The sequence below is a fragment of the Bos indicus x Bos taurus genome, chromosome 16 (genome assembly GCF_003369695.1).
Source record: "Bos indicus x Bos taurus breed Angus x Brahman F1 hybrid chromosome 16, Bos_hybrid_MaternalHap_v2.0, whole genome shotgun sequence".
Classification (NCBI taxonomy): Eukaryota; Metazoa; Chordata; class Mammalia; order Artiodactyla; family Bovidae; genus Bos; species Bos indicus x Bos taurus.
This window is the reverse complement of record NC_040091.1, coordinates 70019990-70092078: the sequence shown is the minus strand read 5'-3', so window position 1 is coordinate 70092078 and position 72089 is coordinate 70019990. Positions and strand designations below refer to the sequence as shown.

At 39.8% G+C, this 72089-nt stretch overlaps 2 protein-coding genes and 1 non-coding gene across 8 annotated transcripts; 2 read left to right on the top strand and 1 right to left on the bottom strand.

Annotated features, from left to right (window-relative positions):
• Nucleotides 1-19148: 19148 nt before the first annotated feature.
• Nucleotides 19149-54681, bottom strand: NSL1 (NSL1, MIS12 kinetochore complex component). Of its 2 annotated transcripts, none has more exons than XM_027565640.1 (6): nt 54389-54666; nt 48156-48234; nt 38366-38496; nt 36807-36861; nt 23182-23249; nt 19149-20645 (listed from the first exon to the last, which is right to left on the bottom strand). In XM_027565640.1, the coding sequence occupies exons 1-6, from the start codon at nt 54620-54622 to the stop codon at nt 20367-20369; spliced, it is 846 nt and encodes a 281-aa protein (XP_027421441.1). In that variant the 5' UTR covers nt 54623-54666; the 3' UTR covers nt 19149-20366. The 2 variants fall into 2 exon arrangements, with proteins under 2 accessions (XP_027421441.1, XP_027421442.1); XM_027565641.1 differs by lacking the exon at nt 19149-20645 and adding an exon at nt 22908-23012 and having other exon boundaries at nt 54389-54681.
• Nucleotides 54682-54694: 13 nt separating this feature from the next.
• TATDN3 (TatD DNase domain containing 3) lies at nt 54695-69455 on the top strand. 5 transcript variants are annotated; one of them, XM_027565644.1, is made up of 10 exons: nt 54697-54845; nt 56442-56474; nt 57678-57751; nt 57955-58039; nt 60278-60340; nt 61237-61346; nt 61519-61574; nt 62825-62937; nt 65468-65545; nt 68515-69455. In XM_027565644.1, exons 1-10 carry the CDS (start codon nt 54780-54782, stop codon nt 68656-68658), a joined length of 822 nt encoding a protein of 273 aa, XP_027421445.1. In that variant the 5' UTR covers nt 54697-54779; the 3' UTR covers nt 68659-69455. The 5 variants fall into 5 exon arrangements, with proteins under 5 accessions (XP_027421447.1, XP_027421445.1, XP_027421443.1 ...); XM_027565642.1 differs by having other exon boundaries at nt 65465-65545; XM_027565646.1 differs by lacking the exon at nt 56442-56474 and having other exon boundaries at nt 54695-54845; nt 65465-65545.
• Nucleotides 66254-66325, top strand: TRNAE-UUC. The gene has a single exon. It is a non-coding gene; the product is annotated as a tRNA-Glu (tRNA).
• Nucleotides 69456-72089: the final 2634 nt, after the last annotated feature.

The following is a 72089-nucleotide window of genomic DNA, read 5'->3' as shown; positions in this document are numbered from 1 at the left end:
CTACCCACCCTCAGTGTTCCAGGACCTAATTCCGCTGATGGTCAGCAGTTCATGTTTATTTTCGGTTCCACATGCTGTCCTTCAAACTCATTTCCTCTTGTTCTCTCCCCACCAGAGGCAGAGGAGCGCTGGCAAGTCTCCCCTGCCTGAGAATCTTCCACAGAACTAAACAAACTACTCCACCCTCAACCTGCTCTTCTCTGGAGTGAATCATAAGGCTCTTTCTCTTTGGCATTGAGTCTCTTTTCCAGTTATTTTAGTTATACCTCAAAGAGTTGCAGTCTCCCTGAAACCTTCGAAGAGGCTATTTTTCCTGACAACTGGTTGACCTGCTTATTCTCCTTTCTGAGAGCACAGGGCTAGATCAGATGACCTTTGGGCCTTCCTCTCACTTCTGACTTTATGTGCCCTCTCCTGGAGCCTGGCTTAGGATTCTACATACGGCAAGTATTTACTGGCTTTCAGACAGCATTACTGGTTGTCTGACTCAAGAGTGTGGTTGCTAATAAGAGCCACGAATGGCAAAGGCAGTTCTAGGAATTGGCTGATTACTCGGGGGAGGTGGATGGAGCAGGAAAACTAACACAGGCCTCCTGCCCACTCCCCGGTCACTTCCCCCACATTCATCACGAAAGGAAGGGTCACAAAGAACAGGCCTGAGGGACCTCACTCTGCCCCTCACTGTGGGTTCCTGGCAGGAGGGCAGCCCAGAGGATTCTGTTCTTCAAGGAGCTCTGGTTTCACGGGGGCTGCTTTACTCAACATGACCCAGAGTTCTAGCTAACTGGGGCCTCTCCCATCTTGCCTCCTCCTGGTCTCCTTTCTTTCCAGGGAAGTCAGTTTTACACACTCTTTGAGGCTGTGTACTGCTACCCATGAGCCTGAGAGATCCAGCCATATTCACCTCTGTGCCTTGACCTGAATCCTTCTAGAAGTAACAGGGAAGACAAATGGAAGATGGTCCCAGTGTAGTGACAGCAAGTCTCAGACTCAACCTTTGCAGCAATGCTCAACCTTTGCAGAAATGTCTCGGGCACTGCCCAACTTTTGCAGGCAGTGGCTGGACTGTTCCGCCAAACTCCTTCCCGAATTGGCCTTTCACTCTTTGCAAACAGCTGTTTGTCATTCCTTTCATCCATCGTACTCTGGCGTCTTGGATTTTTTTAAGGTCGTATCACTTGTTCAGAATATCCCCCAGTCGACCTCAATCTTTTCCCATTATTCGTAGAGTTCCTGAAACCACCTCTTCCAGGAAATCTTCCTTGACTAACCAGAACAGTGAAATCTCTGGCCTCCTTCCACGCTAACCACTCTCCTCAAAGAACTTCCCCTTTGTTTCCACAGAATGTAAGTGCTGCAATTTATTTATTGTCTTGTGTGTATTTTGAATAGATTCTCAAGAAGGATATAATAATCGGTGATGCCTTTTGAGAAGGAGGATGGTGTCTCACAGATGTGCGGGAGGCCCCACACACCTCAACGCATCAGCAAACAAGTGGTGCTGTTGTAAGTGTGATTTTGCAGGTGGCTGCTCACTCAGACCTTGCCTTCAGAACCTGAGTTTCCACATTCCAGTGGTGCTACTTATACATGCAGCATCAGCCAGATGCTTCAGCAGTATTCATTCAACAGATGCCAAGCACTGGGTTAGATCCTGGGGATTTAGTGCCCGTTGAAGAATTTTAAGACTATTGTGGTAGCCCATCATTTCGGTGGCCCATCATGAACTATGTCTCCCAGCATTCATGCCCCTGTAGAGCCCCCACCCTCAAACCCCTTCTTAAACCTGACTTGGCCCAGGACCTACTTTAATAGAATACAGTGTAGTCTCAGCTCAGTTCAGTCGCTCAGTCATGTCCGACTCTTTGCAACCCCATGGACCGCAGCACGCCAGGCTTCCCTGTCCATCACCAACTCCTGGAGCTTGCTCAAACTAATGTCCATCGAGTCGGTGATGCCATCCAACCATCTCATCCTCTGTCGGCCCCTTCTCCTCCCGCCTACAGTACAGTCTAGTACAGCCTAGTACAGTCTAGCAATAGTAGTCTAGTAGTAGCAGTACAGCCTAGTACAGTACTGTACAGTCTAGTAGACTGTAAAGTAAAAAAAAAAATTTCCATTGCAGTGGTCCCTATATCTATCCAAAAAAGAACATAGTACAGGTGGTGTTGTGCCAGTTCCAGGCTTAAATCCAAGACCTGGACACTTCTGCTTTTGTAGTTTGAAGATCCTTGAGCTACTGTGTAAAGAGATCAGCTACCCTGCTGGAGAAATCACATGGGAAGTCCATTTGGAAAGAGAGAGGCACTGAGACTATAGGGAAAGAGAGAGATGCTTGACCATCCCAAGTCCTAAAGGAACCCAGCCTCCAGCCAACCTGCCGGCTGAATGCAGCCACATGAGTGAACACCAGCATGAAGACCAGAAATACCATCCAGCTGAGCCCAGCTCAGATTGCAGAACTGTGAGCAAGTAACCATTTGGTTGTTTTAAGCCACTATTTGGGGGATGATTTGTTATACAATAAGTCCCTACATATGAAAGAGTTCCATCCTCAGAGTGCGTTCTTAAGTCCAATTTTTTCCTGAGTTCAAGAAAGTTAGCCTAGGTACTCAACTAACACACTTGGCTATATAGTACTGTATTGTAATGGGTTTGTAATATTTCTCACACAAATAATACATGAAAAGCAAACACAAAAAATAAATAAAATGCTTTTAATCTTACAGTACAGTACCTTAAAAAGTACACAGTACACAGCTGGCACACAGGACTGGCACGGAGTCAAGAGGCGAGAAGAGTTACTGACTGGGGAGGCGGTGGGAGATGGCAGAACTGAAGGATCGGCAGTGACAGGAGACGGAGGGCAGGCTGCACTTTCACTCTCATTTGATGTTGATGGCACAGGTTCTGGCTCCTTGCTGGATTCAATTCTCTCTATCCTCTTGAAAAAATGATCCAGTAATGCCTGGGTAGTAGCTCTTTTTCCCTTGTCATGGATGACGCAGGAGCACTGGACTGCATTCTGAATGGCTGCTGCAAACTTTGTGTGCTGTTCCACATTTGGGTCCTGTGATTCAACAACTAACAATGCCTTCGAGAAAATCTCCTTCCATCTCCTGCGTCGTGCATCTCTTTGGTTCTTCAGTTACTTCTCCTCTTGGTCCCTCTTCATCCTTTCTCCAGGCCTCCAGTTCCACTGGGCCTTCATTAGTAAGCTCCTCACATTGCACAGAGAAGTCACCCTCTTGCAGATCTAGCTTGAAATAAAGCTGCTGTACTACTGCGTCCATACAGTACAGTGCACTAAAGTACACAAATCACAACCACCTGTAGAGGAAGCAAGCACATGTCAATGTACGCCTGACACGTGAACTAACTTATGTGATTGGATTTGAGAACACAAGTTTGAATCTTTAAAAGTCCATAACTTGAAGGTTCATATGTAGGGGGCTTACTGTATAGCAACTCATAAACAATCAAATCACAGTGCTGCTGCTGCTGCTGCTGCTGCTAAGTCGCTTCAGTCGTGTCCAACTCTGTGCGACCCCATAGACGGCAGCCCACCAGGCTCTCCCGTCCCTGGGATTCTCCAGGCAAGAACATTGGAGTGGGTTGCCATTTCCTTCTCCAATGCATGAAAGTGAAAAGTCAAAGTGAAGTTGCTCAGTCGTGTCCGACTCTTAGCAACCCCATGGACTGCAGCCCACCAGTCTCCTCTGTCCATGGGATTTTCCAGGCAAGAGTCCTGGAGTGGGGTGCCATTGCCTTCTCTGACAAATCACAACAACACCCTGTAATTCCTAAAAACAAGAGAGGAGTATATGGTGTTCCAAAGTGACTTCAAGACAGATTAATAGGCCAAGGGCTTTGAAATTTAATAATCAAGCAGAGTCATGTTAGCAATAGGCCTTTAAAAAAAAAAAAAACAGATCATACCAAGTTCTTAGATAAGAATTAATCTGTCCATCTTCCTTAAAAAATAAGCTATAAAATTAATGCAGTTCCCCCAAATACCAACAAGACTTTTTTTTTTTGGAGGCAGGCATCGGATGTTAAAGTTCATGTGGGGATAAGAAAAAAAGTAGCCAAGAACTTTCTGCAAAAATAATAAGTGGCAGAGGAATAGTCAGTAGAAAATAAATGCATCATAAAACTATAAAAACTAAGGCAGTTTGGTATGACTTCCTGCCTGGTACCCCACAGTAGGCTACCAGCCACCTCCACTGGCTGGCTGCTCCTACAGTCCTTCACGTGGCATGTGGAGAACTCCAAATGCCTTCTGTGAGACAACAGAGCTGAGACAGGGTCAGGGGCTGGACTGTGGAGCACCACCTTGGCGCTGATTTTACCCTTCTGTCTTATCTCGCTGCAAAGAGCACAGAGACAGCATTTTCCAGACTCTGTCCTCCTGGAGTCAGTCTAGACCACCGCCCAGAGAGGAGAGTCGGGCTCTGAGTCTGCCAGCTTCACCCTCCTCATCTTTCCACAGCGCACTGGGGACAGAATGCACCAAGATTCCTCACCTGCCTCTATCCTAGACTGTGCTGATAACCAGCCCACCAGACCTGACTCTTAATGTGGTATATGGAGGCTAATGGAATTAGAAAATCCTTTTCTCTACCCAAAAAATATGGTGTTCAGGACTTGCCTTGTGACTCAAGCTGGGGACTTCCCTGGTGGTCCAGTGGTTAAGAATCTGCCTTACAATGCAGGGGACACAGGTTCAATCCCTCGTCAGAGACCCAAGATCCCACATACCTAGGGCAACTAAACCCACGAGCTACAACTACTGAGCCTGGGAATCCTGGAGCCCATGAGCCACACTAGAGAAATTCCAGCAATGCAGTGAAGACAAGAACAGCCAAAAAAAAAAAGAACAGCCAAAAAAAAGAGGCGTAACTGCTCCACGGTCCTTTGTTCCAGGTGGGGCTGGTGCTTCCCCCTCATTACTGGGGTGCAGTAAGGCTCAGCGCTCAGCCTTAGATGTGGAAGACCAGGAGACAATAAAGTTTAACTGGGAAAATGAAATGAAGTCAGTTTAATGTTTTCTAAACACTATCTTTGTAACAGATGCTACATGTATTTGGAAAACTGACATAATTTTTAGTCAACTAAAATTATTTCTTTTATTATTATTATTCACAGCTTGTGGGATCTTAGTTCCCTGACCAGGGATTGAACCCATTCAGACTGCAGTGGAAGCACAGAGTCCTAACCACTGAACTCCCAGGGAATCCCTCTTTTATAATTTAAATTAATATCATGAACATGTCACCAAAGAGGGCAATGATTTAAATGTGTGCCACATACTTCTCTGAAAAACTTGATGACTCAATTGTCTGGAAGTTGCTTTGAAAGCTTATTAATTCACAGTTGGCCAATTCAGAATTTATAACGGTAATCTTGAATGGTCAGGACTGTTAACTTCCTGCCATGAAGTAATGGTTGGCTATTATGATTTATATTTCTCAAGTAATTAACAGCAGAAATACACACGCAATCTCCTTAAGATAATCAACTTTTTAAAACCATTTTGAGCAATTTCTTACATGCTGCTCATAACTCCTGGGAAATTTAGAAATGTTTGTTGTTACTATATGTTGCTACATGTCATTAAAAAAAAAAAAGAGTGCACGAGGGAGCTGCGGCGTAATGGCAAGGACACTGTGACCCAAGGCAAGGGCCTTTGCTCTGTGTCATGGGGAGGGGCAGACTTTATTTTTGGGGGGCTCCAAAATCACTGCAGATGGTGACTGCAGCCATGAAATTAAAAAACGCTTACTCTTGGAAGAAAAGTTATGACCAACCTAGACAGCATGTTAAAAAGCAGAGACATTACTTTGCCAACAAAGGTCTGTCTAGCCAAGGCTATGGTTTTTCCAGTGGTCGTGTATGGATGTGAGAGTTGGATTGTGAAGAAAGCTGAGCGCAGAAGAATTGATGCTTTTGAACTGTGGTGTTGCAGAAGACTCTTGAGAGTCTCTTGGACTGCAAGGAGATCCAACCAGTCCATTCTAAAGAAAATCAGTCCTGAATATTCATTGGAAGGACTGATGTTGAAGCTGAAACTCCAATACTTTGGCCACCTCATGTGAAGAACTGTCTCACTGGAAAAGATCCTGTTGCTGGGAAAGATTGAAGGCTGGAGGAGAAGGGGACGACAGAGGATGAGATGGCTGGATGGCATCACCGACTCTGTGGACATGAGTTTGAGCAAATTCTGGGAGTTGGTGATGGACAGGGAGGCCTGGCGTGCTGCAGTCCATGGGGTCGAAAAGAGTCGGACACGACTGAGCGACTGATCCGAACTGAACTGATGGGGAGGGGTGGAGGCAGAGTTAGCAGTCACACCACCTCGCTTCACCGAGTATTGTCTGCAGACCCCCAGGAAGGTGGCTGGGCATGTACACTGTCTTACCTTTATCTCTGTGTCCTGAGAAAGGAGACGATAATAGCTCCCACCTCATGCATGGTTTTGAGGATTAAATGAGATGATGCACGTGAAGTTTTTAGCGTGTTCTTGGCACACAGGAAGCACTCAATGACATAGTAACTATTAGTATTTTATTACTAGTATCTTGCAACCCACTCCAGTACTCTTGCCTGGAAAATCCCGTGGATGGAGGAGCATGGTAGGCTACAGTCCATGGGGTTGCAAAGAGTCGGACATGACTGAGCGACTTCACTTTCTGCAAATAAGTTGATACGGTTATATTTCAACACTTATAGGGAAGTATTTCTGTACCATTCTAGGCATATAGTGAATTCTGTTTGCTTTGTTTTTTTGTGGTGCAGCTTGCAGAATCTTAATTCCACAACCAGGGATTGAACCCAGCCCCGGCAGTAAAAGCACCGAGTCCTAACCACTGGACTGCAAGGGAATTTCCAAGTGGTTTCTTTATGTGCTTGTTTTAAAAACAAACTAAATTTTTTAAAATAAACTAAAAAAACAAACAAAAACACATTGCCTTAAACAATTTTCTAATTCAATCTATTAATGGCCTTTCACCTGATTTCGCTGCACTACTACTTTGAGGGTTGGTTTACACAACTCTTCCACATCATATTTAAAGGGAGATATGAAAGATAAAAGGGGTTGTGTTAGGGGAAAAAGTGATTTCTGAGAATTCTGAGACTCTGATCTGATGTATTAAATAGCAAAGGGAACCACAGGGCTTATCTGCACATCACGTAGACTGTTCGAGGAAATCTCTGGAGAGTGTGATACCTTCACAGATAACGCATGGTACACTTGGTCACGGTCCCTTTGTTGCCACACTTCATCTTGTTCCTCCTCTGCTTCCCCTCTCTCTGACTCCCACAACAGCTGGGAGGCAGGAGGGGCTCCAGGGCAGAGTGTGCAGCAGATCAAGTCCTCTGTTTCAGGAAGGACCATCTCGGGAGTGTTGGAAGTTGGCAGTGAGGGAGCCACACATTCATCACCCAAACAGAGAGAACACAATACTGATTTCTGTCTTTGGATTTTTGTTCCTTTTGAGTGTGAGAGACAAAAGAAATGAGGACAGACTATTTCTAGAGAAGCAATCATTTGTCATATCTGAAAAATTCCCAAGCGGAATTCTTGGGTTGGGCTTCTAACAAAGAGAAATCAAAGTATTAAGATTTGCCTGTAAATGACAGGACTTTCTTAGGGCTCCATCGTAGCTTTTGAAGCCAGACGAAGCAATGTCTTACAAGCAGCTAATTCCACAGAAGTCTCAAAACCCTTGCGTGTTACTTTCATCTTCCCTCTGGGAGGCTGGAACCCAGCAGCAGTACAATTTTGCCCCCAAACTTGGGGGCCCCATTCCTTCTGCTCTTTTTTTTCACCTTATTGAATTTCTGGCTGCCATTGATATCTCTGGGAACCAAAGGCAGATTGCTTGTGGGCAGGGTCTGTGCCTTATTTACACGTGTGTAGCCATACACCTTAGCACAGCATTTGGATTCACTGAGTATTTGTAGGGTAAAAGGAGGTGTGATTATGAAAAGTGATTTTAAAATATTGTTTGGAATGTGATTGGGAGAGCTCACAAGGCTCTGGAAATGGAATGTGTGGGACCTGGCCCCGAGGTGTCCTACAAACTGGTCAGATGTTATTAATATTACTCTACCCACCATTCATTTTCTAATGTCCACACACACCCTCAAAAGATCAGAGGTTGGCAGACATATGTAGAGTATGATAAATCAAGAGAGAATGCATACCCATACTTATTTGAACCTTCTTCCCACCACATTCTTTTCAACAGGGGAGGAAATGAAGCAAGATATACAAGTCAAAGCCTCCTTTCTACTCTTCTTTCCCACCTTCTCCTATGGTGGAGATGCTTAGGTGTTAAATGACTCAAAAGAAAAGGAGATTCAAATATAGGAACAGGGGACTTCCCCGGCGGTCCAGTGGTTAAGCACGTCCCCTTGCAATGCAGGGGACGCAGGTTCCATCCCTGGAGGGGGAACTAAGATCCCACGTGCCTCGGGGCAACTAGGTTCACACGTTACAACTAAAGAGTCCGTACACCCCAACGAAAAGGACCCTGCATGCCGCCACTAAGACCCCACACAGCCAAACAAATACATTAAATAAATATTTCTTCTTTAAATGTAGGAACAGAGGAAGTCTAACCCGGGAAAAGTCACTGAACCAGCTGGTGCTGCAAAGGGCAGGGATGGGAGAGCCCAGGGCTATTGGTATGATGTAGGCAGCAAGAGCCCTGAAGGGGTAGGGTAACCCCCGGTTGCTTCTTGGAGGAACTAAACCTCAGAAGAGTCAGAAGGAACCAAAAGAATGAAATGTCCAAGTCTCAGATACTTACGGACTGGTGAAGGGGAGTCCCATCCAGGTAATGCAAGGCGCAGAGATGGGCAGTTAGCTCCAGTGCCATCATGGCAGATGTGGGCCACAGCGCTACATATGTGGGCCACAGAGGAGTCCTTAAAATCCATGACTAGGTATGAGCCCAAAGCCATGGGAACCATTCTCTGAAATGAAGCTAGTCCAAGTGATAATACAGACAGCCTGAGCCTTCACTAGTGCAATATCAGCTGGAGCAAGGGACCCAGAGGAGCCAGGTTTTCTTACCCAGGCCACCTGGAAGTCAAAGGACTGTAGCCAAAGGAAAAGAGGACCAGAGGGCAAATATATCTGCTAAATTAAAAGACACTTGTTCCTTGGAAGGAAAGCCATGACAAACCTAGTCAGCGTATTAAAAAGCAGAGACATCACTTTGCCAACCCAGGTCCATATAGTCACAACTATGGTTTTCCCAGTGGTCATGTATGGATGTGAGAGTTGGACCACAAAGAAGGCTGAGCGCCGAAGAATTGATGCTTTCGAACTGTGGTGTTGGAGAAGACTCTTGAGAGTCCCTTGGACTGCAAGGAGATCCAACCAGTCCATCCTAAAGGAGATCAGTCCTGAATATTCACTGGAAGGACTGATGCTGAAGCTGAAGCTCCATTACTTTGGCCACCTGATTCAAAGAACCAATTCATTGGAAAAGACCCTGATGCTGGGAAAGACTGAGGGCAGGAGGAGAATGGGCAACAGAGGATGAGATGGTTGGATGGCATCACCGACTCAATGGATGTGAGTCTGGGCAACCTTTGGGAGACAGTGAAGGACGGGACACCGGGCATGCTGCAGTCCATGGGGTCACAGAGCATCAGACACGACTGAGCGGCCGGACAGCAAGCACCAGGGAGTGAGTCTGAGGGGTGTGAATGCCTTCCTCTGCTCTGACACTCCCAAGGATACAGGGACTACACTTCAACAGTAGTAGCATGAAGACTCCAGAGTTCAAATTCAGGAGAGTTTCCCTGTGACTTGCCCTCAGGACTTTAAATTCCCCAGCCACCCACCGACTCCCCACCATACTCCTCTGCCTCCTGCGATAGTAAGACTATCTTTTAAAGTCATTTACAAAAGAATATGAATACCACAAGTTATTAATGCCTGTGATTGTGATCTAGAGAAACTGACAAGTTAGAAATTTGCAGTGTGAAATCACTCATTCACTCAGCTAATAGTGGTAGAGGGCAACAGGCTACAAACAACTTAGAGATACAGCAATGAATTATAGGAGGACTCCTTGAACTTGAGGCTTCAAATGAATATAGTATTAATTTCCCCAAATCATTTCATGTAAAATACCCAGTAACCTTTTAGTGGTTATCTAGAAAGATTGTTTTTTTCTTCATTTTTGTACATAGAGACTTGATAATAGAATCTATTTGCAAAACAAATGGTCAGGGGAGAAAAAAAAAAAAAAAACTTCAAAGAAACCAAAACTAAAACTCTCAGCTAAAAACAGAATCTTATCTGAAATATACTGACATAATGGAACTGAAACAACTGAAAGAAACCCCTGAAGTACAATTTATTTCTTAATTTTCAATAATATGAAGAAGAGAAGATAGTGGCGAAGATAACTCATATTCACTTGCATTTGTGTTGCAGTTTTAAAATCATTTAAAAATCAAATATATTTTATGCAAGTATTAAATGCACATAATTTAAAGAATCAAATCTGCAAAACTTATACCAAAAAATATCAGTCCCTCGGCCCACTTTTCCAACCTTGATTCATCCGCAAAGGTAACCGCTTTCCATTCTCTTAGCTGCGTTCTTCTGGCATTTACTGAATAATATCCATCTTGTATCTCTGGAGTCAGCTATTTCAGACACTTTGCATTTACTTTCAGTTGTGGCAAAGACTTCACTCTCCAACATTCCCAACTTCGTGGTTGATATCCTGATGGTCAGAGTGGAAACTGAGTTGTTTCAATACTGCAAAGTACTCCTGGTATACTGGTTGGTACAGGAGCTTTCTCAGCATCCCATCCTTGTCACCCCGGATGCTCCAGTTCCTGTCCTGGGAAACCCTGGACTTTCCCAGGACCCAGCAGCTGCGGGGGCCTCCAGAGTCCCTACTCTGGTGCTTTGACCACTGTCTATTCTGACGTCCAGTACTTGTGCTGTACTTGTTATTAATTTCTAATCCTCTTGCCCTCCCAATATAACTGTCTCAATTGTTTACTTAATTCAGATTTGGGGTGCTCATTATTATGTCTTTGTAAGTGTCACTGTATAGCCAACTATGATTATGTTTCTTTCCTTGTACAATTTTCTGCTTTTATTGTGGTGAATAATTTCCTGGTATTTTGACATGTTTCTTTGAACATCCAAATACTATAAAATATCTGCTCTATATAATTTTCCAAGCTGTCAGTTATATTTTCTCCTCCCGATAGTGTCTCTTTTGGAGTCTTATGTGTTCATATTCCAACCTAACCTGACTGCACTTTTCTTCACATCTACTGAACTGGGTCCTGTGGAATTGAATTTGCCGCTGTCTTGGAGCCTCTCTTTCCTAGACCCATGGGCTTTTTTGGTTTATTCTTTGTAGTGCAGCACATGCTCTAGAAGTGTCCCGAAAAAAGATGCTTTGGAGATAATTTTTTAAAAAGATTTTTCATGTCTGAGAATGGTTTTTGGCTAACCTCACACTTGATTATTTGACTGGGTATGGATCCCTAGGTTTCAAATCATTTATACCAAGAATTTCCAAATTGTATTGCTTCAAGGACTTTTATTTGGTGATTTGATGCCATTCCAATTCCCTTTTCTTTATAGTTTTTTCCTCTCATGGAAGCTTTTAGGAATTTCTCTTTATCCAGCATTTCTCAGTAATCTTCCATGGTAGAGATGAGGTTTTTTTTTTTTTAATTCCTTAGGTTGAATACTCAGGTTTTATCTTCTGGAGTCTTGGGATGTGAAAATGGTGTTTTTTTGTTGTTGTTTTTTTTGCATTATTCTTCTTTCTTTACTGTCTTTTAAAATTGAGATATACTTCACAAGCCATACAATTCACCCACTTAAAGTGTACAGTTCAATGGGTTTTAGTATATTCACCAAAAAACCATCACCACGATCAATTTTAGAACATTGTCATCACCCCTGAGAGGAACCTCATACCCATTAGTGATCACTCCCCATTCTTCCTACCCTCTCAATCTAGTCCTGGGCAACCACTAATCTATTTTCTGTTTCTACAGATTTGCCTGTTATGCCATTTCATATAAATGGGATCATACCAAAGACAATCTTATAAGTGACTTATCACTTAGCATGTTTTCAAATTTCATCCACGTTGTAACATGTACCGTACCTCTTATTGCCAAATAATATTCCATCAAGTGGATATACCACGTTTTATTTATTCATTTTCCAGTTGATAGACATTTGATTTGCTACTATAAACATTCACTCACACGTTATTACATAGACATGCCCTTCATTCTCTTAGGTTTTGACCTCAGAACTGAACTGCTGCGTCATATGGTAACTGTATCATCTCTTTGATAATTTTAACTCCTTGGTTTTCTCTGCCCTTTCTTTCTGGAATGGCTATCAATTATCATACCATTCAGGTATGACCTAAATCAAATTCCTTATGATTATACAGTGGAAGTGAGAAATAGATTTAAGGGCCTAGATCTGATAGATAGAGTGCCTGATGAACTATGGACAGAGGTCCGTGATATTGTACAGGAGACAGGGATCAAGACCATCCCCATGGAAAAGAAATGCAAAAAAGCAAAATGGCTGTCTGGGGAGGCCTTACAAATAGCTGTGAAAAGAAGAGAAGCGAAAAGTAAAGGAGAAAAGGAAAGATATAAGCATCTGAATGCAGAGTTCCAAAGAATAGCAAGAAGAGATAAGAAAGCCTTCCTCACCAATCAATGCAAAGAAATAGAGGAAAACAACAGAATGGGAAAGACTAGAGATCTCTTCAAGAAAATTAGAGACACCAAGAGAATATTTCATGCAAAGATGGGCTTGATAAAGGACAGAAATGGTATGGACCTAACAGAAGCAGAAGATATTAAGAAGAGGTGGCAAGAATACACAGAAGAACTGTACAAAAAAGAGCTTCACGACCAAGATAATCACGATGGTGTGATCACTGACCTAGAGCCAGACATCCTGGAATGTGAAGTCAAGTGGGCCTTAGAAAGCATCACTACGAACAAAGCTAGTGGAGGTGATGGAATTCCAGTTGAGCTATTTCAAATCCTGAAAGATGATGCTGTGAAAGTGCTCAGTATGCCAGCAAATTTGGAAAACTCAGCAGTGGCCACAGGACTGGAAAAGGTCAGTTTTCATTCCAATCCCAAAGAAAGGCAATGCCAAAGAATGCTCAATCTACCACACAATTGCACTCATCTCACATGCTAGTAAAGTAATGCTCAAAATTTTCCAAGCCAGGCTTCAGCAATACATGAATCGTGAACTTCCAGATGTTCAATCTGGTTTTAGAAAAGGCAGAGGAACCAGAGATCAAGTTGCAAACACCCGGTGGATCATGGAAAAAGCAAGAGTTCCAGAAAAACATCTATTTCTGCTTTATTGACTATGCCAAAGCCTTTGACTGTGTGGATCACAATAAACTGTGGAAAATTTTGAAAGAGATAGGGATACCAGACCACCTGACCTGCCTTTTGAGAAACCTATATGCAGGTCAGGAACCAACAGTTAGAACTGGACATGGAACAACAGACTGGTTCCAAATAGGAAAAAGAGTATATCAAGGCTGTATATTGTCACCCTGCTTATTTAACTTCTATGAAGAGTACATCATGAGAAACGCTGGGCTGGAAGAAGCACAAGCTGGAATCAAGATTGCTGGGAGAAATATCAATAACCTCAGATATGCAGATGACACCACCCTTATGGCAGAAAGTGAAGAGGAACTCAAAAGCCTCTTGATGAAGGTGAAAGAGGAGAGTGAAAAAGTTGGCTTAAAGCTCAACATTCAGAAAATGAAGATCATGGCATCTGGTCCCATCACTTCATGGCAAATAGATGGGGAAACAGTGGAAACAGTGTCAGACTATTTTTTTGGGCTCCAAAATCACTGCAGATGATGACTGCAGCCATGAAATTAAAAGTTGCTTACTCCTTGGAAGGAAAGTTATGACCAACCTAGATAGCATATTCAAAAGCAGACATTACTTTGCCAGCAAAGGTCCATCTAGTCAAGGCTATGGTTTTTCCAGTAGTCATGTATGGACGTGAGAGTTGGACTGTGAAGAAAGCTGAGCACCAAAGAATTGATGCTTTTGAAAACAAACAAACAACAACAAAAAAAGAATTGATGCTTTTTAAGTGTGGTGTTGGAGAAGACTCTTGCGAGTCCCTTGGATTGCAAGGAGATCCAACCAGTCCATCCTAAAGGAGATCAGTCCTGGGTGTTCTTTGAAAGGACTGATGCTAAAGCTGAAACTCCAATACTTTGGCCACCTCATGCGAAGAGTTGACTCATTGGAAAAGGCTCTGATGCTGGGAGGGATTGGGGGCAGGAGGAGAAGGGGACGACAGAGGATGAGATGGCTGGATGGCATCACCTACTCGATGGACATGAGTTTGAGTGAACTCTGGGAGTTGCTGATGGACAGGGAGGCCTGGCATGCTGCAATTCATGGGGTCGCAGAGTCAGACACGACTGAGTGACTGAACTGGACGAACCGATCAACTAGACATTGGCTCTCTGAATTTATTCTCTTTATTCTTACTTTTTCTTCCTAATTTGCTATCTCCTAGTCTTTTTGTTTTACTTTTGGGAAATACTCATATTATCTTACAGCCCTCATCCTGAATTTATTTCACCATTTACACTTCAACTTTTAACTTTTGAGAACTCTTTCTTGTTTACTAAATTCTTTACTGGAATTTTCTTAATGGAAGCAGTCTCTTCTCATCTCTGGGAAAGCAGTAATTATTTTGTAACTCTGCCATGTATTTGTCTGGGTTTGTTTGTTTGTTTGTTTGTTTTGGGATCCTAATTTCCCTTTGGTTTTTGTGTTCTTGTTTTCAGTTAACCAGTATGCACTGAGAAACCACCTTGTGCCCGCAGGCACTAGCTTTGGTACATCAGAACAAATGTTCCTGCCTCCGTGGGACCTACAGTCTTTTGGTCTCTGCATTTGGAGGCTTCCTTCACATGTCCGGTGAATTTCCACTTGTGTGCTTATTATTTTTTAAAATAAAACTTACATAAAATAAAATGAAGACATTTAAAGTGCATAGCTCAATGAAACTTTACGTATGTATACAGCAATATAAGCACCACTGAGATCAACATACAGAACATTTCCATCACCCAAAAAGCTTGCCTGTGCCCATTCCCAGTTAGTGTCTCCTCTCTCCCCACAGGCAACCACCATAGATGCATTTCGCCTCTTCTGTAATTTCCACAAATGGCATGTACTCTTTCGAGCCTGGCTCCTTTCATTCAATATAATGTCTTTGGGATTTATCCATATTACAGTTGAGTCGCCTACATACGAACTTTCAAGGATGCAAACGTGTGTCCCATCAATGTCGAGTATGAGTGAAATTGAAGTTCACCCTCCACCTCTGCTGTTGTGGACCCTTCAGCTCCACCGTCTCCCACCTGTTCTCCCCCCTCCAGTTAGGGACTCTTCTTGCCTGTTCACTCAATGCCAGTCCCTATATGCCAGCCGTTATACTGTATGACTGGACTTTTCTAGGTACTGGAAGACTTGAAATGTTTTTTGTTTGTTATATATTTTTGGTATGAAAGTATTATAAACCTACTACAGAATAGTACTTTATAACCAATTGCCTTAGTTGGGTACCAGGCTAACTTTGTTGGTCTTATGAACATATTGGACTTTAAAACGTGCTCTCAGAAGGGAACTTGTTCATGTGTAGGGGACTTACTGTACATGTATCAGTAATTTCAGTTTAAAATTCCTGTGTATTTCATTATGTGTATATGCCACAACTTGTTTTTTGACTATTGATGGATATTTGGGTTGCTTCCTGTTCTTTTTCCACACTGCAGGTTGCGGGATCTTAGTTCCCCAACCAGGAATCAAACCCGGGTCCTGGCAGTGAAAAGTGTCAAGTCACAACTGCTGAACTGCAAGGGAACTCTATTCATTTCAGAGAGTAAAATATATACAAAAATGTTTCTGGAAGCCCTGTGTGGATGGGTCTTAAGAGACGAAATGACTCCACAGTAGAGCAATTGGACTGGTCAGCTGGAAATGTGGCTTGGGACCTGCAAATATCATTGTCTGGAGCTCTTTTCTCTGGGGGTTTTTCAGTTTCTCTAAAGAAGGCCCAGCTAAGATGTGTGAGGCTGCCAGTATTCTGGACCTTCAAGACTTACCATTCCAGTACGGAACTTCACTTTGCCCATTTTTTGTTCTGGGTTTCACTCTCCTCTCCAGGTCTTTATTTCAGTTTTTCAGAAGACAAACTCCTTTGGCATAATTACCAACAGTGAGTGAAGGGGATAAGTCACCACCTCATTTTCAGGCTCCTCCATCTCACCTGTCTCTGTGGTGTCCTCCATTCAACTGTCAAGTGATTCTGGGGGTGGGGGTGGGGCGGAATTGGGTTTCCCTTATCAATGTATCACTCTGCAGACAATTAGGTTTGATATCCCTCTGACTTGTTAATCCATTTCTCTTTCCTCCATACACTTTCCTTCTTCATCTGCTATGGTTTGGGGCAACCTACCTCCTGCTTTCCTCAAGATGAATCTGTTTCTTTCTTGTTCTTGCTATTTTGGGGTAAATGCCACAAAAGAGGGACCACTGATTCAATGGATTTTCCACCTCCTTGCCCCTCCTGTGTTGACACTAATGGCGCCTCACCACCAATTCTAAGGAGGTCAAAATTCTTAAAAGTTGCTCCTGCTTCTCTCTTCAGGTTCGCCTGTAGTAAGCCTCTTTAGACAAGACCCACACAGAGAGACTTACCTGGGGGTCCTCCCGTGCACAGTGCTCCCTCTCAGCCACCTGCCCTGTTGAATTCTCTCACACTGCCGGAAATCTTCCTCCCTCAAGACTGCTCAAATGTCGCCTCCTCCACAAAGACTTCCATGGCTTCTCACCAAAGTTCCCCCACATACATCTATGATTTGCTGCATTGCATGATCATTGTTCTCCTCACTGGAATATGAGACTCTTGAAGTTTTATCCCTTGAGTGTTTTCACTTCCTTTTTTGACAAACCAAGTAATAATAACGCTTGTGGAATGCTTACTATGTATACTATGTGCCAAGTACTAAAGACTTTATATTACGAACTCACTTCTCATAACAACACTATAAGGTGGGTATTATTGTCATCCCCATGTTATATATGAGAACACTGTGATACAGAGGTATCCTGCTCAATTCTATATAATAACAGTAGAACAGATATCTGAATCCAGGCGATCTGGCTCAGAAACTATGCTCTGAACCTGACTTCTGAACTAAGTAGTGACTACCAGGTATCTGTTGAGTGGCTTAGTAAATAAATGAAGGTATATAGGGGAAAACGAAGGCCTTCAACAGAAGTCAGACAAGCTCAGTTTTACAGACAGCTGCATTCTGAAGCGAAGTAAAAGTCTGATTTCATTGACTTTGTTCTCTACGCAGCCCAAGCCATGAGGGCCCAAGGAAAGAGGTAGAGGGAAAGATTTCTGTTGTCCAGTGTTATGGACAAAACGTTTGAGTCCCCTCAAAATCCATATGTTGAAGCTCTAAAGTGAAAGTCGCTCAGTCATATCCGATTCTTTGTGACCCCATGGACGAATTCTCCAGGCCAGAATACTGGAGTGGGCAGCCGTTCCCTTTTCCAGGGGATCTTCCCAATCCAGGGACTGAACCCAGGTCTCCTGCATTGCAGGTGGATTCTTTACTGTCTGAACCACCAGGGAAGCCCATAATCCTGCCCCAAGTGTGGCTGTATTTGGAGACAGGACCTCTAAGGAAGTAATTAAGGTTAAATAAGGTCATAGGTGTAGCTTTCTAACAGGATTAATGTTCTTAAAAGAAAAGACACCAATACCGCCCCAACCACCAATGCATGCATGAAGGAACAGAAACTGAATTTGCCTTGATCGTGGGCTTCAAATCTCCAGAACCGTGAGAAATTAAATTTCTGTTGTTTAAGTCACCCAGTCTGTGGTATTCTGTTACAGCAACTCAAGCTGACTAATACAGTTTCTAATGCCTGATGTTTGGAAAACACAGATATTCCTTCAGTGTTTTCAGAAACCAGCTGCTTTAAATGTTCTCTGTCCCTTGAAACTGGATTTGACCTTCCTGTGTTTTGCTTCTTTGTCTGACTTTGGTTTTTGTTGAAAGGAAATTTAAGACTCCATCCAATCTGGCCTTCTTTTTACCATAGGTATGTCACTATTTGATTTTCTATTTTTTCCTTCAATATTTCTTGCAACTACAGACTTTTTGACTTTTCGTCACCTTAGCTAGCTAGTTCTCAGTCTATGCAGAAATTCAATTTCTCTTTTTTTAAAACTATTTGGCTGCACCAGGTCTTAGTTGCAGCATGCTGGATCTTTTTAGTTTCAGCATGTGGGATCTAGCTCCCTGACCAGGGATCAAACCTCAGCCCCCTATACTGGGAGTACTTGAGTCTTAGCCACTGGACCACCAGGGAAGTCCCTCCATTTCTCTTCTTAAAAATACTTATCGAGAATAAATTACTGATATCAGCCATGTTTACCTTAGTTAATAATGCTAATATATTTTCTTTCCTAATGGTATTTCATTTGGAACTCTGCTATAACTGTGGAGTAACACTTAGAGCCCTCTAAAAGATTTCAAGTTTCAGCTGTTTGTCTGAGGGCTTTAAAAAGAACAAACTTTTTAATTATAAAAATTTCCAGACCCAGGAGTAGAAAGATTATAGTTTCAGACAGATCCAACATTATCAAGATTTTTGCCATACTCACTTCATCTATTCCTCTCCTTTTTTCTTGGCTCACATATTGCAAACAAACCTAAAACATCAAGTTATTAGACTCTATGTATCTCAATATGAATTTCTTAAAAAGAAGATTTTTTAACAGAAACACAATTCAGTTATCTAATCTAGGAGAATTAACAATAATGCTTTTGTTTGCATGCTTTTGAGTGAAACTATTCATAGACTTTTGTACTGATATTATGAAAAAGCACGACATTAGTATAGCAATATTCTGTAGACTCCAGTTTTACAGATAAATTTAGTTATGTGCAAGGTGTTGACCTACCATCCAACCAAAGCTAAGCTCCAGAAGGCCTGAGACAAGTCTTAAAAATACACAGGATCAAGGCTGCAGTCTTTGTACATTATTTTAATAAAAACACACTATTGCATACAAATATACAGATCTCAAGTTTTAACACTCAAATTCAGAATGCAATAAAGTAGCTTTGTAAGTTTTCTTCACTGAGACAGACTTTCTTATTCATGATTATTAACATATAATGAACAAGAGAAGTACATTATTTTCCAACCTCGTGATTAGTAAATTCCTCTGTAAAGGAATGAAGGTATATAATCGTTTGTAAGAAAACAGCTGGCAAACTAGATGGCCCTGGCTACACTGTATTAATGTGAATAAGTGATACAATAAGAGCTAGAGAAACTCTACTTAAATGTTTAGAAGTATAGGCAATACTGCTTTCTCAGACTTCTTTCTACCAATCATTATATACTTGATATGTAAACATTCTCAAATGTAAAATAGTTCAATATGATTGCATCTGTATTTCTTCCACAGTGACATTTGTTTAATGTATTAATCTGATATATATTTTTGAACTGGATCCATCTACAAAAAATAATGAGAAATCCTGAAAAGAAATTATTAGTTCCAAGTCAACTTATGTTTAAAAGTTAATCTATGAAAGCAAAAGTGTGGGTAAGAAACGCCAGCTACATGGCAAGTTTTATTTCTAAGAGAAATTCTTACACAAATAATCATCTTCTTTGTCTTACAAAACAAAACCAAAAAAAATTCTAAAATTAATCCCACAAATTCAAATTAGTGGAACTTAGTGTAACAAAGTCAAAGCCAGTCTTGTCATCTGCATGTTAATTTGATAAATCAAACTGCCTTGGGGGAAGGAACCCAAGAAAACAACTGTATCTGCTACTGTGCAGAAATGATGATGACTTTCAGCCCTTAAATAAAGATAACTGTTACAGCTCTTTTTTAAACAAAGACGTATATCTGGGAAATGCAGTGGAATATGTTACTTCTGAAATTCCACAAAAGCTGTAAGGCAGCAAAGTGCTGATGGTATTTAAGGACAGTAAAAGTTTGCACTCTTAATGACTATTGACAGGCTTTATGCCAATATTCAAACAATATCCTTTTCATGGACTACAGATGAAAATATTATATCACACCCCAATATAGTGTTACTATATTTGTATTAAGGAATCACTAGTTATCTGCTGTTTAAACAAAGTCCTGTCCAGGCATTAGGCTGTAATCTAAATGTTGACAGTGCCTAATTTCACCTCTTAAGATGAATAAAAAGGGCTTATGTATCAAGATTAATTCTCTTTCGCCGCAACGGATACCATTTTCTCTGGGGGCAGTCTTTAGTTCGCTTTCTTCTCAGTACCAAGTCAGTAGCTGTCCTAGTAGAAGTCTCTGCTGGTGTGGTTTCTATTTGTGCTATAAAGCTCTCGGGTTTAACATCTGGTTTCCTACAGCAACTGGAAAAGACTTCCTGGTGGACTCTCTGGAGCTGGATAATAGGCTGCATCTTTAACACTTGGGAAAATCCATCTCCTTGTTCAATTAATGCAGGTAAGGACTTAAAAAACAAACAACAGTAATAGTTAACATTAATCTCAGGCTGAAACACAAACACACAGAGATAAGTACAATACTCAAGTCTTTAAACTGTTCAGGTCAAGCCTTTTTCTAAAACCTTATTTTTAAGTCACAGATAATTGATATTACTTTAAAATACCAATTTTAGCCGAGGAATTTTAACAAAAAGCTAAAGCTAAAAAGATGTATTCTATTCCTATTTTATAATGCCTGGTAGTAAAATAAAACTCTAGTAAAACAGGAGGTAACAGGGACTTCCCTGGCAGTTCAGTGGTTAAGAGTTTGTCCTTCCAATGCAGGAGGTGCAGGTTCAATCCCTAGTAGGGGAACTAAGATCCCACATGCCTCACAGCAAGGTGAAAAGATTAAAACACACACACAAACACACACACACCCACCCACCCACCCACCCACCCACACACCCACAGAGGAGGTAACAGAATTTCAGAGTTAAAAAATCTAATGTCTGGAATTCTGTATTTTAGGATAGTACAATTTTAGAAATCTTAGAGGAGGGATCAGCACATTTTTCCTATAAAGGCCCATAGAATAAACATTTTAGGCTGTGAGGGCCTTTACATTTGTCACAATTATTCAACTCTCCTGTTCTAGTGTTAAGAGGCCACACATGCATACATGCTCAGTCACATCCCACTCTTTGCCACCCCTTGGACTGAAGCCCACCAGGTTCCTCTGTCCATGGAATTTTCTAGCCAAAAATACTGGAATGAGTTGCCATTTCCTACTCTAGGGATCTTCAGAACCAGGGATTGAACCCATGTCTCCTGCATTGGCAGGCAGATTCTTTACCACCATGCCACCTGGGAAGCCCCAAAGAGACCATAGACAATAAACAGACGAAAGTACACGGCTCCGTTCCAAAACAATTTTATTTACAAAAACAGGTGGCAGGCCGGGTTTTAGCCTGGCCCACCCCAGTTTGCCAATGTCTGATTAAGAGCATGCTGTGAGAGAAGTGTGAGTACCAGAAAATCATGGGATCAATACACATCACAAAAGGTTATAGAAAGTAATCAAAACAGAGGAGATCCTGAAGGAGTTTAAAAATAATTTTCATGTACTAGAAATCCAAATGTTTTTGTTTGGGCAGAATACATGTCAAGAACATAGACAATTTTATTATTATAATATTAAAACTCCAAGTTGGATATGCAGTTGATGGAAGAAACTTTCACATACTGAGGTGTGGGGAAGTCACTCTGGTTTATACATGATCTAGTTTGAACCGTGTGCTAACTCAAACAGCCTGTCTTACGGCCTGTCAAGCATACCCGTACCTCTGCTTTCACCATGAAAGAAAAAAATGTGCTCATCACCCAGTTACACAAAGGGCGAAGGCACGACCCACTGCAGTCACCCAAGACAGCGAGCCCCGAGGGGAACTCAGGAAGGGAAAGCCAAGATGAAGCATTCTGTGCTTTGGATACACAGGCTCCCAGATAATTAAGATGCACATTTAAGGACATATTTCAATGACCCCAGATTCTTGCACCTTCCCATACACAGAAAAAAACACTAAAATCATTAACTTGAGACATCTGTTCTTCGCGCTTAGCAGTAATTTTTTACCAAGTCGCAATCTTGACATTTTTTTCCCCAGCCAAAAAATTCATATAGACTGGCTCCTCCCCTTCCCCTTTGGAGCAGTCCCATCAAAGCTACTGAGAAGCTCTTTCCTGGGCTATAGCCCTTGGTTTGACTCTAATAAACCTCTTCTGCTCTTCTTATTATATATTATTTACTGATTATTTGCATCAATACAGTATAATACAGTGGTTAAGAGTACATGTTCTGGAGCTAAACATCCAGGGTTTAAATCCTGGCACAATTATCTGTTTGGGCAATCTACTTAGCCCCTCTAGTTTCCTTATCCGTAAAACAAGGAAGTAGCAGTACTTCTCTCAGAGGGATAGAGTAAGGATTAAATGAGGTGATACAATATAGGTGAAACAGTTAGACGGGGCCTAATTCACAAATGCTGACTAAATGTTAGTGTTATTATCCAAAATTGTTTGATGGATTCCTAACTCTCAGAACTCAAAAAATATAGCCAACCTTTAAAGAAAGTTAAGTTAAAGTGTTAATCGTTCAGTCGTGTCCGACTCTTTACAACCCCATGGACTATAGCCTGCCAGGCTCCTCCGTCCATGGAATTCTCCAAGCAAAAATACTGCAGTAGCTAGCCGTTCCCTTCTCCAGGGGATCTTCCCGATGCAGGGATGGAACCCAGGTCTCCTGCGTTGCAGGCAGATTCTTTATCATTTGGGTCACCAGGGAAGCCCAACCTTTAAAGAAGCCAGGTATAACACTGGCACACGGTAGGTACCTAAAAAATGGTAATTATTCTGAATGTTACAGTCATTTACTAACTTCATTAAAGATCTATTTAAAAGACTACTGAGAATTCCTATTACAACAGACTAAGACACATATGAATGCTAAAAGCAAATACCTAGCTACACATGTTATTCACTTATAATTTAGTAGGTAGTTACCTTCATGGCTTCACTGATCTCCTTAGCTACGGCTCCTCCTCTGCATCTCAAGTTTTCCAACCGAGGGGCTGCAAAGAAACCACCAAACAATATTTTAGGCTTTTTAATCTAATACCAAGTCATAAAAGACAAGCAGGTGATATCTGGACAATAATCTGTGAGGACTCTTCACCTTTATTTAACAAGAAAATCAGAGGTTATTCTATATAGAAAACAGAAGATCAGTGAAATAACATACTCTATTTATTTGCATATGATAAGAAGGGAGGAAATAATCTTAAAAGAGTGTGGATAATATACCAATACAAAGTACAGGATGTTGAAATGGTGAATATTAGGAAGCACAATGTATCTACAAATGAGATGGCCTTATTAAAAAGTGTTACATCAAAATAATTCCCTACATTAAAACATTGGAAAGTGTAGGGATTAAATTCAATAGAAAATATTATCTCCCACTTTGAAATTCCACCATAATTCAGATTAGATTCAGTAGTTCAGTAATTATATCCACTTAAAAAGAATTCAGAGATCATACAGTCATACTGTTGAAAGGCGATGGGGAACATAGAATGGATAAGACAAAAACAGAAATATGAGAACTATGGAGAAAACGGCGTTTCCCAGGTGGCACAGTGGTAAAGAATCCAACTGCAGATGCAAGAGACGCGGGTTCAATTCCTGGGTCAGGAAGATCCCCTGGAGGAGACAATGGTAACCAACTCCAGTATTCTTGCCAAAGAATCCCATGGACAGAGGAGCCTGGCAAGCTACAGTCCATGGGGTTGCAAAAAGTCAGACACGACTCAGTGACTCAACAGACAGAAGATATGTGGTTGACCTTTGTGGATAGATTCAGAGTAAGAATCAGTGAAGTCTCTCAGTCGTGTCCGACTCTTTGTGACCCCATGGACAGTAGCCTGCACCAGGTTCCTCCGTCCATATGATTTTCTAGGCAAGAGTACTGGAGAGGGTTGCCATTTCCTTCTCCAGGGAATCTTCTCGACCTACGGATCAAACCCAGGTCTCCCACATTGTAGACAGAACGCTTTACTGCCTGAGCCACCAGGGAGTAAGAATAAAGACAAGCAATCTAATTAAAAATTTAATATTCACATAATTTTTTATCACTGTAAAAAGTTTTTAATATACAGTGTGGCAATAATAGGAAGTATTTAAAAATAATTTTTATTAATAAAAATGAGATTCCTACATTTTGTGTGCTTCTGTTAATTTAGTAACATTTGGTCCTATTAAAAAGACAAATCTTCCATTACATATTTCCCATTAGCTTTGTTCTACACACTGTACCAAAATCCTTTGCAAGTAAAAATGTTGTTGAAAATTTCTAAGTAATTCATCTTTTGAAAAAAGGGAGTATGAAAGTTGTAAGTGGATCTAAAACATTTCATAATCAGATTGATAAAATGCAACTCTAGTTGCAATGACTTTTTAGTTCAATTTACCTTTCCTGCATATGTAAATTAACAGAGATAGAAAGAATATTTGAAGAAATATGATGATTAAGTCAGAATGGTGGCTACCTCTGAGAGCAGCAGAATATTGACCAGTAAGGAATATAAGGAAACTTTTTGGGGCACAGAGTGTCTGTAAAATTGGGAAGCAGAATAAATATGTGTTAGTTACATTTGCAAATAATATAGTCAATATCTTCTTTTTTAACTTCAAGTTACCTTTTCAAGTAAAATTTAAAGCAATGGATCTGTTAAAATGTAAAAAATGAAATAAATAGGATATTTTCCTGATGTTTCCAGATTTTTGGACAGTGTGACTATATTTACTGTACATATGAAAACATAATGGGCACATTATTTGAAAAGGTACTATTTAAAAATAGGTTTATCCTATGTTAAAGAAGTTGTGGTACATATACACAATGGAATATTACTCAGCCATAAAAAAGAACACATTAGAGTCAATTCTAATGAGATGGATGAACCTAGAGCCTATTATACAGAGTGAATAAGTCAGAAAGAGAAAGATAAATATCGCATATTAATGTATACATATGGAATCTAGAAAAATGATACTACTGAAGAATTTATCTGCAGGGCAGCAGTGGAGAAACAGACAGAGAATAGACCTATGTACATGGGGAGAGGGGAGGAAAGGGTAAGAGGTATAGAGAAAAGTAACATGGAAACTTACATAACCATATGTAAATAGATAGTGGGAATTTGCTGTATGTCTCAGGAAACTCAAACGGGGGCTCTGTATCAACCTAGAGGGGTGGAATGGGGAGGGAGATGGGAGGGAGGTTCAAGAGGGAGGGGATATATATATCCTGATGGCTGATTCAGGTTGAGGTTTGACAGAAAATGACAAAATTCTGTAAGCAATTATCCTTCAATTAAAAAATGAATAAATTTTAAAAAATAAATATATTTAAAAAACCATAAACACAGGTTTATCCTATGTTTCCCAACTCTGCAGACAGTATCTAGATCCAAGCAGCAGTTACATACTTTAATATGTATATATGTGTACAAGTTCATCAAGCTGTGCACTGTATATTATAGCTCAATATATACAAACATACACATAATATTGAACAAAATCTCTTTTTCAACATTTACTCTAGAAAAGTTGTATTCAGTTCAATCACTCAGCACGTAGTAACACATGCAACTTGACAAAAAATTTTCTTCTGCAAACACACACTGATGGACAATAGCTGTTTTCCATCTGTTGCACAAGCAATAACAATGTAAAAAGTGCCAAGTAGTTTGGGATTGCATGTAAAATGGAGTTAGGTCCCAGGCTTGGATAACTACGAACAGATTTTCATACATGAATGTTTGGTGCTGGACTTAACTACGTTTAGTATTCTCGGCCCCTGACTATAAAACGCCAGCTATGCCCTCCCAATAGTGCTATAAGTAAAAATTTCCCCCTATTTTTCAAAGGACCGCTAGGGGGCAGTACGGCCCCCGCAGTGAGAACCATAGTGTTCCTATTTTTCAGAATTTTCTTGGGAACAAGAACCTTATTCTCTTAGTCTTGGACTCCCTCCTGCTGAACACAGTGCCTGACTTGTAGAGTAGGTGCTTGAAAAGTATGATGGATGAAGGCTATGACAAAGTTTGCCATGGAGGCACAAAGGTGAGGTCAATCCAACAAGGGAATTGAAAGGCGAGTAAAAACTTCATAGATGTTATAAGAGCTATGTTATAACATAGATGTTATAGACTAAGAAGATTTCATACTGGGTGGCTGGGGGTGAGTGGAAATAGGAGGTGGGTGGTAGAGGATGTGCTATACCAAAACAAGAGAATAAATCAAGAAAGAAGAAAACACAGGAACCAGGAAACATGATCCAAAGGAAATTCCCAGGATGATGAGGAAAGAAACAGATGGAATGAAAGCTCTTCAGCAGGTCTAAATAGCAAACAGTCCAGATTTGAACAGGAAGACAAAAGGCTCCCAGAGGAAAACCTCCAAGAAAAAAGGAAAGGGTTTTAAAAGTGGATTTGATGGAAGTGTTTACTATATTGAGAGGAATTTTACTGTTCTATTGAAGTGTTTGGGAAAGAAACAGTGAAAGACACATCAGCAAACAAAGCAAACAGAAAAATAAAGCATTCCAAAGTGGGGGGTAATAAGATGTTCAAGAAAGAAAATACACTCATTGTCTGATTACCTGACTCATACTGAAGAACATTTACATAGTCATAACAATATCAATGCTTAATACTACTGATGATTTTTGACAAAAATGAAAGTGAAGCTAATGAGTGTAGATTATTCTTTTGACAAACTTGGCTATGAAAAGGAGAGTTCAGGTAAAAGAAACAAAAGGAAAGGAAGTTTTCCGATTATTCTTTTGACAAACTTGGCTATGAAAAGGAGAGTTCAGGTAAAAGAAACAAAAGGAAAGGAAGTTTTCCCTACACGTGATCTTCTGATAGTGCATTTCTGTAGTATTATGGGCTGTCATACAATGCCAATCAGCCCTATGTATTAACTTTAGCAACTCTGTGATGGAAGCAGGTTTCATCAACCTCTTTTTTTTTCAGATGGGAAAAAAGAAGCTGTGAGAGCTGAGAAATGTATATGAACTAGATGAATAACTGAATAAACACTAAATAGAGTTAGAAACTCACAGCACACACTCTTCTATATTCTATACGTAACTTTCCAAACTACCACTTTGCCAGGAATTATACTATACTCATATGAATATAAGTTAACAAACGGTCAAAAATTCTGCTACAATAAAAATCTCTTAAGATAAAAATGAAAATAAATTATGCCTAGCAAAGAATTTTAAAAAGTCTAGAGTTAAATTTGTTTCAACTATTAACATTTAAGTACTGTTTTGTTTTTAGTTAAGTAAATGAAATTCCTTCTTTGAAAACTAAGGAGCATCAATAATTTTAGGAATAAAACTAAACACACAAATATTTAAAAAAACCCAAAGAGGGGGCAAAAATAAACACAAAAATATGATCACTAAAAATGAAATACGTCTATCTGTAAATGTATCAGAAAAGCATTCACCAACATTAACATCTACTCAGGAATTCAAAATACACAAACTTTTCAATTCCTCACTTAAGATTATTTTAAATGAATGCTCCACTTGTGTAACTAGTAAGAGCTTACAGGTACTCTTGATAAACAAACATCGGACTTAGGAATGTCTCACGTCCAGATGCCGGGTCCCTGCCATGCAGGAGATGGATGGGCTTCCTGCAGAAGCATTCTCAACGGCTCTCTCCATCACCTAATGGGAACACCTTCATGGCACCATTATTCATTGTCTCACCACAAACAAAGGTATCACTGAACCCAAATGATTACCTCCAAATTCTATGTAAATGTCACGCAGTAGAACTAATGTGCATCTGAAGTGTGATTCTCCTAATATTTTTCATCATAAATGTGTAGTATTTCAGCTACACTATATGTTACATGGGGCTTCCCTGGTGGCTTAGCGGTAAAGAATTCTGCAATGCAGGAGACACGGGTTCAATCCCTGGGTTGGGAAGATTCCTCGGAGGAGGGCATGGCAACCCACTCCAGTATTCTTGCCTGGAGAATCCCATGGACAGAGGGCCCTGGTGGGCTAGAGTCCATAGGGTCGCAAAGAGTCGGACACAGCTGAGTGACCGAGCACATGTAGGTTTACATAGGTCTTTAAAGGGTAGCCAGAAAGTTATTTATTTATAATACCATTTGCATATTTTTTCAGGGGAGAAATACAGTTCAAATTTCAAAGTTCAGATTAAGTATAAATGTCTGAAATGTAACCATTTGTAAGTGGGTGACTACTTGTAAATATTCTAACAATGGCTTAAGCAAGCTGTCATTATTAGGAAAAAAGAGGAACTGTCTCTAAGTCCTTTGCCTGTAGGGTCAGCAAAAGAACTATCATAAAGTCTACTACAGAGAAGCTTAAAATAGATCTTTGTCATCACTACATGTTTAGTGAAGGACAGGAAATAATAAAAAGGGAGCCTCGTCAATTAATTTCAAATAACTTTTTTTTAAAGTTGATGATATGAAAAGAATGATTAGTTTCACGAATAGGATCACAAAAGGTTATAAATGACAAATGAAAACTCATCCTATTGGTAGGTAGTTAATTAGAAGACTGCTGCAAAGATATATATATAAAAGTTTGCTCTTAAAAATGTGGAAGTTAGGCACCCTTGAGTACACTGCCTTCCCTAGTCACTTGCTTTCTAAAACACAGGGAAATGAAAAAGTGGAAATGAAAGATTGAGTAATCAACCTTGTTTTGCTTTTAGGTCATTGCACTGACTAAACTAGGAAACATGAAATTCCAAAAGCCTGCACAAATTCAGAAATTCAGCAAGAAAAAAAAAAGCATTAACTGAGTGTTTCCTTTCCATTTCCACTGTATTTTATGAACATGTATGAGCAAGCATGCATAATATAGGATGTTTGGCTTATACTAGTTTCTAAAAAGGGTAACTAAAGGCATGAATAAGAACCATGAGTTAAAAAGTAGCATCCCTGGTGAAAAGGAAACCAAAAACTAAGCAGTGATTTATGACTTTCTGGAAGATAACACTTTGCCACAATTTTAACTCATCTGTTTAACACACGTGCTAGGATCCTTGGCATCTACTCACACCTGCACCTCACCAGCTCCTTCAGTACTCAAGAACTGCATCTGTCTTAAGGTACCACATATTTTCAAACTCCTAGCTTGTGTTATCTGGTCTCAGTCAAGACTCTAACCTCCTGTAATGCTCTTCCCCTCTATTCCTTCCACTACAGCTCAGTAGTCTCTTGTTCTATGAATATTCAAGCTCATTCTTAGGAACCTTGTTCTAGCTCTTCTAACTGAAAAGTTCTTCCTCTTGATTGTCACAAGATAAATTCCTTCTTGTTACTTCCTCAGAAAAGTGTTTCCCATCACCTAAACACATCACCCTAGCACTGATGTTATTTATTTTTCTATTTGTTGCTACTTTCCTTCTCCCACTAGAACCTAAGCTCCACAGAGCAAGGACCCTGTCTGTATCGTTCACCATTACATCCTCCACAGTGAGAACACTTCTGGCATACCGTAGACATTCAATAAATATGCTGAATGCATGGGTAAATAATAGTCCTGTGGTAAGTATTTATTGAGCATGATGCTATATGCTGGTTTCATATAATGCAAACAAAAATGCAAAGTAAAAAACTCATGAAGCTTTCAGTTTTGTGAGAAACCATAAAGAAACAAACAAGCACATGTCATAACAAATGATATTATGGAAATAAACAAGTATTATGACAGAGAACTGGGGAGAGATTACTTTTACCAGGGTGAGTAGGAAAGATCTCTCTGTGGAGGTAGCATTTAAATGAGAAAAACTGAGAAGATGTCAACCTTAGAAGTGACTGGGGGAAGTAAACTCATGCACTTAGGATCATTTTATCTATGACAAAGGAGGCAAAAAATACACACTAAATAAAAGACAGTCTCTTCAACAAGTAGTGCTGGGAAAACTGGACAGCTCTACATGTAAAAGAATTAAATTAGAACATTCTCTAACACCATATACAAAAGCAAACTTTGCTAAAATGGATTAAAAATCTAAATGTAAGACTGGATACTATGAAACTCCCAGAGAAAAACAGGCAGAACACTCTGACATAAACCACAGCAGTATTTTTTTTGGATTTGTCTCCTAGAGTGATGGAAACAAAAAAAAAAATAAACAAATGGGACGTAATTAAACTTAAAAGCTTTTGCACAGCAAAGGAGACCATCAGCAAAACAAAAAGACAACCTGAGGAAAAAATACTTGCAAACTATGTGACTGACAGGATTAATTTCCAAAATACACCATCAGCTCATATAGCTCAATAAATAAATAAATGGGCAGAATACCTAAATAGATATTCCTCCAAAGAAGACATACAGAAGGCCACCAGGCACATGAAAAGATGCTTAACACTGCTAATTATTCAAGAAATGCAAATCAAAACTACTATAAGGTATTACCTCATACCAGTCAGAATGGCCATCATCAAAAAGGCTACAAATGATAAACCCTGGAGAAGGGGTGGAGAAAAGGGAATCCTTCTACACTACTAATGGAAATGTAAATTGGTGCACCCACTATGGAGAATGGTATGGCAGTTCCTTGGGGATTCCCTGATAGCTCAGTTGGTAAAGAATCCGCCTGCAGTGCAGGAGACTCTGGTTCAATTCCTGGGTTGGGAAGATCCCCTGGAGAAGGGATAGGATACCCACTCCAGTATTCTTAGGCTTCCCTTGTGGCTCAGGTTGCAATGAATACACCTGCAATGAGGGAGACCTGGGTTCGATCCCTGGGTTGGGAAGATCCCCTGGAGAAGGGAAAGGCTACCCACTCCATTATTCTGGCCTGGAGAATTCCATGGACTGTATACTCATGGGGTTGTAAAGAGTTGGACACGACTGAGCAACTTTCACAGCAATTCTTTTAAAAACTAAAAACAGATCTCTCAGCAATTCCACTCCTGGGCATTTATCTGGAGAAAACTGTAATTCGAAAAGACATATAGCCAACACTATGTTCACAGCAGGACTATTTACAATAGCCAGTCAAGACATGGAAACAAACTAGGTGTTTACTGACAAATGAGTCAACAAAGATGATGTGGTACATACACACAATGGGACACTTCTCACCACAACAAAGAACGAGATGCCACTTGCAGCAACACTGATGGACCTAGAGATTATCAGACTAAGTGAAGTCAGACAGAGACAAGTATCGCACAGTATTGCTTATATGCGGAGTCTTAAAAAATGATATAAATGAACTTACTGACAAAAGAGAAACAGACTCACAGCCATAGGAAACAAATTTATGGTTACCCAAGTGTAAGAGGGGTAAATCAGGAGTCTGAGATTAAAATATACACACTACTGTATATAAAATGGATAACCGACAAGGACCTACTTACTATATATTAATAGCATAGGGAACTCTACTCAATATCTTGTAATAACCTACAATGGAAAAGAAACTAAAAAACAAATACCCACACACATAGCTGAACCACTTTGCTGAAAGAGAGGGTCTACAGAGGGCCAGAACAAAAAGGAAAGCTTTTGAAATGAATCTGGAAGGGCCAGGTCACATAAAGGAATGGTGAGAAGGTCGAAGTCTATTATTCTTTAAAATTGGAAGACTTTAGGATTTTAAGCAGAGAGGAATGAAAGTTGATTTGTGTTTTTAAGAGTATCCTAAATTTCTAGTCAAGCTGGTCTTGGAAGTTCATAAACTCTCCACTTTTGTCCAAAGTACCACTGGATAAATATAGAAAAATTTTAAAGACAAATTCAAAGCATGTACAAAGTAAATTTCTATGAACCAGAAAAAAGTAGAAGAGAAAAAGCTGTTAAGTCAGGCTAAAGTTACAGATCCAATGGAGGGCAGACGGAAGATAGGCAGTAAGTAACCAGGAATTTGCTCCCCACAAGATAAAAAGGTATCAACATGCACCAGAGGGGCAGGGAATGGGGAGAGCTGGCCTCATACATGAAACCAAGGGTTCAAATGGAGTTTTCCTACCCTGAAAAGGAAGCTGGGGGAAAAAAAACAAACTGAGCTACTGAGCTGCAGCATACTTAAAGCTACACTAGATGATGGGAGAAAATGCCTCAAAGCCAGGGCCTATATTAAGCTGCCTGCTGACTTAGTGACTAGATCCACTATCACCAATATTACAGTGGAACAGGGGCCCTCCCAGTGTCAATTTAAGATGTGGTTCTTGCCTGGGACTGTTCAAGGGCCAGACAGAAGGCAACCACAAAACTACTAGACAGGAAGAGGGGAAAGCAGCAATAAGAAAGTAAGCACATGAAAAACTTGGTCAGGAAACACATGCTAAGCAAAATTCTTAAATATATGAAGAAATCACAGCCATGAAAGACAGCCAATATAACCAATGTCAAGGAGAGGAATTTGCTGCAGATAAAATAAAAATAGAGCAATCTGAAAATGATTTTAAGGTTTCAGTTCAGTTCAGTCACGTCCAGTTCTTTGTGACCCCATGAATTGCAGCACGCCAGGCCTCCCTGTCCATCACCAACTCCTGGAGTTCACTCAAACTCATGTGCATCGAGTCGGTGATGCCATCCAGCCATCTCATCCTCTGTCGTCCCCTTTTCCTCCTGCCCCCAATCCCTCCCAGCATCAGGGTCTTTTCCAATGAGTCAACTCTTCACATGAGGTGGCCAAAGTATTGGAGTTTCAGCCTCAGCATCAGTTCTTCCAATGAACACCCAGGACTGGACTCCTTTAGGATGGACTGGTTGGATCTCCTTGCTGTCCAAAGGACTCTCAAGAGTCTTCTCCAACACCACAGTTCAAAAGCATCAATTCTTCGGCACTCAGCATTTTTCACAGTCCAACTCTCACATCCATACATGACCACTGGAAAACCACAGCCTTGACTAGATGGACCTTTGCTGGCAAAGTAGTATCTCTGCTTTTGAATATGCTATCTAGGTTGGTCATAACTTTCCTTCCAAGGAGTAAGCAACTTTTAATTTCATGGCTGCAATCACCATCTGCAGTGATTTTGGAGCCCCCCAACAAAAAAAGTCTGACACTGTTTCCCCATCTATTTGCCATGAAGTGATGGGACCAGATGCCATGATCTTCGTTTTCTGAATGTTGAGCTTTAAGCCAACTTCTTCACTTTCTTCTTTCACTTTCATCAAGAGGCTCTTTAGTTCCTTTTCACTTTCTGCCATAAGGGTGGTGTCATCTGCATATCTGAGGTTATTGATATTTCTCCCGGCAATCTTGATTCCAGCTTGTGCTTCTTCCAGCCCAGCGTTTCTCATGATGTATTCTGCATATAAGTTACATAAGCAGGGTGACAATATACAGCCTTGATGTACTCCTTTTCCTGTTTGGAACCAGTCTGTTGTTCCATGTCCAGTTCTAACTGTTGCTTCCTGACCTGCATATAGGTTTCTCAAGAGGCAGGTCAGGTGCTCTGGTATTCCCATTTCTTTCAGAATTTTCCACAGTTTGTTATGATCCACACAGTCAAAGGCTTTAGCATAGTCAATAAGGCAGAAATAGATGTTTTTCTGGAACTCTCTTGCTTTTTCTATGATCCAATGGATGTTGGCAATTTGATCTCTGGTTCCTCTGCCTTTTCTAAAACCAGCTTGAACATCTGGAAGTTCACAGTTCACATATTGCTGAAGCCTGGCTTGGAGAATTTTGAGCATTACTTTACTAGCATGTGAGATGAGTGCAGTTGTGCGGTAGTTTGAGCATTCTTTGGCATTGCCTAAAGGTTTAAGATCCTCCAATAGCTAAAGAAAGGCTTCCCAGGTGCTACTAGTAAAGAACCCACCTGCCAATGCAGGAAACTTAAGAGACATGGTTCCAATCCCTGGGTCAAGAAGATCTCCTGGAGGAGAGCATGACAACCCACTCCAGTATTCTTGCCTGGAGAATTTCATGGACAGAGGGGCCTGGTGAGCTACAGTCCAGAGAGTCACAAAAAGTCAGAGACAACTGAAGCAACTTAGCATGCATGCAATAGTAAAGGAAATCATAACAGACATTATAACAAGAATAGTACAAAACAAGAATAGTACAAAAACAGAAGAAATGATAAGCAAAGTTGAAAGATTAAGTTAAAGATTTTCTAGAAGATGAGAGTCCTCAGACAAATTATACATGGAGTTGTGAGTGGAAGATGAGAAGAGGAAGCAAGCAAAACAAATTAAAAAATCCTCCCTATCCAAAACCAAAAAAAAAAAAAAGTGTATACTCTATTTAAATAAAATTGTGTGCATGTGTACAAAAGCATAAAAAAATTACCAGGAAGAAGCACAGAGATGAACCATATGTTACATAGTTGAATGAAAAAAAAAAAAAAAGAATAAAATATATTGTATATATATTAACAACTCAAAACTCCCTATGTCTATCTGCCCACATACAAATGTACTGATAAAGATCTAAGATTAGACATATCAAGCAGTTACAGTAATTGTCTATTTGAAGGTGTGTGACATCAGATATTTAGAAAAGGCAGAGGAACCAGAGATCAAATTGCAAACATCCTCTGGATCATTGAAAAAGCAAGAGAGTTGCAGAAAAACATCTATTTCTGCTTTATTGACTATGCCAAAGCCTTTGACTGTGTGGATCACAATAAACTGTGGAAATTTCTGAAAGAGATGGGAATACCAGACCACCTGACCTGCCTCTTAAGGAACCTGTATGCAGGTCAGGAAGCAACAGTTAGAATTGGACATGGAACAACAGACTGGTTCCTAATAGGAAAAGGAGTACATCAAGGCTGTATATTGTCACCCTGCTTATGTAACTTATATGCAGAATACATCATGAGAAATGCTGGGCTGGATAAAGCACAAGCTGGAATCAAGATTGCCAGGAGAAATATCAATAACCTCAAATATGCAGATGATACCACTATTATGGCAGAAAGTGAAGCACTAAAGAGCCTCTTGATGAAAGTGAAAGAGGTGAAAAAGTTGGCTTAAAGCTCAACATTCAGAAAACTAAGATCATGGCATCTGGTCCTATCACTTCTTGGCAGATAGATGGGGAAACAGTGGAAACAGTGAGAGACTTTATTTTGAGGGGCTCCAAAATCACTGCAGATGGTGACTGCAGCCATGAAATTAAAAGATGCTTGCTCCTTAGAAGGAAAGTTATGGCCAACCTAGACATAATATTAAAAAGCAGAGACATTACTTTACCGACAAAGGTCCATCTAGTCAAAGCTATGGTTTTTCCAGTAGTTATGACTGCATGTGAGATATGGACCATAAAGAAAGCTGAGCACTGAAGAATTGATGCTCTTGAACTGTGGTACTGGAGAAGATTCTTGAGAATCCCTTGGACTGCAAGGAGATCCAACCAGTCCATCCTAAAGGAAATCAGTCCTGAATATTCACTGGACGGACTGATGCTGAAGCTGAAGCTCCAAAACTCTGGCCACCTGATGCGAAGAACTGACTCATTGGAAAAGACCCTGATGCTGGGAAAGACTGAAGGCAGGAGGAGATGGGGACGACAGAGGATGAGATGGTTGGATGGCATCACCGACTCGATGGACATAAGTTTAAGCAAGCTCTGGGAATTGGTAATGGACAGGGAAGCCTGGCATGCTGCAGTCCATGGGGTCGCAAAGATTCAGACACAACTGAGTGAATGAACTGAACCAAACCAAACCGATAACAAAGTAAGTGTTACTAGGTTAATGTTTATTGTCAAACGCAGTGACTGTGATAATTTTAGCCAACTTCAGCCTGCATTTGCTTCCCCCTCTCAGTTTATCCCATTGGCTTGGGACACTTTGAAAGGGCAGGGGACATGTTAGAAGGTAAATCAGAATTCAACAAGGGTGAGGTATTCAAAGCCATAAGTATAGAAATCCCATACAAATAAATCAAGATCTTAACTGTTTTACAAAGACTTCAAAATTGGTACTTTAGAGAGCCAAAGGCAAATTCCAAAATGTCTCTTAGGAAAATTGTTACACATTTTTCAAGGTAAGAATAGAGTTATTTAAAAATATGCATGATCCACATTTTTAGCAATGTTAGTTCTGTTGCTGGATTTACAAAGTTTATATTCTTTTTATTTCTTTGTGTTTTACAAGATGCACTTAAGTGGAAAACAGAACTGAATTCAAAGGTGTAACAAGTGTACATATCTCTTAAGTTCAATATTATATTTTTATTGGATTTTATTCTGTAAATGATGAAAAACCAATGATGGTTATCACAAGAAGAAAAGATACTATGAGTGCTTTAATAGTCACTTTGGCTGTAATGCAAAGAATGGATAATATAATAGTATTAAAGACGGGAGGGTATTATAGGAGAAGGTAGATGGAGAAGGTATAATACTCTAGGTTAGGAGACTGCTTAACGGAAGTCCAGATTCCTGGGTCCTGACCCTGGAAATTCTGAGATGGTAGGTTTAGAGCTAGTTCTCATAAACCTAAGTGAGAAAAAGACCTGACTGGGAGTGAGAGCATCAAAGGGAAGATACCCCTGATGCTAAATCCTTTAAAGGAGTATCAGGAACTCCTAAAGTTACAAGCTCATGCTTCATTTTTACCACAAATGAATACTGGCTCACCTGGATCAGGGTCATATTTTAGGTCCAACAGATGTACAACAGGGTGGTACTGCTTCTAAACATAAAATAAAACAGATTTAAATTAACAACTAGGTGACTTACAGAAACATTTTCTTTGGCTAATATAAATAAATATTAGTTAGCAGTATCATTCTTTTGCCAAAAAAAACCCAAAACAAAACAAACGTCCAAATTAGATCCTGTAGGGAAGGGAGGAGAAAAGAACAGATCAAATTAAGCCTGATTTATACCTTTTAGAGTACTGCCACCTACTGCATACACTAAGCAGCAGCAACATAAAGAAGCATACAAGCAAATTAAAGGCATAGTGACAGAATCTTAAACTATAAGGTAGTTTTCAAACTATTAACGGACTGTTTTTCAAAAGTTCATTTTAAGACAAGTGGTTAGAACTTGAACTCATATTCACACAGAAATCTGTTTTTAAAAGTGTCAGCATACTAATGCCTACCTGTGATACACTGGGACTGCAGTAGCAGAACTCTAAGAACAGGATCCATAATTCAGGCAAAAAGGAAGTGGAAAATGTCCTTTCTCATGCCCAAAGCAGCAGGAGCCAAAAAAGTTTTTTGTTTGTTTGTTTTAAAGCTGTCTTTAGTATCCTCACCCCATTCATTTTTGCATCAATTTTTAAACTTCCACAGCAACACCTCATCTAGGTCAGCAAACTTTCTTTTATGTAATACTGACTACAGGTTTTTTGATGGAGAGGGTGGGAGCAGGGAGGAAGGGTAGTAATAGGGAGAAAGATACTGGAAAATAAATACATTTTGAATGTTTTTCCTGAGGAAACTTTAAAAGTAGATGAGGGAGATAGGAGTGGGGTATTTCTTGGAGAACTGACATTTCTATGGAAGAAATAAGAAAAATTTTGCTTATAACTATTTTTTCTCATAGAATGATAAGTAAAATATTTTAGATAAAGTACCTGCTTCACTCTCTGAAGCAATTCCTGAAAACTAAGCAACTGGAAAATTTATATGTGAGTATGCTAATTTCAAAAAGTAAGGACAAACCGTTAAGCAAAACTGAAAGCCACATTTATGTCTCACTCCATAGGCAATGCCATTCCAGCAAACCTCCTTCTGCCTCGTCATAATTTTTGGAGCAAAAGAAATTACACACAATTCATAAAGCAAATTTTGGCATTATAAACAGGTAGTCTCAATCTTCATCCCCAAAATACATAGCAAAGACAAGAGTCTCCCAAAATACGTAACTATATACAAATAATGTGCCAAATACAAATCACAAATAGAAGAGGCTTAAAAAATAAATTTCTTTCTCCTTCCTGGACTCAGAATTAAGTTATTGTCAGTCTTCCATCTTCAAATCCTACTTTATTATCAACAGTATTGAAAACCTAGAGTGACTTAGAAAGGGGAAGTTTTATAATAGACAAGCAGTAGTAATTCAGGCATGAAAAACAAAGAAACTGAAATATCATTTATCTCCACTTGATCTTATACTTTAACTTTTTTACTGTAGTAAAACAGACATTACATAAAATTTACTATTTTAAAGGTAAATCATCTTACCAGAATCTCTTGTTGTGCCTTTATGATTTTGATGACATATTCAAGGATCTTTCTGGGATACTGCTTACGTTTTGTGGCTAAATCAACTATGATTTCATCAAACTGGTCTTCAAGGACTTTGATATCAGAATCTATTTCAAGTGAAAAAATAATATAAAAAATTCCTTAAAACACAGTTTATATTCTATATGAAAATGTAACATAAATAAACAAAATTTAGAAAACACAAAATTTAAGGAAAACAAAAATGGCAAGTTAATGGATGCCTCACTTTGGTGACTGATTCATCTATTCATTTAAAAGTCAATTATTTATTGAGCCCCTGTGGGAATCCAAGCCCAAATCAGAGAAATACAAAGATGACTAAAAAAAAAAAGACAAAATGAGGAAAAACTTACAGGACAAAGGAATTAGAAGAAAGTTATCAAATAAAGTGTATAAAGCAAATGAACTAATCTCTAATATAAAGCATAGCATACTGACTGGCATTAAGACAAAATCCAACAATCTAATGCCTAAAGAAGACACACAAAAATATATGTGGGCGAAAATCTACAGAATAATTTAAAGCATGCAGTATCTGTGCAAATATAAAAAGAAAAAAATGTAGAGTTTTCTATTATGGCAAAAAACTAAGACAAATTAATAATGTTATGATTATGTTAAATAAATTTTCATGAAGTCATATTAAATAAGAGACTATCTAACAATATTACATGTGTCAGTTCCAACCAATATAGTAACAATATATTCTGAAGAACTACTGATTAGAAATGAAAAGTATAGTTGTACCTGGAAGCCTTATCAGTTTATAATGTCAAGCTAGTAAATATGAAATTAAAGATAAATACTAGTTTAAAATCTGTATCAAATAACAAATGATGTAAAACTAACCCTGTAACAGAAAATTTTAATGACAAGACAGAAAAATAACTTTAAAAAAAAAGAGAGAGAAATACAAAGATGAATATAACGCAACCCCTGTTCTCTAAAAGCACATGGTTCACTGGAAGAAACTACGGATAACTGCAAAACAACTTCACAAAAGCAGTGGAGGTGTGAACAAAATGCTAGCAGGACAAAGGACAACCTGAACAGTACTACGCCTTGGGAATCTGAGACTTTAAAGAGAAAGTAACATTTGAATTGGATCTTGAAATACTGATATAAGTGTAAATAAATTGCATTAAAAAAAGGTAGGGAAAAATAATATGGAGAAGCACATGAAGCAGAGAAAACAGCATCAGCAAGATCAAGAGTCTTTAGGAAAAAGTTCTAAATGGCTGCAGGATAAAGTATAAGGAAAGAAGGATGATAATATAATGAAAGAACCACACTGAAAGCATTTAACATTTGATTTTATTATTTCTTTGATTTGGCTAAAGCTATCTTATCAGCTGCTTTCCTGTGTTTTAAAATACAGTAGACCCTTGAACAATGTGGGAGTTATGGGCACCAACCCTTCACACCATCAAAAATCCAAACATAACTTTATAGTTTCCACATCTGTGTATTCAACCAACTACAAATCATGTAGTACTGTAGTATATATATGGTGAAAAAAAATTCCTATATAAGCGGATCCTTGCAGTTCAAATCTATGTTGTTCAAAAGTCAACTGTACTGATTCTCAAACTCCTAGAGAATGAATAATCACCTGGAGAACTTGTCATACCTAAAAAACAGCTATACTGAGGTAAAACTGTCATACAGTGAACTGCACATATTTAAAATACACAATTTGGTAAGTTTTGACATGTGTATACCCTTGAAACCACCACCACAGTCAAGATAATGAACATAATCCTCACCCTAAAAGTTTCCTTATGTTCCCCTGTAATGTCCCCCTCCAGCTCCTTCCAAACTGCTCTCTATCCCAGGCAACCACTCACCAAATTTTCATCACTATATTCTAGTTTTCATTTCCTAGAATTTTATATAAGTGAAGTCATATAGTACACATTCTTTTGTAAGAAGGGGAGAAATTTTGATTCTCAACAGAGGTCTCTGGAATGAGGCCCAGAAATTAAGCACCTCAGATGAAATGAATGCAGGGAATACATTAACCTTATTTTGAAAATTATTTTTCATTTTTACTTATTTATTTGGCTGTATTGGATGGCATGGGGGCTCTCCAGTTGTGGCTTAGTTACCCCAGGGCATGTGGGATCTAAGTTTCTGACCAGGGAAGGAACCCTGGTCCCCTGCATTGCAAGCCGCATTCTTATCACTGGACCACCAGGGAAGTCCCTGGAAATTATTTTTTTAAAGTAGCGAACATTAAATAGTCAAAAATACTAAAAAGCTATGTCCTCGGCTTAACTGATTTTGCATCCTGTGTGTTCTGCTATGTCAAAGTCTATGGCAGAAATAGATCTATTTATCTTACTGAGTAGAGAGCTTCATTATGGAGACGTCTGAAACATGTTAAATACATACTGGGGAACATTTTGAGACACTGCTGACATACATCAGCATAAACGTACATATCAGGTAAAGATTAATGAGGTCACGTATGACCTTTCATTCTTCAAAAAAATATTCACTAAGTCCAACTAAATTACTTCTTCTGAGAGCATTATGAGATATAGTCATTATTACTTTGAATATTCATTTAAATGAGCAGCCTTCCCTATATTTTAATTCATTATTTTAAAAGTTCAATCACTAGCCTGAAAGGAATATTGTTACTATTTCACAATCAGCTATGAAAAACAAGTCTCCCAGGTAAATCTTCTGTGTAGAGAAAATGGTTTCTTAGCGCCATCTAATGATAAAGCTAAAAACTGAAATGTATAAATTTAGTTCAGTGTCCAACTCTTTGTGACCCAATGGACCGCAGCACGTCAGGCCTCCCTGTCCATCACCAACTCCCAGAGTCTACTCAGATTCACGCCCATCGAGTCGGTGATGCCATCCAACTATCTCATCCTCTGTCATCCCCTTCTCCTCCTGCCTTCAATCTTTCTCAGCACACCAAGTTCTTTTCCAAAGAGTCAGTTCTTTGCATCAGGTGGCCAAAGTATTGGAGTTTCAGCTTCAGCATCAGTCCTTCCAATGAATATTCAAGACTGATTTCCTTTAGGATGGACTGGTTGGATCTCCTTGCAGTCCAAGGGACTCTTGAGTCTTCTCCAACACCACAGTTCAAAAGCATCAATTCTTCAGCACTCAGCTTTCTTTATAGTCCACCTCTCACATCCATACATGACTACTGGAAAAACCATAGCCTTGACTAGACAGACCTTTGTGGGCAAAGTAATGTCTCTGCTTTTTAATATTCTGTCTAGGTTGGTCATAACTTTCCTTCCAAGGAGTAAGTGTCTTTTAATTTCATGGCTGCAGTCACCATCTGCAGTGATTTTGGAGCCCCCAAAAATAAAGTCTGACACTGTTTCCATTGTTTCCCCATCTATTTGCCATAAAGTGATGGGATCGGATGCCGTGATCTTAGTTTTCTGAATATTGAGTTTTAACCAACTTTTTCACTCTCCTCTTTCACGTTCATCAAGAGGCTCTTTAGTTCTTCTTCACTTTCTGCCATAAGGGTGGTGTCACCTGCATATCTGAGGTTATTGATATTTCTCCTGGCAATCTTGATTCCAGCTTGTGCTTCTTCCAGCCCAGCATTTCTTATGATGTACTCTGCATGAAGTTAAATATGCAGGGTGACAATATACAGCCTTGACATACTCCTTTCCCGATTTGGAACCAGTCTGTTGCTGTCCAGTTCTAACTGTTGCTTCCTGACCTGCATACAGGTTTCTCAAGAGTCAGGTCAGGTGGTCTGGTATTCCCATCTCTTGAAGAATTTTTCAGTTTGTTGTGATCCCCAGAGTCAAAGGCTTTGGTATAGTCAACAAAGCAGAAATAGATGTTTTTCTGGAACTCTCTTGCTTTTTCGATGATCCAACAGATGTTGGCAATTTGATCTCTGGTTCCTCTGTGTTTCTGAATCCAGCTTGAACATCTGGAAGTTCATGGTTCATGTACTGCTGAAGCCTGGTTTGGAGAATTTTGAGCATTACTTTGCTAGTGTGTGAGATGCATGCAATTGTGCAGTAGTTTGAGCATTCTTTGGCACTGCCTTTCTTTGGGATTGGAATGAAAACTGATCTTTTCCAGTACTGTGGCCACTGCTGAGTTTTCCAAATTTGCTGACATAAATTTAAGCAGGGAAGAATTTGTCATTACTCTGGCATCCCCATTGGCTCAGGGGTAAGGAATTCACCTCAATGCAGGAGACGTGGGTTCAATCCCTGGGTCAGGAAGATCCCCTGGAGAAGGAAATGGCAACCCACTCCAGTATTCTTGCCTGGGAAATCCCATGGACAGAGGAACCTGGCAGGCTACAGTCTATGCTGCTGCTGCTGCTGCTAAGTCACTTCAGTCGTGTCCGACTCTGTGCGACCCCACAGATGGCAGCCCACTAGGCTCCTCTGTCCCTGGGATTCTCCAGGCGAGAACACTGGAGCAGGTTGCCATTTCCTTCTCCAATGCATGAAAGTGAAAAGTGAAAGTAAAGTTGCTCAGTCGTGCCCAACTCTTAGCAACCCTATGGACTGCAGCCTACCAGGCTCCTCCATCCATGGGATTTTCCAGGCAAGAGTACTGGAGTGGGGTGCCACTGCCTTCTCCGGCTACAGTTTATAGGGTCATAAAAAGTTGGATACGACTTAGCGACTAAACAAATACGTACTGGGTTGGCCAAAAGGTTTGTTTGTTTTTTCCCGTAACTAGCTCTAGTAGTGCTTAATTGTCTTAAATTTCATTAACAATTTTGTTAAGAGTGTACTGTGACAGCTGTCATATCAGGGTGTATTTTAAAAAAAAGCTTATCAATTGGTGAATTTTTGAGTAGCCATTTTAATATTGATCATAGAAGAAGAAAGCAACATTTTCAGCATATTATGCTTTATTATTTCAAGAAACGTAAAAATACACCTGAAACACAAAAGAAAATTTTGTGCAGTGTATAGAGAAGATGCTGTGACCAACTGAACATGTCAAAAGTAGTTTGTGAAGTTTCATGCTGGAGTTTTCTAAAGGGACAATGCTCCATGGGTAGGTAGACCAACTGAAGTTATGAGCGATCAAATTGAGACATTAATCGAGAACAGTCAACATTACACCATGCAGAAGATAGTCAAAATATACTCAAAATATCCAAATCTAGCACTGAAAATCATTTGCACAGCCTGGTTATGTTCATCACTTGATGTTTAGGTTTCGCATAAGTTAAGCAAAAAAAACCTTCTTGAGCATATTTCCATATGTGATTCTCTAATGAAACATAATGAAAAATGTCCTGTTTTAAAGCAAATGTGACAGGAGATGAAAAGTGGATATTGTACAATAGTGTGGAACAGAAGAGACCTCTATTATGAGCTCCTTCCAGAAAACCAAACAATTCATTCCAACAAGTGCTGCTTCCAAGCAATAGGTGAAAAGTGTCTGGAATCAGTCAACAGAAAACACATCATCTTCCATCGAGATAACCCAAGACCACATGCTTCTTTGATGACCCGACAAAAACCATTACAGCCTGGCTGGGAAGTCCTAATTTCAATCACTATATTCACCAGACACTGCACCTTCAAGTGCCCATTTCAGTCTTTACAAAATTCTCTTAATGGAAAAAATTTGTTTCCTGGAAGACTGTAAAAGGAACCTGAACAGTTCTTTGCTTAAAAAGATAAAAAGTTTTGGGAAGATGGAATTATGAAGTTGCCTGAAAAATGGCAGAAGGTAGTGGAACAAAACAGTGAATATGTTGTTCAGTGAAGTTCTTGATGAAAATGAAAGACTGTCTTATTTTTTACTTGAAAAACCAAAGGAACCTTTGGCCAACCATATACCATGTGCCAAGCCAAGTACTGAAAATATAGTGATGAGAAAAATATATATATTCCCTGCTCTCAAGGAACTTACTTTTTAACTCTTTTTTAAAAAATATATTTATTTATTTGGCTACACAAGGGCACAGCTGCAGCATGTGTGATCTTTGATCTTCATTCGGGCACGGGGGATAGCCCTCTCAGAGTAGAGGGGCAAGGAGAAAGTTGGTCTCACTTGTATATTCATTCTTTCATTTGTTCACTCATATGCACAATAATCTCAGTGAACAAAACACAAAAGCCTCTGTCCTTGTGAAACTTACTAATTGATTCTATGTATTAGATCAAATACAAACCCTATTAATTCTATCTTCTGAACATCTCTCGAACCCATCTTTCTTTTCTCTTTCTTAGGGTGGTCTTCACCGTCTTTGGCTGTGTTACTGCAATAACTTCCTAAGGTCTGAGAGGTTCTCCCTTGAATTTCTCCCTTCTCCAATCTGTCCCGGACACAGTCAGCAGTTAGATTCTAAAACACACACTTTTTCTTGTTACAGTAGTGCACCCTTATCTGTGGTTTCACTTTCTGCAGTTTCAGTTACCCATGGTCAACCACAGTCTGAAAATATTAAATGAAAAATTTCAGAAATAAACAATTCCTAAGTATTAAATTGTGTGCCATTCTGAGTAGCATGATGAAATCTCAGGCTGTCCTGCTCCATCCCACCCAAGACATGAACCATCCCTTTGTCCAGTCTATCCTGCCCATTAGTCATTTGGCAGCCACCTTGGTTATCAGATCCACTGTTGCAGTATCTCTGTGTCTGTGTTCAACCAACCCTATTTTACTTAATAATGGCCCCAAAGCACAAGAGTTGTGATGCTGGCAATTTAAACAGGGCAAAGAAGGGCTTCCCTGGTGGCTCAGTGGTAAAGAATCTGCCGGCCAATGCAGGTGACACAGATTCGATCCCTTGTCTGGGAAGATCCCACATGCTGCGGAGCAACTAAGCCCACAGCTAATTGAGCCTGTGCTCTAGAGCCCACGAGCCGCAGCTACTGAAGCCTGAGCCCTGAGCCCATGCTCTGCAACAAGGGAAGCCACCTCAAGGAGAAGCCCACACACCACAACTAGAGAGCAGCCCCTGCTCGCCACATCCATTAACAGAGAAAAACCCGTGGAGCATCAGAGACCCAACACAGCCAAAAATGATAAATGAATTTTTTAAAAAATAAAATACAGCAAAGAGAAGCTGTAAGGTGCTTCCATTAAGTGAAAAGGCAGAAGTCTGCAACTTAATAAGGAAAAATATTGTAGGCTGAGATTGCTAAGATCTACGGTAAGAATAAATCTTCTATCCATGAAATTGTGAAGAAGAAAAAAGAAATTTGTGTTAGCTTTGTTGTCATTCCTCAAACTGCAAAGGTTACAGCCACAGTGCATGGTAAGTCTTTAGTTCAGACAGAAAAGGCATTAAATTTATACAGTAAGATATTCTGAGAGTGAGGGAAAGAGACCACATTCACATAACTTTCATTACAGAATATTATTATAATCGTTCTATTTTATTATTAGTTATTGTTGTTAATCTCATTAAGCTTAATTTCTAAACTAAACTTTATCATAATTATATATAGGATGGATAAACAACAAAGGCCTACTAGCACTGGGAACTGTACTCAATATTCTGTGACAAACCATAATGGAAAAGAATATAATACATGTATATTATTGAGTCACTTTGCTGTACAGAAGAAGAGCAACATTGTAAACTATACTTCAATACAATTTTTTTTTAAATAGTATACACAGGGTTTGGTACTATCTGAGATTTTAGGCATCAACTGGACAATCTGGATACATCCCCTTAAGGTAAGAGGGGACTATGGGGAGGTGGTTTAGGGGCATTACATATACTGTGCACTTTACTTACATTATTATTACATCAGTTCCACCTCAGATCATCAGAGGTTGGGGACCCCTGATCTACAGGATAAAGTACATATTCCTCAGCATACTCTACTGGGCTTTATGGGATTTGGTCCCAACTTGGCCTCATCTATCTCAATTCACTTCTGACATTTTCCAAACATATCACTCCTTTGTGCCTTTAGGGCTTCCCTGATAGCTCAGCTGCAGTGCAGACTCCACCTGCAGTGCAGGAGACCCCAGTTTGATTCCTGAGTCGGGAAGATCCGCTGGAGAAGGGACAGGCTACCCACTCCAGTATTCTGGCCTGGAGAATTCCAAGGACTGTATAGTCCATGGGGTGGCAAAGAGTTGGGCATGATTGAGCGACTTTCACTTTGTGCCTTGGACATGCTTTTTTCTTTGCTTCAAACGTCCTTCCAACCTCCTTTCTGTCTATACTTTTATTTATTAAATGCATTTAATAGCAACCTACTCTGTTATGTCTTCTCCCACTTTCTGAGGAGTAATGCGTTTTTGTCTATTTCCTTCCTTTAATGATGAGTTCCTAAATGGTAAGAGTCATATCTTTTCATTTATTTCCTGGAACTTGGTATGGTGTCTGACATTTATTAAGTGCCCATGAAAGAAGGTAAAACTGCAGTATTCTCAACTATTTCCCCTCAGAGTTATAAGGGGGGGGAAAGGGACAGAGAACATCCAGGTTTCAGCCATCCACTCATGCTGTCAACCTGTCAGAAAATACACATGTTGATCTATAAACTGATGAATCATACACTAAAGGCAGTCTGGACCGAACAACACAGCAGTTCCAAACTGACTTCACAGAACAACAGTCACATAAACACCCAGTAAAGGCTGTCTAGTTTGAAAATACTCCTAGGTGATTCTGATATGCTGCCTTTCCCCACTAATTGGCAATCACTCTGATAACAGTTGAAAAATCTGATGTTGTTTTTTCCATTTTAACATGTAAACCACAAAGTGAACTCTGGGTGTCTTTGAAGAGGTAATTATAATGATGCCAAGGAGTAGAGAGTAAAGTCTTCTGAGCAAAGAATTATCTTAATGCTGAAAAGAAAAACTATAGCCATAGAGAATTACTTGACAGGGCTTGGAATAAGCTCAAAGGTTTAAGTGGTTAATCTTAACAGCTAGCAGAGACATCAGTCTACACTGGTCAGATCTCTGCACTATCACCGTGGCAACCAGTAAGGTCACCTGACAGTCCTCCTGTCAGGACAGCCCTTTTCCTGGACATTGCTGGAGAATTCTGTCTCTCTTCCCACGCTGATCATTCTTTTTCTACTACATTTTTTTCCTTCCTACACTGACCATTTTCTATTAAAACTTGAATTTCTTTAAATATGTCACCTTTATTAGGTAGGGTGCAATCTAGTCTGCCTGGACCAGCAAAATATTCTGTCTTTTTAAGGAGGTTTCTGCAAATATTAAACTCATTCTTTATATGGTACTTACACAGTCTAACTTCACATTTCTAAGAGTATTTCACTATCTACTCAAAGGATCAATTATAAAAATATAATTTGATTTATAAAGTATTAAGCATAGGAATATGCTTAATTCTCTGGGCCTGCTTCTTCATCTCACGATAGTTCTCTGGTATTGTATTTTCCAATAAGCTACTGACAAGGGTACTTTTGAAGACTGATCAGATGAAAGTCTTGTGGGAATGCCAGATGGCATATATAAAGGATCATGGTAACCACTATGTTTTTTGCCTCAGTGTATGACCTTAATAGTATTCTAGATTAATTTTCTCTTTTCTTCCAGTAAAGGAACTCTGCCAGTAAAGAGGTGACATTGAAAACAGGTAGGAATTCCCTGGTAGTCCAATGGTTAGGACTTCAAGCTTCCACTACAGGGGGCATGGGCTTGATCCCTGGTTGGGGAACTAAGATCCTAGAAGGAATCTTCCATGTGACATGGCAGGAAATAAAATGGAATGGCTACAAAAATAACTCAGAAATGAATGACAGAGGGACAAAGTGAAGTCACATACCCATAAAGCAATCGTCTGAAGCTTCCTGCCATGCTTGCCCATTAATGCTGACATTCTCTTGCACAGCCGATTCGAAAGTCTGCAATAAAGTCACAAAAATCAAGTCACTGAAAATAACTTTAAATACTGAATTCAAACATTTGGACAATTCAGATTTGTGATAGAGAATATAAAAAAAGTAGACGACTAGATTACTAGTATGCTTATGCTTTTCAATGAAGTGAGATTCCATTTGAATCACTTATTCTACCTACATTTTAGTTCCAACAGCCATTAAGAGAATGAGAAAATGTGATGAAAAGTTTTACAATATTGGTGCAAACAAAAAGAATTTACTTACTAAATGAAAGGAAAGTGAAAGTGAAGTCGCTCAGTCGTGTCCAACTCTTTGCGACCCCATGGACTGTAGCCTACCAGGCTACTCTGTCCATGGGATTTTCCAGGCAGTAGTACTGGAGTGGATTGCCACTTCCTTCTCCAGGGGATCTTCCCAACCCAGGGATCGAACTCAGGTCTCCCGCATTGTAGACAGATGCTTTACCATCTGAGCCACCAGGGAAGTAAATGAAAGGAAAACAAGCTAACAAATTGGGCTCAAATGAATCTCAAGGGTATAAGTAATACATTTGCTGCTGAATGAGGGTCAGTGTTAACAAGTGGGAAAATACACAGGCTTAAAACAAAGTGAAATTAATTTCTACTTTACAATGGACTATATTTTGGGGGAAGGGGGGACTGCGTTGGGTCTTAGTTGCAGCACACGGGATTTTCATTGCATCACTGGGGATCTTTCACTACAGTAAATGGATTTACACAGACTCTCTAGTTGTGGCACTTGGGATCAGTGTTTCAGTGCTTGGGCTTAGTTACTCTACAGCATGTGAGTTCTTCCCGCACTGGGGGTTGAACCCACATCCCTTGCACTGCAAGGCAGATTCTTAACCACTGGACCGACCACCAGGAAAGTCCTAGGACTCTTTTTTTTTTTTGAGATATACTTTGAAGTATGTAATGATAAAATGACATGAGAGATGCAATTTGCTTTAAAATAAGAAGTATAACATATTTTTGGTAACTGCTAAATTTGGTGATGGACATATGGATGTTCACTGTGCTAGGCTATTTTTTGTAACTTTAAAAATGTTCGTAATACATTAAAAAGTAAAAAACTAAAGGAATTTGATGGTATCATCCAAATTTTAAACACACATTCCTTATAGCCCAACAATTTCACGTCTATCAATATAACCTAAAGGACCATTCTCATAAAAACATAAAGAAGATAAACTGAACATGCTTATTTCAGTTCTGTTTGAAATTATGAAATATTGAGGGAAAAATATCTAAATTCAAAATTAGGAGAATGGCTAAATATACAATATACCCATATCATACAATACTAAAAGAATGAAGTACATCTCTATATAACATTAACAAATAATAAAGACATATTTGGTTTTTTAAACAAAAAGCAGGATGTTAACAATTCATCAGCATGACACTATTAGTATTTAAAAAAAAAAAAAAGGAACACTTTTTAAAACAGAGAGATAGCTTTAAAGCCAAAAAAGAGAAGGATTATATCCTCCAAAATAGTAAGTTATTTCCAAGAAGGAAGAAGGATAGTGGAGAGGAATTCAAAGATTTCTGCTTTATGCTATTTTTCATAAAGAGAATACATTTTATATAATTAAAAATAAGCTTAAAATTATCCTTCAATTTAAAAATAAATTTTTAAGAAAGGAAAAAATAAGCTTAAATCAAATGATGACTGATAATTATGAGTTAGAGTATGTATTCTATACTTTAAAGATTTTTATAAAGTAAAATCCTTACTCTATCCAGTTCTATTCAAGAATTATCCAAATTGTCTTTTTAATATTCATTGTACAGTTGTATCCATTTTTTTAAATGTTACTTTATTAAGTATTAGAGAAATGCAAATCAAAACTAAAGTGAGGTATCACCGCACACCAGTCAGAATGGCCATCATTAAGAAATCTACAAAACAATAAATTCTGCAGAGAATGTACTGCACTGTTGGTGGGAATGCAATATAGACACTGTGGAGAACAATACGGAGGCTCCTTAAAAAACTAGGAATAAAACTACCGTATGACCCAGCAACCCCACGACTGGGCACATGCTCTGAGTAAACCATAATTTGTACCTCAGTATTCACTGCAGCACTATTTACAATAGACAGGACATGGAAACAACCTAGGCGTCCATCAACAGACGAAAGGATAAAGAAGTTACAGTACGTATATACGATGGAATATTACTCAGCCATAAAACCAAACAAATTTGAGTCAACTGAACTGAGGTGGATGAACCTAGCGCCTGTTATACAAGTGAAGTGAGTCAGAAATGAAAAATAAATATCATATATTAATACATATATATGGAACCTTCCCTGGTGGCTCAGAGGTTAAAGACTCTGCCTGGAATGCGGGAGACCGGGGTTCGATCCCTGGGTCCGGAAGATCCCCTGGAGAAGGAAATGGCAACCCACTCCAGTACTCTTGCCTGGAGAATCCCATGGAGGGAGGAGCCTGGTAGGCTACACTCCATGGGGTCGCAAAGAGTCAGACATGACTGAGCGACTTCACGTTCATATGGAATCTAGAAAAATGGTGCTGATGAATCTATCTGCAGGGCAGGAATGGAGACACACGTAGAGAATGGACGTGTGGACACAGCAAGGGAAGGAGAGGGTGGGATGAACTGAGAGAGCAGCACTGACACACACACCCTCCCACGTGTACAGCAGATGGCTGGCTTAGAATCGACCTGGCCAGTGCAGGGAACGTGGGTTCAATCCCCAGTCTGGGAAGATCTCACATGCCCTGGAAGCTGCTATATAACCCACAGAGTTCAGCCTGGTGCTCTGTGACTTCTGAGAGGCGTGGGAAGGCAGGGGTGTGGTATGGTGGGGTAGAGGGGTGGGAGGGAGATTCGAGAGGGAGGGGCTATATGTATACTTATGGCTGATTCACGTTGTTGTACAGCAAAAACCAACACCACATTGTTAGGCAATTATCCTCCAATTAAAAAAAAAATTGTGGTAGCTGAATAATGGCCCCCAGAGATGTCTGCATTCTAGTCCCCAGGACCTGTGAATATGTCATCTCATACAGAAAAAAGGGGGGATTTTGCTGGTTGTGATAAATAAAGGATCATGAGATGTGAAGACTGTGCTTGATTATTCAGGTGGGCCCAATGTAATCACAAGGGTCCATACCAAAAAAAAGGGCAGGAGTGTCAAAATCAGAGGGAAGGGATGTGTGAGCAGAAGTCAGAGCTCTGAAGATGAAGGAAGGAGCCATGAGTGCAGCCTCCAGGAGCTGGGAAAGGCAAGGGCAGGGATACACCCCAGAGCCGCCAGAAGAACTGCAGCCCTGCCAGCACCGACTTCAGGACTTCTGCCCTCCACAACTGTCAGATAATACCTTTGCATCACTGTAAGCCACTCAGTGTGGTAACTTGTTACATCAACAATAGGAAATGAATACGCTGTCCACACCCTCTATCTCTGTTGTTTTTGGATTGTTATTTTCAATCTCTGTCCCCAGCCCACTACCCACACCCATTATAAATAAATTAAAATATTAAAAGAAAAAAATACACAGGACTTTCCTAGTGGTCCAGTGGATAAGAATCCACCTGCCAATTCAGGGGACACAGATTTGATTCCTGGTCTGGGAAGATTCCACATGCTGTGGGGTAACTAAGCCGGTGTACCTCGAGTCTGTGTTCTGCAACAAGAGAAGCCACTGCCACAAGAAACCCGCCTGCCTCTAGAAAGCCTGAGCACAGCAATGAAGACTCAGTGCAGCCAAAATTAACTAATTAATTTTTGAAAGCCTTAAATAAAAAGTCTACAGATTATAAATGCTACCCTCTTTCATGATTGGTGGGAATGTAAACTGATACAACCACTATGGCAAACAGTATGGAATTTCCTCAAAAAATTAAGAGTTGCCATATGATCTGCATCCTACTCCTGGGCATATCTATCTGGAGAAAAGTACTAAATAAAATTTGAAAAGATATGCAGGACTTCCCTGGTGGTCCAGTGGTTAAAAATCTGCCCACCATGCAAAGGGACATGACTTCAATCCCTGGTCTGGGAAGATCCCACATGCCAAGAGGCAACTACAACTAAGTCCATGCACCACAGCTACTGAGCTTAGGCTCTCAAATCGAGGAGCTGCGACTACTGAGCCCACATACCACAACTACTGGAGCCCGCATGCCCTAGAGCCAGTGCTCCACAGCAAGCGAAGTCACCACAAAGAGAGCTCCGAGCATAGCAACTAAAGAGCAGCCCCCACTAGCCGCAAGTAGAGAAAGTCCTCGCGCAGCGACGAAGATCCAGCCAAATACAAAAATAAATAACTGAAAAAAAAAAAAGATGCGCATCCCAGTGTTCGCTGCAGCACTATTTATAATAGCCAAGACATGGAAACAACCTAAATGTCCATCGACAGATGAAGCATAAAGATGCGGCACATACACAATGGAATACTCCTCAACCGCAAAAAAGATGGAATAAAGCCATTTGCCAAACATGGATGGACTCGGAGATTATCACATTAAAGTGAAGAAAGTCCGACAGACAAAGATATATGATATCATTTATATGCAGAATCTAAAATATGACACAGAAGAACGTGTCTATGAAACAAAGTCACAGACATAGAGAAGAGACTTGTGTGTACAAAGCAGGAGGTGGGTGGGAGAAGGATGGATTAGAAGTTTAAGATTAGCAGATGCAAACTTTTACGTGTAAAATGGATAAACAACAAGGTCCTGATGTACATCACAGAGAACTATATTCAATATTCTGTGATAAACCATAATGGAAAAGAAAGCATATATATGTATAACTGAATCATTTTGTTATACAGTAGAAATTAACACAACATTGTAAATCAACTATACTTCAATAAAATAAATTTTTAAAAAACTATCACAAAAAATGTTACTATATTATGCAGTTTTAGATAGAGATGTCAACATTCCTGAAGCCTCCGCCTTTTATCTGTTTTCTTAATTAAAACACAAGTGAATTCCCTTGGTAGTTTAAGTCTTCACATCTTTTATCTTCTAATTTACTTTCTCATCCATTAATAAAGTATAATCGGTTAAGCCAAGTTCCTCTTTTCCTGTAAGGAGAACTAATGTTCTAAGTACCTTAGCACTTCCTGGAAAGGGGTAAATGCTAAGATCATTACACAAACAAGTCTTCTCCTGTGAAACTACTACTAAAAACGTCCTCAGGTATGTCTCTATCCTTCCCTTGCTAGCAAGGGGGGAATGATATAAAAGTCAGTGTATATAATACGGGAACACAGAATCACAACCCAGGGAGTGTTCCAACATTCTTCATCCACTTAACTTTATTTTGTTTGCATTGTGGTCAGTAAAACTGTACTGCATTACAAACATTTTGACATTTCCCCCTGTATATAAATAGGTTGTGTGCTTTCTTCAGACTGGCACAAATCCCTCAATTTCTGTCTTCCCCCACGCGACCCCCCCCCCCCAAAAAAACAACTCATCTTCTACAGAGCTTTGCAAAATACTTGAGAAAGGAAGGGGAAACGGATTATAAGGGTGGGTGTGATCTTAGTGAAGTTTATAATGGGAAGCTTCCTTACCTACTTTAGACTCGTAGAGAAAATGTTTTCGCTCTCTTTACAAGATATTCTAAAAACAAGCAAAAAGACCAAAAGCTAGCCTGGTGACTGACTTCCCGGATTCTCCTTTCTGAGTCTCTGTCTACGCCGTCCAACAGGGGACAATCTAGCCACTTCGTGGCTGCTGAAGCCTTAAAATGTAGCTAGTGGAAAAGGACATCAGGTTTAAGTTTAAGACAGATGTGAAAAGCTTGGTATGAACCAAAGAATGTAAACTAGCTGTTCCTTTTTTTTTTAATTATTACAAGTTTAAATGGTATCTTGGACACGGTTAAATAAATATCATTAATTTCACCTATTTTCTTCCTTTTAATTTCAAGTGACATACATGGCTCGCCTTCAATTTTTCGGTCGGACAGCACTGGCCTAACTAACAACACCCAGCTGCCTCCAGCATCTATCTCGTTCCCTCGCGTTCCCGGGCACCGTTAAACTCTGCCAAAACCGGCCGTGGGCTCCTCCTGACCACTAAGACCGGGGTGTGGAGAAAGCGGGTGAAAAGACAAGAGATGGCTACTGGGCCCGTACCCACTGCGCATCTCGCAGCGCGGGCTCCCGAATCTCCTCAGGCAGCGCGTCCCCGAGCTTTTGCACGAAGCTGCTGCACAGTTCTAGCATTTCCGTCACGGCCCGCTTCGAGGTGCAGCGCACACGGAAGTCTTTTCGGTAGGTGGCAGGGACCGAGGCCCTGTCTTCTGTCCCGGCCACTCTCCCCACGTCCCCGGAAGGGGAGCGAGCCACCGACCTGAGGGCCCGCTCCATACTTCCAACTTGAACTCTGGGCGGGAATTCTGAGGGCGGAAGGGCGGGTTTCCCGGGAGGAAGGAGCACACGTCCGGCCGGAAACTGAGCCCACCGCGGCACTAGCGTTCCGGCTGTGGCTCCGCCGGCGAGTCCAGGGGTTTCGGTGGCTGCTGTGATGGGGGCGGTGGGCGTAGGGCTGGTGGACTGTCACTGCCATCTCTCCGCCCCGGACTTTGACCACGTACGTGAGGGCGAGGTCGGGCCCGTGGGAGCGGGGCGGGCCCCGTCCTTTACCCTTCGAGTTATCCTCCCGTGGGGCGAAGTTCCACGCGTAATGTCAACGTGTTTTACCTGCTACATTGGAAACCAGAGGCTCGTATTAGAGAAAGAAGAGGCGGTTCTGTTTTGGGGGTAAACCTCTCAAGAGGTGACGCTTAAGTTGCGGAAGAAGGACAAAGCGGTGGGTGCATGGTGGTGAGGAAAGCAGGCGGGTTGCAGGCCCCTCGACAGGACAATATTTGGCCAAGATATCTAAAGCCTGGGTGGCGTCCAATGAGCTAAAAAGAGAGAAGCATAAAATCGGACTCAAGAAGTTTGCATAGGATAGGTGAGGCACGAATTCACATTTCATTAGAATCACAATGAAAGTGAAAAGTGAAAGTGAAGTGGCTCAGTCGCGTCCGACTCTTTGCGACCCCATGGACTGTAGCCTACCAGGCTTCTCTGTCCATGGAATTTTCCAGGCAAGAATACTGGAATGGGTTGCCATTTCCTTCTCCAGGAGATATTCCCGACCCAGGGATTGAAGCCGGGTCTCCCACATTGTAGGCAGACGCTTTACCGTCTGAGCCATCAGAATCACAATGGGGATCCTGTAAAACTGTTTGTTGGTTGGGTGGGTGGGTGGTTGAAGGAGAGAGACATGATCTGATAATCCATTTAAAAACCTTTCTGCCGATGTGTGGTAAATGGATAGAGAAGAACAAGGGTTAGAAGTTAGAAAACCGGTTTGGAGGCTTTTGCAGTATTGAGACTAAAGATGATCCAGGTTGCAGGGGAGTTGTAAGCGAGAGAAGCAGATGGATTCAAGTTATATTTTGGAGATCGATTCTTAAGTACATACTGAGAGGAACTGGATGTGCAGAGAGAGGGAGAGGAAGAACTTGAGGATGCTGGAGAGAGATGGTGGTGCTGTTTACTGAGATGAGGAAAAACAAATTGGAGAAGACAGGCAGAAGGAACAGATTTGTTGGGGAGAAAATAGTTATGCTTGGCACATGTTGAAACCTGATGTCCATCCAAGTGAAAATGTCATATGGTCATTTAAAAATTTGAATCTTGGGTTCAGAAGAGAATTACAGGCTGGAGATAAAAACTGGGGACTCACTAGCATAATGAGTATAGTAATGAGATCACTTAACGGGAAGTACACAAAGAGAAGCCTATGGTCCTGAAATCAGAGGAGAAAGAGCCAGTCAAGGAGACTTGATAAGTAGCCGACAGCTAAAGAGAAATATTTGCAGAAGCCAAGAGGAGAAAATATTTGGGGAAAGAAAGAGTAGAAAAGTTGTAGAAAAGAAATGCTACTGAAGGGTAGAGTGGGAAAGAGAAGTGTCTTTTATATTTGACAATAACAGTTTCTGTTCCAGTAGAGTGGGAACATAAGCCAGAATTTACTGAGAGAGTAAATGGAAGGTGCGTCAGCTAGGCTCTTCTCACCACCCTGTTCCTGGCCATCATTGTCAGTCTTAATGTGCCTCAACTGCATTGGTATACACAAGCAAAGGATAGTTACTTATCCATCTAAAATGATCATGATTACTTATGTTTATTTTAGGATCTGGATGATGTGCTGAAGAAAGCCAAGGAAGTAAGCCAATAGCTATATTTGCTCTTTTTTGGTTGTTTTTATTTTCCTGCTAATTTTTATCTAAGATAGTTTGAAATTTTGGTATAATATGTTGATGTTGCTTCAGTAAAACATACATTAACAATAAGCAGCATCTATTGTTTGCTATGTGCCAGACAATGAACTTAAACCCGTTCTGTACATTATCTCATTTAATGTTTCTCAACAACCTTCTAAGGAAGCTACTATTTTATAGGCAGCCGTTACCTGTTTTATAGATGAGGAGGCTAAGGCCTAGATTGACTTGTCCAAAGATGTGTCACTAGTAAAGTGATACAGACAAGATAGTCTGAATCCAGAACACATGCCCACAGACACCAGGCATGCCAGCTGTATAGAACAGGTTGGTCCGTCTGTCAGTTCTTGCTGCTGCTGCTGCTGCTAAGTCGCTTCAGTCGTGTCCAACTCTGTGCCATCCCATAGATGGAAGCCAACCAGGCTCCCCCATCCCTGGGATTCTCCAGGCAAAAGTACTGGAATAGGTTGCCATTTCCTTCTCCAATGCATGAAAGTGAAAAGTGAAAGTAAAGTTGCTCAGCCGTGTCCGACTCTTAACAACCCATGGACCGCAGCCTACCAGACTTCTCCGCCCATGGGATTTTCCAGGCAAGAGTACTGGAGTGGGGTGCCATTGCATTCTCCGCTGTCAGTTCTTAAATTAGCATTATTCTGAAGATCTTGGGAAAATTATAAAAGTTTTCTGAAACATTTTGGTTTGTTTGGAGGAAAATTGTTAATTTGGGGAAGCATTTATGAAATTCATTACAACTAGCATTTTGTGGTCTTCCTTGAAACTTATAGAAATGGTTGCCATTTTTATATATAGCCATCTTTCACTATTGCAGTTTAATTAGGAGTGTGGTATTTGGAGTAACACAGGCCTAATGATCTTGGACAGGTTATATGACTCCATCCAAATGTCTCTTGATCCATACCATGGATTACAGCAATGCCTATGTCAAAAGGGTGTGCAGATTAAATGGGGTAATATTTATACTCACTGAATATATGTCCAAAACGTAGTAGCTAATTAGTGATAGCCATTATATTGATGGAGTGTGAGTGAGCAAGGATAACTAAAAGCACAGAAAACTTTAAATTTTTATTTAGTTGTATTGGATGTATATTGAGACTATAACTAAATTCTATTCATTTTTGTTTCAGGCCAATGTCATGGCTCTTGTGGTGGTCGCTGAACATTCAGGAGAATTTGAAAAGATTATGCAGCTTTCACAAAGGTGCTACTTCTCATAAAGAAATAGAAAAGGATGCATTTATGGTGTCATGTTTATAATATCAAAGATCATCCATTTTTAAAGAGAATGAGAAGGAAAAAAATTACATTAACAGCCTTAAAAAAATTATTTCCTACTTGTTCTTCAGAGTAACATTGTCTCCTAGTCTAATAATCCTGCTTTCTTAATTCATTCTACATTTTTAGGTATAATGGGTTTGTCCTGCCATGCTTGGGTGTTCACCCAGTTCAAGGAGTTTCACCAGAAGACCAAAGAAGTGTCACATTAAAGGTAATAGTCTTATAAAACAGGAGCCATAAAAAATGGTATTACCCTTTGACTCAGTAATCTTCCTCTTTCTGATTTTTATTCTAAAGCAATAATCCAAAAGAAAAAAATTCTATCTTCTTTCACAAAGAGGTTTATTACAGCATTATTTATAATAGAGAAAAAGAGGGAACAGCCTAGCAGTTCAAAAATAAATAGTTAACTTATACAGTGTTAAATATGATGCTACAAGGTTAAATATAATTTTATAGAAAATGTGGGTTATAAGGTATATGTGCATGAGTGCTAGGTCATTTCAATTGTGTTCAGCTACTTGTGACCTTATGGACTATAGCCCACCAGGCTCCTCTGTCCATGGGATTCTCCAAGCAAGAATCCTGGAGTGGGTTGCCATACCTTCCTCCAGGGGATCTTCCCCACCCAGGGATTGGACCCGCATCTTCTGCATCTCCTGCATTTTGGGCAGATTCTTTACCCATTGAGCCATACATTGGCTCCTGTCCCTACTTAACCCACTTCAGTCATTTCTGTTACAAGCCTGACCCCTGTTCTAAAGGTTCTAAAGACTAAATATTTTCTTTAATAAAAAAAAATTCTAATTATTTTAAATCGGTCAGAATAGATCTCTCCTCCCTCCCCTTTGCCCTTCCTTTCCTTCTCTCTACCTCATTTTTGAACAGCATAGTGGAAACATCATGAGCTTTGAAGTCAGAGAGACTTGGCCTGCTGCCTTCTGCGATCTATGGCACTTAACTTTGCCAGGTCTCAGTTTCCTCATTTGTAAATGGTGCATAATTATTTGCAGTATTCCCAGTCATAGAGTATAAAGGTATAGAATATTTAAAACCCCACAATAGAACCACTAGCTCTTAAGGAACTTAAGACCTTATGGAGGAAGTAGGAATAGAGCTAAAGTCAGAAATAGACCTATGAATGTCCTTTGAAGTATTTTTACATCTATTAAAATGATAAAGACCACATATATTTATACACATTAGTGATATGAAGTAGTATTTCTATTAACAATTTACTATCCTTGACTTGCCAGAAACTTCCAAATTATTTCACAAGGAATTGAAATAATCTCATTGTAAGTTTGTTTTCCTTGTTTTTATAGATAATACATATATCCAGAAAGATTTTTTCCCTATATCTGGTCTTCATCCAAATGTGTAATTTCTTTGTCTTAAGGTTTTCTAAGTGTGCTATGTTTGCTGGGTAATCTCTCCAACTTCTCCAGTCCCTTTGAGGTCCCAGAGACACAGATTAGTTTGAACATTTGATACAGAAGATCCTTTCCTGACACTGACCTACTCAGCTATTGTCAGACACCTTCTCTGGTAACTAGGGTTATGTACTCTTAGCTCCTCTTGACAATGTTAATTCTTCTTCATTGAGTCTACTGGAATTGTAAGGCCTGGATTTATCCTCCCCCATCTTCTTTTCTCTCTCTTCAGGCGTAATTATAACATCTTCTCCTGTTCCTCGACCATCCGTTTTTACCTCCCTTTTCTTAATTCTCCTTTTTCTGATTATTCTCACTAGAAGTACTTTGAATTTACATACTCTGAAATCCTCAAAGTAATTTAAAATACGTAGAAGCAAGTTTTCCATATATTTGTTTTTCTCTTACCTTACAAGGAAACCCTTGCAGGGGAAATTCTCTTTCAGTGGAAACAGTGATATGGAAACTAGCAGTACACAGTTACTTCAGTAGTTGACAAACAGCCATATGCGTGAAATTTAGTATTTATATTGTTGAAACTTTAGGACAAAAATAGGGTACGCAGAACTCTAAAGATGAAATCAGTGAAAATAGTGCAAAAGATGTTTGGGATTATCACTATTAAAATTCACAAGTCATTCGTTTGTACCCTAAGAGGAGAATATAATAATGCGCTCCCAGACTCCCCAAGGTGAGTGGCTTTGTTCTTTCTTGCTCAGCTATTCGAGGAAATCCAAATGCCTCCTAAACAGAAGGAAGTGTTGAAGTGGGAATCTTCGTAAGAAGTAATGTTCTTATAACTAACTGGGTATGGGACATTTCTGCTCAAATTTCCAGCTAGAATTACTCACCATTATAGAAGGATTACCATTCCTAGTTCCTCAACTGGGTAAAGGATTTGTATGTAAAGGACCCAGCATAGCATAGTGCCTGGCATGTAATAGGTGTTGATACAAAACCTATGAAATTCCTCTCTCCTTCTATTTGAATGAATTTACTCTTTTTTTTCATCCCAGGATTTGGATGTAGCTTTGCCCATTATCGAGAATTATAAGGATCAGTTATTGGCAATTGGAGAGGTAAATATCCACTAGCTGATCAAGTGATTTCTAATCCAGACCTCCATGTGATATATGAAAGCAGTCCTTAATTCAGTGTTGGTGATTATAACAAACATAGATAATTATGTTCACCCTGCTCAACTGAATAACTTGTCAGTACTTCCTCAGTAAGCAAAAGCACTTAGGGATAAAACAATAGAACGCCTCCCCATGGGCTTGCTAATGGAAGAAGACTGCTTTATTAACATTTCAATATACTTCGCTTTTTTTCCTTTTGCTTAAATAAGGCCATCTCTCTGATAAGTTGAAATAGTATGTACAAGCATACTTTAAATATTAATAGGTTAGTTTATAATAAAAAACTTAATAATTTAAAGTTGTGAAGCATTTTATCACTTGGTAATTCCACTTGTAAAGATAAAAGATAGGAATAACACATTCAGAATATAGCATATAGCAGTGCATGCCAAAATAGTATCAAGGGAAGCAGTCGTTTATAATCATTACTGTCCAGCGTGGGGACCACATGCAGCTGTTGAGCACTGAACTGTGACTGGCCCAAACTGATGTGTGCTATCAGGATAAAATGCACAGAGGATTTCAAAGTCTCAGTACCTCAAAGAAAGAATGTAAAATAACTCAGTAATTTTACATTGATTATTTGTTAAGATAATAATGTGAATGTAATAATATTGATAATGATTTAGGAATAGTGACTTAAAGTATATTATTAAAGTTAATTTCACTTGTTTCTTGTTAGTGTTTTTAATGTGGCTACTGGAAACTATAAAGTTGTGTATGTGACTTGTGTGTATGACTCGCATTATATTTCTCTTGGACAGTACTGCTTCATCATCTGCCTTTTGGGATTCATTAAACCATAAACGTGATTCTGTTTTATTTTTCTGTTATAGGTTGGACTGGATTTCTCCCCCAGATTTGCTGGCACTGATGAACAGAAGGAAGAGCAAAGACAAGTCCTAATCAGACAGGTCCAATTAGCCAAAAGACTAAATTTGCCTTTGTAGGTTAATTATCATCTTTCTATATTAATAGTTCTAAAGCACATTATTGATAAATAATGATTCTCCTGAAATGGAGCTCTACTTTTCTTTTTCTCTTAACTACTTTAATAGATCAAAAATAATATGTTTGTAGTAAATACTTAAAAGAAGGTTTTTTTTGTTGTTAAACAGAAATGTTCACTCACGCTCAGCTGGAAGACCTACCATCAGCCTCTTAAATGAGCAAGGTATGTAGGTTCCTGAGAAAAATGTGCCTAATGTTTTGACAATTCTAGTCCATGTTCTCATAGAAAAAGACATCTTATTTGTTTTCTTAAAGGGAAGGGAAAGGGTCAAGTGTAGTGATGGAAATCAATTAAGATGGTTTTGCAAGTGAGCCTACTAATTATAAGGTTCTCAGTGTGATTGTAATGTCCATCAGACCAGGATAAAGCGAATGAAAAATTAGATCAAGTAAAATAAATAAGTTTTTTTTTAATTGGATCAAGTAATCTTTAGTGCCTTCATTTAAAAATTAGCAGCTCAAATTTTTTCATCAGCTTAACCAGCTGATTAATGAGAAAGAGGAAAACACAAAGCAGAGAAGGGTGATCACATTGGCTTACTCTTTTGCCTGTTTTATAGCTGCTGCTTCAGAAAATGGTATTATTCAGATGGTGGCCATCATACATAAAATGCCCTGTCATCTTCACCAGTTGTTCCTAAAGGAAAAATACTTCTCATAGGATTACTTTTCAAATTTTTTAGTTGCCATCCACAGTAAGAAATGCAATTTATTTTGAAACTCGGTATATACTCATATAGAAACTGACAGAAGTTTAAGAAGCAGTACATCTGTGTATGTGCGTGTGTGTGATTATATTGACTGGCACACCCTGGCCAGTCATGACCCACTAAACTGTTTCCGTAACTCACAGTTGTAACCCACTAAATGTCACACCTGCCATTTGAAAAAACAATATTAAATAGTGAGGTAAACGTAATTGCCTACAACTTGAAAGCATTGTGGTTCTCAGTGGTGAGTACTGAATCCCTTGGGATCACTGAGAGCATGATTTTTATGGAGGCTGAGCAGCCTTGCTTTGAGAACTGGAAGAAGTTTTTGGGAAACCTACTCTGACTGTTGAATTTTTGAACTATTCAATTCCTCATTTCCACTAGCATCCTTCTCAAGGACAGTTTGACCATTTAAAAACCTGTTAGGAACAATAATTTGACACTTCACAAACTTCAAGAAGGTTTGGAATGGGAAGTTTAAATAATTGTTTAAAATTTGTTTCAATTGTATATAATTTATTCTGCAGATTAAGAATTTATTTTTATTCTACTGGTTGAACACTGTGCGTTTATCTACCCTTTAGAAACCTCAGAACCTTCTAGTGACCAACATTTACTTACAATCTGTGTTGTTCAATTTGATTAGTGGGAAAACCTTTCATTAAGGAAATAAAATGAACTCTGATTTACTTTTTGAGAGGTGCTGACAAAGTGTTGCTGCATGCGTTTGACGGTCGGCCGTCTGTAGCCATGGAAGGGGTAAAAGCTGGGTACTTCTTCTCAATTCCTCCTTCTATCATAAGAAGCGGGCAGGTAAAATCTTTCATTAAACTTCCTCTATGCTTTGTGACCTAACACTTTAAAATATGAACTTGCACTTCACTCTCGTGAACTTTTCCTGTTCAGTACTTTTTACGTTACTGTACTGTTGTGTACTGTTCTGGTTTCATTACAAAAATTAATCTTAGGTCCCTACCTCATACTTACATCAAGAGTAACTCATAAATGGATCAGAGACCTAAATGTAAGAGCTGAGATTACAAAACTTTTAGAAGAAGACAGATCCAAATCTTGATGACCATAGATTAGGCAGTGGTTTTCTTTGCCATGACACCAAAAGCACTAACAGCCAAAGAAAAAAAATAGATAAATTGGATCCACACACAAAAAAACTGGGCAGCTCATGCTCAAAAGATCTGAACTCCCCGATAGCTTTCAGAAAAGCATTTTTAAAGGCTGTATGAGGGAGGAGGCTGCAGGGCGTGTGATCAGCTTGTACTCAGTGCTCGAATTGGTTGACATCAAGATACAGTTTTAAGCATCATCAGTCAATCTGATTTCAAATGGTCTGATATCTACATGCTTGAGGTCAGCAGTTTTCATCTGGTGACGGTCTGCTTCCTGTAAAAACAACTTAGGAATGTGTGTCAGACCTCTGCGTGTATCTTTCAGGGAACTGGAAATTTGGTGAGTCTCCTATATGACTGATTTGTACCAGTTTTCCAACCCAACAGCTATTCATTACTTCTATATCTTCACGTTTCCTTAACTCTTAAACCAGCCTTTTAAGACTCAGGGGAGGCAGTAGTCCAAAATTATTATTTTATTTACCAATTTAGCATTTTAGTTTTGTTTTTTAATTTTTATTGAAGTTGATCCAAGATTATTTTTATTTTTCCTACTTTTATCATTCATGGAGAAATTTCTTAGTAGTACTTTTTAGCAGTGGTATCATTTCCTTTTCAAAACTAAAATGCTATTATTCTTTCTAAGTTTAAAGATAATATTTGTGCATTATAGAAAATTGAGACACTTCAGAAAAAGACAAATTTCCGGTCAACCCAACCCATCCTACCACTGAGACAATCATTGTTAACATCTGATTCATATAAAATATGAAGATATCATATTCTTTTTGTTTTGAGTTAGCTTCATGGATATTTTTTGTATCTATAAACATAGACCTATTTCTTCTTTAAAATAATTACGTACTATTTCACAATATGGATGCACCGTAATCTAGTTAAGTAAAGGTTACGTTGTGTCTAGTTTTCACTGTTAACAAACAGCACTTCAGTGAATAAATAGCGTTGTGCATCACAGTTGTTCACATAACTCTTGCAGTTACTGTGTATAAATGGAACCATTAAGAAAAAGGGTATGTATTTTTAAATATGTGGTTAAATCATCACATTTCCTTTGAGGAAGTTTATACCAGTTTAATTTTTGTCTGCCAGCAGGGCATGAGCATACATATTCCTGTGCTTTTGAAATTTTACTCTTTCTTTTTTGGCTGTGCTGGGTCCTCGTTGCTGTGCTGGCTTTTTTCTCATTGTGAGCGGGGGACTTCTCTTTGCTACAGTGTGTGGGCTTCCCCTCGCGGTGGCTTGTCTTGTTGGGGAGCACAGGCTTTAGGGTGAGCGGGCTCAACGGTTGCAGTTCCCAGGCCCTGGAGCGCAGGCTCCTAGCTGCAGTGCTCGGGCTGAGTTGCTCCTCAGCATGTGGGATCCTACCGGACCAAGGATCGAACCATGTCTTCTGCGTTGGCAGGTGGTTCTTTACCACTGAGCCACCAAGGAAGCCCTGAAATTTTACTCTTAAAATAATTTATTTTATCATTGTTCTACTCTGCATCATCTATCTCCTTTCCATTTTTTATCTTAAAAAGTACAGTGGCAACAAGAGAATTGCTCTTGATGTAAAACTCACTGAGTTAATTGAAGTCTTTATAATCCAGGCAAAATCATAAACAGAATATAAAACCATCTGTTTCCTAATCTAAAATTCAAAATATGCACATGAACTTAAATTTATAAACATAAAACCTTGACTGACTCAAAGTGAATAGCAGGAAGAAACCCAGAGTATGGTAGTGGTGGAGAAACAATAGAAAATGATAGAAATCTCTCTGTGGATCTTTCAGTGAGCATGTGGTATCAGATGTTTGGTTTCTTGCTGGATGTACCTCATTTTTCGCTCTTGGTTGCTGCTCTTTTGAGTTCCTAGAGGCTTCAGATAATTTTTGGCAAAGAACGTTTTTTTTTTTTTCTGGCCACACTGCAGTGCTTGTGAGATCTTAGTTCTCCATCCGGGGATCAAACCTGGGCCCCCTGCAGTGGAAGCACAGAGTTCTAACTGGACCAGAGAATTCCCAAAAATGTTTCTTTTTAAATCTGTTAGTGTAGAATGATGAGAACATAGTGGACATTTATTAGTTGAATATTCAGGTATGAATTTTAAATTCCTGCCGAGTAGAATGCATTGCCAGGTAGGTTTAATGCTCCTTCTTTAATCTTTACTTCTCGTGTTTTAAACTTACTAGCTTTCTCTTTTCTCTAAGAAGCAGAAACTTGTGAAACAGTTGCCTTTAACTTCAATTTGTTTAGAAACGGATTCCCCTGCACTGGGACCAGAAAAACAGGTAAACGATTTTCCTATTTCTACATTATTTAGTGTATCTTTCATTTGAAATATTTTCAATTTAGCTGTGTTTCTCATTACAGTGTAAATACAATGGAATCTTACTTTAGTACTAGGTTGAAAGATTATATTGACTTAAATTTCATCAGGTCTTTTCCAAATATGGCTGTAGTGCCCCAAAGAATATGATTTGCTATGGGTCACAACCTAGTTTATGTAATATTGAAATCCAGACCAGTATAGTAGAAAAGCTTAGTGTCTACACTTGAAACTACCACAACATTGTTAATCAACTGTACTCAAAAAAAAAAAAAAAAAAAAAAACCCAGTGTCTAGAGTCAGAAAGACCTGGATTCAGATCTGGTGTGTGATGGTACCCACTAGCTGTGTGACTTTGGTCAAGTTTCTTAATCTCTCTGAAACTATTTCTCATTTGTAAAATGTGGGTAAAATAATAGTAAAATACTTTGAAGTATTACAGTGGGGATTAAATGAAGTAATGTATATGAAAGTGCTTTGTGTGTCTGATATATAGCAGATGCTCGATAAATGTTCATTTTTCTGTTTTGAATTAGCATGCTGAAATTAGCCTCAATGTCTTGCAGTACATGTATGTATTGATATAGTCATAGATATATTTATGAAATTTCTGCTGTACATTTTGTTATTATAGGCCATAAAGAATCATACTTTAAATATTGCTAAGAATTCCCTGGTGGTCCAGTGGTTAGGACTTGGTGCTTTCACTGCCAAGGCCCAGGTTCAATTCCTGATCTAGGAACTAAGATCCTGCAAGCCTCGCAGCACAGCCTATTTAAATAAATAAATATTGCTACCATTATAAGTTATATTTACCTGAGGGGAAGACACAGTATCTGCTTTATTTGCTTATACAGTGCCTGTTGCAGTCACTTAGCACTAAATAACTTCCTGAGTGCCCCTGACTGCCCATCAGAGCTGTCTCCATGCCTCCCATGTTCAGAGGATTGGCGCTTGAGAGTCAGGAGTTTGGAAACAGTAGTGATGAAATTGGTAACAAACTATGATTATTTGTGATTACATTATGATTATTGCTAAATAATGTCCAATTAGTTACATAATTTTATAAATCAGCTCTTATAAAAATACAGAAAAGGAATGAGAAAACAGGATCGTAACTGCAGATATTTTTGTTTGAGTGTAAAATAAAATAGTACAAAACTGCCTTCCTGACTAGTCGAAATAGGAGAAAAGGACCTAACTTTTTTACCCTAAAAATGAGTTTCAAATGCTATTGTAATTCAATTTCATATTTGTATTTTGATGATTTGATCAAAATTGTGTTTTTGGCATAATACCACGCACACAGTAGGTACTCAAAAATATTTATTGAATAAATGAATTTTAAAAGGGAATATGTTTTTTGTTGAGTAAAATGTGTTTATCTTAGACAAATAGAAAACACAGAAAATAATAAGAAAATAGAACCATCTACCACTGAAAGGTTACCACTATAGTATACTGGTTAAAAGTATATACTCTGATGTCAGATTGCTCAGGTTGAAACCTCAGTTGGGCTGTTTACTAGCTGTTTAGGATCCCTTCTTATCCGTAAAAAAGGATGGTAATAATAATACCACCTATCTCCTAGAGTTATTTTGAGGATTAAATGAGAAATTCCATGAAAAACTTAGAACAAAACCTTGCCTACGATAAGCACTAAACAAATGCAGGTTCTTATGTCCTTCCACACTTTTTTATATTCATATATGTACACATAATATGTTTTTCATAAAAACAGAATTAACCTTAACACATCATCTCATGACTTGCTTTTATGTGGTGAACATATGTGTTCGTCAGTAAATAAACACTTTTCCTCATCCTGGTTAATAACTGTATAAATTGTAGCGCATGAGTATATTTAACCGGATATTGCCATGTAGGTTGTTTGTTTCCAACATGGTACAGTTAACTCTTGAATAGCGAAGTGGTTAGGGGTACTGACACCTTCTCCAGCCCTGCGCCACACCATGGAAAGTCCGCATCTATCTGCCCTCCGTGTCTTCAGTTTTACATCCCTGGATCCAGCCCTCATTCACATGGTTCTGCATTCACAGATTCAACCCAAGTTTGGATTGTGCGGTACTGTAATTTTTACTGAAAAAAATCTGTGTATAAGTGGAACCACACAGTTCAAACCATGTTGTTAACAGTATAACGAATGTCCCTGAACCTAAATCTGGGTGCACATTTTTCATTGTTTTCTTAGTAGCCTACATTCTCAAGGTTATTTTTTTTGCTCTTAACAGTTGTCGTATTCCTCTGAACATTATCATCCTGAGTAAATAATAACAACAGTAATATATTTCATCATATCTAAATGACTGAAGATGTACCACTATTTTGTGACCCTTAAGGAAAAAAACACTACCAATTATACTTTCACATGCCATTGAATGTCAGTAAAATATTTATCAGTTTCAGAGACGTTAAGATAGGGGAGAAATGCGTCTTAGAATCAGTAAAATATGGGTGCATAACCTATTTAGTCTTCAGACACACGATGGCATTACTTGAATCAAACTGCACTGCAGCCTGTGGGGTGTAGTGGCCACGCAGCAGAGCCCAGTCTTTACAAGCACTTGCTTGAGGAGCAGACCAAGGGGCAGTTAGTGCGTCGGTCAGGTCACCAAGTGTCCACTATGCAGACTGCTTCATGAGCTAGGTTCTGGGACCTCAGTTGTTAATTCCCTGCCCTAGGGTTTTGTGAGCCCTATGTTTCAAGAGCAGCATAGACTCCATCAGTGTTGTAGCCTTAGCTTTCAGGCTGAAGTTCAGGGCCTTCTCCCCACCCCCTTTAAAAAAAAAAAAGGAAAGAACCCATCAGTTGTTTTAGCCTACTCATTTTCATCTCTTTTATCCACAGTCTCCAAGGATTGCTTCTGTCAAGTGTCACGTTTGATTCCGTGTCTCTTTTTTCTGTTTCAGGTACGGAACGAGCCCCGGAACATTTCCATTTCAGCAGAATATATTGCCCAGGTGAAAGGGGTCTCAGTGGAAGAAGTTATAGAAGTGACAACACAGAACGCGTTGAAACTGTTTCCCAAGCTTCAGCGGCTGCTCCCCAAATAGCCTCTGAACAAAACCACCTGCAGAGGGCAGTGTTTGAGAAAAATAAGTGTCCTGACAAGTCTCAACTGCAGAAGCCACTGGAGAAGTATCAAGATAGAGATTATAATTAGAGACAAGTTTCTCTCAGAAGTAAAACTGTGCTTAGATCCTGAAACCCTGGGTTCAAATTCTACCTTGCACTGCTTTTCAGTTAATGAACTCATAGCAGGAGATTGGGAACACTGCTGCCTCTTACTTTGCCCGTTAAGAGCAACCACCAAATGAACTGAAACCGTTTCTTCTGGCGAGGGTGGCTCCCACAGATAAGAAAAACGTGCTACTGTGATGGCATGGAACAGGCCACAGTTGGATTCTTTACCGCCTCTTTGACTTCTTACAGGATTTATCCAGTGACAGAAGAGTATCTAGTTTCTTATCCTGTCAAAAGTCCTATCTTTTCTGGGTTTGTAAAACTGAACTTTGCATTTTGAATTCTCTCTCTAAGAGAAAAATGATCATGGTTTTTATGTTGATCTTAGATTCTGACTTGGGAAGCCAGTGGTTTGTACAATCATCATTAAACACCAAGCCCCAGAGTTTAGTTAATAATTGATTTTAAGTTCCAGTCTGAATTTTGTCACAGGTTTAAAATGTAAATAGCTTCATTAAAAATGTATCCGACATTTTTGCATACAGTAATATTTTACATTCTTAAGTTTTGAAAATCTCAGGAGAGAAGAGAGTCTTGTACCTAGTGGTGATGGCAGCACAACAATATGAATGCACTTAATGCCAATAAACTGTACTGGTAAACATTATTAAGATGGTAAATTTTGTTACGTGTACTTTACTACAATTTTTTAAAAAAAAATCTTAAATGTAGTTTACAAGGTATTGTGATTAATACCAAAACCTGAGTATTTAATTTTGTTAAATTTTATAAGCAGGAAAAAGTACCTGCCAGAGAAACAACTTCCTAAAAATCGAAGTGATTTTTACATAATCTTCAATATTTTGAAATGAATTCATTTATGGAGGAGTGGGGGTAGAGGGTCCCCAATCAAGTTAGACCATCTAAGAAGCAGAACAGGACCCCTTATGAGATATTCAGCCACTTATCATCATGATGACAGATGAAATTCCCACATTTAGTGGGAGGTTGTATTAAAACTAGATGTCTGAGTTCTCTTTTAACTCTCTTTCGCCCGTTTCCTACCGCCATCTGCTCACAATCCCTTTATCAGACGTCTTCTCACCTTTAAATCCTCTAAGATCCAACTTACAGGACTTTAGCCTACACAGCCACCCCAGCCAGACATGATCTTTGCCCTCTAAACTGTGTAGCCATTTTCTTCATTTATTCATCAGTTTCTTTCTTTTGTTGTTCAAATCGTTAACTGAGCTCTTCCTACAGGTTGCCCACTAGTCTTAGGTCTGTAGGCTGGAGACAAAGACGGTACAGTTCTTGCCTTCAGCTCTCAGTTTAATAAAGAAGATCAACAAGTGGACAAATTGCAAAGCAATGTGAATAGTACTATAATAAAAGAAAAATGAAATACTATGAAAACCAGCCTGATGACATTTAACACGTGACTCCTTTTTCCTAGGGTTACTTTATGTTTTTCACCTCCAGAGATTGTAAACCTTTTGACGGCAAACTACTTTTTTTGGTTTTGCATCTTCTATGTGTCCTGAAGTAGTAGTTAGAAGGGAGCCTGGGTCAGACCTCTCTGCTGACCTTGGAGAGCCTCCCAGAGAGGCAGGAGGCAACTGGAGCTCATTTTGGGGACACAGGAACTGCAGCAGCAGATTTTAGAGAGCTGCTTCTACCTGGTGGTCACTGGTACTGGCAAGTGCCAGTTTGGAATCCTCCTTCAAGTTTATTAGCACCAGGACCTGGTTCTGCCTACCAGCCTGTCAGCCCCAGTACCAGGACACCTCAGCTCTGAGAACCAGCTGGGGGGAGACAGAGCCCCACCCACCAGAAGGCCTGCTGTCTTAAGACCCCTGGAACCCACAGTTACCCTGGGACCCAGCCCTGCCCACCAGGACACCAACACCAGCCTCATCCACCGGTGGACAAGCACCAGCCTCATGATCACCTGGGCTGAAGCCCAGCCCTGTCCATCAGCAAACCATCTTACCAACCATGAGACCCCCCAGGGCCCTGCAGCCAGAGATCCCGGGACACAGCTCCGCTCAGCACTGGGCCAGCACCAGACCCAGGACCTGGCTTCACTCACCAGCAGGCAGACACAAGACCCTGGACCCCTGCAATCCCATAACCTGCCATGGCAGGATCCAGCCCACGCACTGCAGGCTGACACCAGCTCAGAGACATCTTGGGACCCCTCAGTCAGCCACTCCAAGATTTAGTCCCACTCACCAGCAGGTCAGCACCAGCTTTGGAACACGCTGGAACTCACAAGCAGGCATGTGGGTGGGTGGAAGCAGCCCCACCCACCAGCAGGCTGACACTAGATTGGGGAACCCCAGCCCCACCCCCAGCAATCCCAGAACCTGGCTTCACTGACCAGTGGGCCGATGCTAGCCCTGAGATCCCCCAGGACTCTGCAGCGAGCACCTCAGGGCCTGGTCCTGCTCACTAACGCCTAGTAGCCGCTACACAAGGCAGGGCCTGGCAGCCAACCAGACCAGGGGCCAGCCACACCTTATGGTAGCTTCCACAGTACTCAACTTCCCAGGACAGAAGGACACACACAGTCCACATAGGGGGCACCCCTAGAGCACATAGCTCTGGTGACCAGAAGGGATTGAGCAGCAGCTATGAAAGGCCAATTTTCCAAAGTTAGAAAATGTAACCAATATACCAAATACACAGAAAAACAAACAGAGAGTTAGGCAAAAGGAGGTAACAGAGGAATATGTTCCAAAGGAGATGGAACATATTTCATCTTTCATCCAAAGATGAAACCCCGACAGAGCCAAGTGAAGTGGAGATGGGCAATCTACCTGATGAAAAGTTCAAGGTAATGATCATAAAGATGTTCAAAGAACTCAGGAGAGGATTGTAGGAACAGAAAGAGAGATTCAAGGTTTTTAACAAAGAGTTAGAAAATGTAACAAAGAATCAAACAGAGATGAAGAATACAATAACTGAGATGAAAATGCATTGGAAAGAATCAACAGTAGATTAAATGATATGGAGAAATGAAAGAGTGAGCTAGAAGACAGAGTGGAAATCCCTGACACTGATCAGAAAAACAAATAAAAAGAAATGAGGACAGTTTAAGAGACCACTGGGACCACATCAGGTGTACTAACAGTCACATTACAGGGCCCAGAGTGAGAAGAGAGAGAGTAAAGGTCATATTTGAAGACATAATAGCTAAAAACTTCCCTAACTTGAGAAAAGAAACACATAGCCAGGTCCAAGAAGCACAGAGTCTCAAACAAGATCAACCCAAACAGGACCACACTAAAACACACTG

Bases quoted from the DNA above. Each gene is read 5' to 3' on its own strand.
- NSL1 (XM_027565640.1), bottom strand. From the start codon at position 54,622: ATGGAGCGGGCCCTCAGGTCGGTGGCTCGCTCCCCTTCCGGGGACGTG. The intron at 38,497-48,155 runs GTATGTGACTTC...CACTTGAAATAG, and splicing joins TTCAGACGATTGCTTTATGG to ATTCTGATATCAAAGTCCTT. The intron at 20,646-23,181 runs GTAACTACCTAC...TTGTTTTTTAAG, and splicing joins AGATCAGTGAAGCCATGAAG to TCCTTACCTGCATTAATTGA.
- TATDN3 (XM_027565642.1), top strand. From the start codon at position 54,780: ATGGGGGCGGTGGGCGTAGGGCTGGTGGACTGTCACTGCCATCTCTCC. The intron at 56,475-57,677 runs GTAAGCCAATAG...TTTTTGTTTCAG, and splicing joins TGCTGAAGAAAGCCAAGGAA to GCCAATGTCATGGCTCTTGT. The intron at 60,341-61,236 runs GTAAATATCCAC...TTTCTGTTATAG, and splicing joins AGTTATTGGCAATTGGAGAG to GTTGGACTGGATTTCTCCCC.